Consider the following 60887-nt stretch of genomic DNA (forward strand, 5'->3'; position numbering starts at 1 on the left):
AGTATACAAAAAGTCCCAAAATTTCAAAAATCGGGTTTTTTACGCTTTCTTGGACAAAAAAGGTCCAAATTTGGGGAAGAAAGTCGACTTTTCACAAAATCGACCCCTCGAATTTTCACAAAATCGCCCCCCCCCCCCTAAAAAATGTCCACTTTTTCAAAATCACCCCCCCAATGAAATCCTGCGTACGGGCCTGGATATCAGGTTTTCAAAAAAAAAATTAGATATATCAAAACCACAAATACCTAGAATATGAATCCAATCAGTTGAAATATTTTTTTACAAGAAAATTATATTTCTTCCTATCCTGAGGAGATATGTCAAATCCAGAAACCAGATCATCAAAACTCTTGAGGTTAATCTGAGATCAGGTCATCTGAGATGCTGTCATGAAACTTGGTGGATGTGATCGCAAAATATGTTCAACGTCATTTCAAGGTCAACTGTATAGATTTTTGGATTGTGCAACTATGTAGATGTGACTTCCATTGAGCAATTTGTTACAATTCTGAATTAAATGTATTTAGAACATATTTGAAAAAGTAAATTCGGCTTTCAAAATGAACGTTCTTGAGCATCCCAGGCACTCATAATTGCAAAATTTGACACCTGATATATCTCCATTTGCGGCGTTGTCTTTTTAAAGACAGTTCTTGTTTTTTATTTTCTTGGTATATCAATTTCAATAATATATATTCGTAGCCCCTATGAAACTTATATACTTTTTAATCATCTAAATTACTTGTATTGTTTAGAGAAAATACTGTCTTTTTCCCAGATTCATAATAAGTATTGACCTTTTCGCTAAATCCCATAAGCCTTTGCGAGTACACCTGAGATGTCGTCATTTGACGTCACGCCGATCTGCACCGATGCGCACATCGTTTATCGAACATTGTTACTATTTTGTGAAAATGTTATTGTAAAAATTAGTTTAATGTTAGAATATTTTGCAGTAATTTTCAAAAATTGTTTTTGAATGTTATAAAACTTTTTATATCCTTTATATAACCCAGGTTTAAAGGTTTTCTGGCAACCTTTCGTAACATGTCTGACCTTTTGTGAATAATGTCCAAAATATTTTGTGTTTGCTGGGTTACATGTGGACAAAATTAGTATTATGAATTTGGATAAATCACTGTATTTTACGAATAATTCAATGATTTAAAAAGGATTCTAAAGTACATACTCAAAAGTACGTGACTTGATTTCAAAATATTATAATTTAATATGATGTTTAAATTTTAGCACGTGCCCTTACAGCGACTCAAATGTCAAGGTCTTTTTTTTTGGGGGAGGGATATAATTTAATATACAAATTAGAAGTCGAAGACATATAAACTTAATTTTATTACGTTTAGAGAAATAAAAATACCAAATATACCATTCAAATGACGCAAATGAATATATTCTATATGGACGCATGATTTCAAAAGTTGTTTTTTTTTCTAAATAAATCTGTTTATCCTAGAGCAATAAAATTTGACATTTTGATCCTAAATTCAATTAAGTTTCCAAAACAATGACAAAAGAGTTCAGAGTTAAAATTACATTAAGGTTGGATTCACGGTTATTCATTAAAACAGATTGGCAATTTATAACTGAAATTAATATTGTATTAAAAGTTTAAAATGTTTATGGTAGCGATATAGCTAGAGAGGTACCTCAGAATTAGATACTTTTATTACCATGATTACTTTCCGAGTCACCCGTTTCCATGCATATTGAATTTGGGTGTTCTTAAGGGATGGGGTATGAACGTTTGGACAGTATTTATTGTGGGACATGAGAGCACATCAGACATATCGAATTGCATTCTGAATACGAAGAATGTCCTTCTGATATCAAATAATTTTGATATTTTGAAATTCGCAATGTAATACACATTTTATGGCAAATGATTAAAAATTGATATTTTTGATATTTAAAAGTACTCGAAGTAAACTTTATAAATGTGATGATTTATACTTAAAGTGTATGTAGTGGGATGAAAAGCCGACGATCAATTGAAAATTTTGACCTGTCGTATTGAAGATATGGATTTTTTTTCCCAAAACACCAAAAAGGTCTTTTGGGGAAAAAATCCATATCTTCAATATGAAAGGTCAAAATTTTCAATTGATCGTCGAGTTCTTCAGCTACATACACTTTATAAAGTGTATGTAGCTGGGAGGAACAGTAAATCTAATGATATATTCTTAAAAGAATATATCATTAGATTTATCAAATTTGCTTCGAGGACTTATATATATCAAAAATGTGAAAAATATCAAATTTTAACAATTTGTCATAAAATTTGTATTATATCGTGAATTTCAAAAAATGAAAATTATTTGATATCAGAAAGATATTCTTCGTATTCAGAATGCAATTCGATATGTCTGATGTGCTCTGATGTCCCACAAAAAATACTATCGAAACGCTCAAAACGCTCATTCCAGATCCCTTAAGGCAAGTTGGAGCCTTCAGGCCTAATTTTTCCTATTTTGGTTATTTTTGTTTAATAAACAGTTTGAGCAAAATCTATTTTTGACCGATCATGCTGAGGGTAAATATTTATGTGCACTAGCAATTAATTTGGATATTTTACCATGTTAAAGCAATCTTGACTATTGGGCTATTCCATTTAAAATCCACACTACCCCTGTTGAAGATTTAGCTAAAGTCTTCCACAGAGGGAGTATGAATTTTGAACACAATAGACAATTGGGTAACTTCCATTTGAAATACGCACTCCAGTTGTGGAAGATATAGGTAAAGACTTAATACAGGGGGAGTATGGGAATCAAAATGATTAACTCTGACGTATTACATTTTAAAAACAAACTCCCCCTGTGGAAGATATTTCCAGAATCTTCCACAGGGGTAGTGTGGGTTTCAACTGGAATAGCTCATTAGCGTTAATCTTTTAGAAACACACCGTATAGCTCAGAATAAATTCACTAAAATTCGTGTAGGATTTCAATTTATTTTCATAGGCCATTGAGCTCTAGGAAAACACGACGAAATCCTATGCAAAACCAATACGATTATATGAATGACTTTATAATTAAAAATATTCTAAGGTGGGTTTGAGGTGAGCATATAGCATTTCAAATACTCAAATATTGATACAAATAAATCAGACACACAAAAGGAACTGTATGTGCGTTATAAAGGATCCCAGCAAACACAAAAACGTTTTAAAAACGTTTTAAATAAGTTATATTTTGGCTTTTGGTTTAGGTAAAAACGTTTTAATAACATTAAAATGTCGGGTTATATAAAGGTCATGATAACGTTTTAAAACGTTTTGTATGAAAACACACTACAACAATATTTTTAAATGTTTTCAAAAAATGTTATTGTAAACTATTTTTGCAAACATTTTTGCAAAATATTGTGTCAATACTTAAATAACATTATGTTAAAATATTTGAACCCAGCAAACACATAAATGTTCTTAAAATGCTTTTTTCAAAACCTTTTAATAACATTTAAATGTCGGGTTATAGAAAGGTCATGAAAACGTTTTTAAAACGTTATTGAAAATATTGTGGGCAAACATTTTTCGCAAAATATTTTTTCAACCCCAAAATAACATTCTGTTTAGAATGTTTTGTATCAAGTTTTCAAGAATGTTTTTGGAATGTTATTAAAACGTTTTTATACCCGTTATATAACCCGACATTTAAACGTTTTCTGTAAAACATTTTTGTTTGCTGAGCAGTAGATTATCAAAAATGTTTTTAAGGTTATGAAAACGTTTTATACTCTTAATATACCCTTTATATAACCCGACATTTAAACGTTTTCTGACAACCTTTTATAACCTTTTGCGAATGATGTCGAAAACGTTTTGTGTTTGCTGGGATAATACAAAGGTTTGATATAAGGGGTGTCATATTTCCCCATGTGCGTGGTTTTTCTCGGGGGAACGCCCATAACTTTCGTTTTTATATTATTGACCTTAACTCAAGAACCGCAAGACATAATTGATTTTTTAAGCAGAAAACACAATTTTGGTCTATATTTTGTGTATGAATTTTCTAGGATTTTCCAGTTTCCACCTTATTACGTTAAGGGATCTAAAATGAGCGTTTATTGCGTTTCGACAGTATTTTTTGTGGGACATGAGAGCACCTCAGACCTATCGAATTGCATTGTGAATACGAAGCATGTCTTTCTGATATCAAATAATTTTCATTTTTTGAAAATCACAATATAATACAAATTTTATGACAAATTAGGCCAAGTAAAAAAAGAAACAAGTTTCTCGTCCGGACTTTTTTCAAAAAAGGAGGAGGCAGGGCTTTACTATTTACTATTTTTCAGTTTTTTGCTATTTTTTTTCAAGATGGCCGCCATGCTAAATATGGCTGTACAATGTATATGGTCATTTTCACGGTAAAGGGTGTAACTTTGGATTTTTAACATTTTGATCCGTAGTTTTCTAATAAAGCCACAGAATTCCATGATTTTTGGCCACATAAGTCATCTAGTTAGCAGCTACCTTGGGTAGCATAATCATCTTCGGGAGTTACTGCGTTCAGTTTTAGCAGGCTTAAATGTACCTAATATTGCCATTTTGAAAAACTGTAAAAACAGTAACATTTTTGTAAAACCCTGTGTTTTCTTCAGTTAGTTCATGGATAATTTTTCTTATCCTGAAAGTACGGTCATATGTTCAGTAAACACTGCCACATTAGATTTAATTGTGAACAGCCCTGTATTTTTGAGAACCGGACTTCGATATTTGTCGTTTCGAGGCTTCATTTTCCGTTAACAATTGTTAACAAACTTTGTGGGTATAGCTTTGGTTCATAATTCTTGGTTATTTCTTCACTTCTTCTTGATTCATAACAGTTGATATCTTAACTTGAAATGGGTAACAAAAATTAGTTGATTTGCAAGCTTTTAAAAATTTTATAAAATCTTGACTTCAAAGAGCCGATTTTCCGTTAACTTTTTTGAAGCCTCCGAAACAAACTGTTCAGCAAGCTTGGGCAAATATAAATAAAAGAGCTCATCCAATCTATTTATCAAAATGTAGCAAAGTAGATCCTCAAGTCACTTGCTTTTAAATCATGGAGATATATATCACCGTTTGAAAATGGGACCCAATACAAACTTTCCGTTAACAATTGAAGCCTCCGAAACAAATGAAGCCTCCGAAACAACAGTAAACTTAATTATCATCTATGCATATCTAAATTGGTATGTTCCATATTGATATCTGCATTGTAATTGTTGCATGATATGTGCAGAATGTCATAAATTTAAAAAAAAATTGATATTATGGTTAATGCTTGAAAAATATACTGATATCCAAGAAAGCCCGTTTCGGAGGCTTCACATGCAAATAACACCATACTTAACAAATGGGTGAAAAAATTATCATGTTATAAATCTGCAATATCTGCCGCATAGAATCATTGATTCAATACACACAAGAAAATAACAGCTTAGATGATCCCAACAGTGTTGTTATCAAAAAAACTACTTCTGCCATGTTTAACCATTGTAAACATGAAGCCTCCGAAACAAAAAAAAATGACTTGCTGTGATAATTTAATTTTTGTCACAACTGAAATTCAATACTTAGAAGCAAAGCATGAAAATTGGTAATTGTGATATTTTTACCTATTTTTTCATGTCAACTTGTAGTAGTTAGCCAAATATTTTACTTTTATGATCACCTGTGTTGTTAACTGAAGCCTCCGAAACACAAATCGCTTGAATTGCCAATTCTAAAAATAACTCCAATTTCTGTGAAACTTGGCTGGGAGGTTCCTTTCATCAAGTAGTATTTGTACATGAAGTTAGACATTTAAATTATTTTAGGAACCCAATTAAAACTTAAAAAATATGTTTAAGGTTGGGAAATTTCCATTGCAAATGACCCTTGATGTTAAAAAATTTCAAAATTGCAATTACAAACATAGCAAAACATGGTATAAAATTTAACTTATATCTGTTGACTTACTTTTGAATGGGATTTCACATGTATTCCAGCTTTCATGTCATAATTTTCTGAGCTTATGTAAAATACATTTTTTCTTAGATTTTAACCAGAATGTTATGGAAATGTCAAATTTTTTATCAGAAATCAAAAGGTTTAAGCCTTGAAACACTATTTTACTGGAATTTAAGTTGCTTCTATGCATGATTACAGTCAACAGAAACATATTTAAGTGGTTTGAAATTTTGACCCTAAAAATCAAAAGTTACACCCTTTACCGTGAAAATGACCATATTTAATCACCGATATTGTGCTATTTGAGTATACTGATGCAAGTATGACAAAATAAATGATTTGTATCATTTTTAGCCAACTTGCTAAGCATATTTCAAAATTCAGAAACAGTGAAAATGTTCATTTGTTCACCTTCACAATATTCGATATACTAAATTTCCTGGTTTACATCGGTTTGAAATCAATACCGAAACCAATACCGAACATTTTTTTTTTAAATTTTTAAATGTTTTTCCTACCCTTACACAAGCTCTAACCCACCCCCAAACCTTACTACATATACACCCACCCAAGCCCAACTAACCTTTAACCTAATCCAAAACCCTTGCCGTTACCCCCAAAAGGGAATTAGGGGAGAAGTTGATTTCACCCGAAAATCGGACCTATATTTAATGTTTTAAAATGCATAAATGTGGTAACGTTTTAATTACTTTATTTTGCCTCATTTCATCGAAATTGTTATTTTTATCGCTAACAAAATAAAAGAGAAACCTTTCAAATAATTTTGAAAATTTTAAATTTTTCCTAATTCCAGTGCAAAAGCTTTTTTCTTCTGGGTAAGAATTTTTTTCTTACATGGAACAGCTTTTGTCTTTTAGGTTAGAAATTTGATAAATAGGTCATCATAATAAAAAATGCATGCATGGGCCTATTTATCAAATTTCTAACCTGCAAGAAAAAAGCTGTTGAATGTAAGAAAAAAATTCTTACCCAGAAGAAAAAAGCTTTTGCACTTGAATGTATTTTTGGTGTTTTTTAGAATTTTAGAATTTTTTTTAAATTTCCAAAATGTGAACGGTTTCTCCTTCCTATATAATTAGCCATAAAAAGTGCCATTTTGATGAGATGAGGCTAAAAATAAAGTAATTGAAACTTTATTAAAATATTCATGCATTTACTAAGTTTAAAAGCTAAATATAGGTAGTAAGGGTAGGAAAAACAGTTTAAAAACTTTTGAAAAAAAAAAAAAAAATAAAAATAAAAAAAAAAAAAAAAAAAAAAAAAAAAAATTCTTTTTTTTTTTATTATTATTTTTTTTTAATTTTTTTTTTTGAATAGTAAATAGTAAATAAAAGGAGGCGGCGGCCAAAAGGAGGCGGGCGGGACGAGAAACATGTATTTTATTTTACTTGGCCTTATAAACATTTGATATTTTTCAAATTTTTGATATATAACAGTCCTCGAAGTAAATTATATAAATCTAATGACATATTCTTAAAGTGTATGTAGCAGGGAGGAAAAGCCGACGGTCAATTGAAAATTTTGACCTTTCAAATTGAAGATATGGATTTTTCCTAAAAGACCTAATTTTTTTTGGTGTTTTGGGAAAAAAATCCATATCTTCAATACGAAAGGTCAAAATTTTCAATTGATCGTCGGCTTTTCATCCCACCTACATACACTTTAAGTATAAATCATCAGATTTATAAAGTTTACTTCAAGTACTGTTAAATATCAAAAATATCAATTTTAATGATTTGCCATAAAATGTGTATTACATTGCGAATTTCAAAAATCAAAATTATTTGATATCAGAAGGCCATTCTTCGTATTCAGAATGCAATTCGATATGTATGATGTGCTCTAATGTCCCACAATAAATACTGTCCAAACGTTCATACCCCAGCCCTTAATGCGATATCATACATGGGAATGTTTGTACTTATTTTGGTGTCACTGGATAGAGGAGTCATATAGCTATACATTGGTGTAAAATATAGCTAGCAGTCTAGTATAGGACAAAGAAATTCCCGGGGTTCCAGCTGTACTAGTCCTATACATCATATGAAAAGGTTTGACTACAAAAACGATTCTCTTATACGCAGTTTCGACCTCGATATACCACCGAGCACACAGATATTTCCAGCACACGGTTGAGTGCATAGCATCATAAGAGCTGTGTGAGATCTAGTGGAAAATAGGGTTCTGTGATTGGTTTTTGTCAAAACCTCAAGTGTTCCCTTCATCCAATCAGATTTTTATATATTTTTTAAGGAAAGCTAACACTTCCCCCTAAAACATTTTTCCCCATTAGGTCAACAGATAACGTAATTCAATGTTATAGCAAGGCAAATGTGGTAAATATGTTGAAAATACCTATCCAAGCACATTTTTTGACCAAAATGTAGATTTTAAAAGTCAAAACCTCAAGTGTTCCTTACAATATTTTTTTCAAATTTTATGCCGTTAAATGAAAGAACACACTTATATTGTCCATTATACTAGCCTCATTTGAATGAGCAATGACCAATTCTCTTTAAATTGCAAATAGTGCAGTGTGCAAAGATTTACTATTTTCGCCTGTTTTATCATACGGTTGTAAATTCAATGATCTATACTTTTGCTAAAGAGCGCTTACAAATTGATAATGTAGATTTACTCATTTTTTACAGAAGTATAATTAATTCATCCCTTTGCTAAATGCAAAAAATCGCCGTTTGGTGCGGTTCGTCCAAATCCATATTTCCATATCTACGTCGGGGAATAATATTTTCAAGTATTTTTTGGCGGAAATGAAAGATTACTAAAACAGCCCGTAGATCCTTCGAAAAACAAAACATACTTGATACTAACGTGCATTTTCCCGACTATGGATCTTCTCGCATTTTTAAACACTAAGAAAAATCGGACTCCTGCATTGATGATTTATACATTGTATAAAATAATTTCTTAATCAATCAACTGGTGCGAAGATAATAAGATTATAAAATACGCCTACACACACACAAATGGTTTAAAGTACGATCTTTTAAAATGAATTTGGTCAATTATTTTCAAACATGATTTTTTTGTGGGCATATTTGTTATGCTAAGGGCTCAGATTGCTACGTTTGCAAAGTATTTTTGTGGGACCTGTGAGCAATCAGACACGCCAAATTGCATTCTGAATACGGAGAATAATCCTTCTATCAAATATTAATTTTTATTGATTTTTTTAAAGTTCACGATATAATACCAATTGTATGACAATTTTTTTTTTTTAAATGACATTTTGACATATAACAGTCCTCAAAGGAAGTAGGCCTAAACTTTATAAATCTGATATCTACTTTTAAGTGTATGTGGCTGCATGTGATAAAAAAAAAGCCCGCAATTGCTTTGCGATGCAGTGCATCCGCACTGCATCCTACTGCAAACTACTGCATCGCGGTTTCGTAATCAAGTTAAACATTTTAACTTGGAAATGCGACGAGTTGCGGTAAGTTGCGGCAAAATGTAATCGATATATCAGCAACGCACCGCATCGCAAAGCAACTGCGGCCGCAATTGCAATTGTGTTGCCGATATATCGATTACTTTTGCCGCAACTCACCGCAACTCGGCGTATTTCCAAGTTAAAATGTATTTAACTTTATTGCGATATCGCAATGCAGTAGTTCGCAGTACGATGCAGTGTGGCAACGCACCGCACCGCAAAGCAATTGCGGCGTACTATGAACCGACCTTTTTTCAGTACGATGCATTGCGGCATCGCACCGCATCGCAACGCGTAGTGTGAACAGACCTTCAGGGTGATTGCGTCATCACATCCTGTTGGATTCATGCATGCGCCGTGGTTATCATCGTGGTATTTTGTGTTATCTATGGTTGTTAGGGTTAATAAATATTAACCTTCACTCTCAGAACATTGGTTAAAAATTTTAACCAACTTGGTTAAAATTTTAACCAACCATGTATTTACAGGTGAACAGCCCAACAGTTGGTTATATTGTTAACCAACCTGGGTTGAGTAACAATATAACCACAGGTTGGTTAAAAACATTGACCAACTACTGGTTAACATTACGGTAACCAACCAGTTGGGCAAAGCATGTTGGGCAAAATATAACCAATAGTTGGTTAAACACTATGAATGGGAAGTTCATTTCATTGTTCATATTTTAACCAATTGGAGACATTTGAAGGCAGGAAATTATATTATAAACATTTTATCGGGTATAACACTTAGTTTAAGTGTGTGCGAGGCCAGAGTGTGAGCAAGACTTACGATGCTTTATCGACTACAGCTACCACCACAACCGGTCAGCTTAAGCTTAAGCTTTACCGGTTGTGGTGGTAGTTGTCGTCGATAAAGCATCGTAAGTCTTGCTCACAGTCTCGGCCTCGCACACACTTAAACTAAGTGTTATTCCCGATGAAATGATATACATTATAATATAATTTCATACCTTCAAATGTCTCCAACAGATCTTGAAGACCCCGATCCACCGCTTTGCAGCAAGCCACTCATATCGGCCATCTTGTTTTCTGAAATGCATTTTTGCCCAACACAATGACCAATCACAGTTCGCAAAGGAACACCATGTGACCATGGTTGGGCAAAACCATACTTTGCCCAACTTTATTGGCGGGAAAAGGATGTTTTTTACCAAGGTTGGTTAACTTTTAACCAACATTGTGTAAATACCATATTGACAGGTTTGACCAACCATGTATTAAACTGTATTTTGCCCAACTTCAAGAATCTTAACCATTGTTGGGCATTTTTAACCAACTGTTTTCTGCCCATTAATTTTTTATCCAATGTTCTGAGAGTGTTCCACAGAAATGAACAGTTTAACCCCCTCCCGCCCCCCCCCCCCCAGTTATAGGTAATGTGTAGGCCTATCACTTGTTATAATTGAAATTGTACGCAATAATGCATGCGAATTGAGATGTTGATGCGTCTAATGCACGCGTCCCGAAAGGGGGAGTGCATTGATTAGACGCATATCATCAACATCTCAGTACAAGTGCGATATTGTGTACAATTTCTCGAGCAAGAAGTGATACCATGATACGCATTTATTAACGTATTTCATACACTAAAAAAATATCAATGATTGCAATTTGTATAGCAAAATACCACATGACTTTGAAAAACATGCTTTCCAGTATAGTTTACCTTTTTTAATGGTATTATTATCACGTTTTTGCATAATACGCCGGGGGCAGGTCCGCACTCCAGTTTGAGGTAAGTCCGCCCGGGGAAAACATGGGGCGAATATGCCCCATCCTCAAAGGGGCGCATGTGCCCCTTGTGCACATCTTGTATTTTCCCCAGGGTATGCAAAATACAAATCGAATGCCGAGCTTATCACTGCATAATATCTTTGACAAATCTCGTACGTTCCCAATACAGATTTCCATTAAAACAATGCAACTGTATATTGATGATAATACAACATTATCAATGCAAGAATAAAATGACGTTTTGGTCTATTTTTTAAAATTATTTTGGTGCAGTTCTATGAACATATTCATATAAACATGATAAGTCTCGTAGCTAATATGAGAAGTTTATGATGACATTTTGTTTTGGCTGCAGTTCGATATGAACAATAATCCGATAAGTCGCGTAGCTAATATGAGAAGTTTATGATGACCTATGTTACGTCACCTAATTTTGCCATCACCAAATGAGGTGGGCGTACCTGCCCCCAAGGCGAACACTCACCGCTTTCCCCTATCTCAAGATTTGATTTTGATGTTGAAACATATGGCTAGCGCATATGGCCAGCGCTCATCATGCGCAAAGCATTTACAAAGTACAACAACAATTCCCTTACCTTTAAAAGCGTCCAACTAGACCCTTTTCTGCTCCATCAAAAGATCTGTCCGTATCTAGCCTCCCTTGATAGATGACAGGAATGGAAGACATTCACCCCAACCATAGCTTTTATACATACCACCTGAATTGAATATTCAATCAAGATAACATATCTGTTTTTCACTGTCAATGTGAATAGCGATTTGAATTTGAACACGTGCCACATGTCCACGTTATAATTATAATATTTTAAAAACACAAAAACATCCTGTTTGATGGTGATACCAAGCGCGTTCAACGTCTGTCCACCTATATGGGTCTAACCATGCCTGCCTGTGATTTATCTTAAGATAAAAAAAAAAAGATATGATAAAAAAGAGGAAATATTCATTAAGTTCAAAGAAAATGCTTCTGGATATGCATTGTGTGTTAATTTGACTCTGGATCGTATAACTCGTATTTGAGATATGGCTCAGTCAAGAAGGTTTACCAAAAATCGCTTTTAAGTACTAGTAGGCTATACATGAATACCGGGTGTCCCTAAAAGAACTATACCGTCAGAAATTTTAATATCCAAACCTATATTACTAAATGTTATTGACACAGGATCCACAACATGTTCATCTATCAAGGCACAGTTCTTTAACCCCTAATACATTTTTACATTCATTGAATGATGTTTTCACTCTAACTCTCTTTGTATAGTCTGTCCACTTAGAAGTACAAACCAAATCTGTGGCATCGGGGGTCGATGCTTTGCGTCACACGCGAGCGCCACGCGACGCGTAAAGAGCGTGGTGCACAAATCGCGCAGCAGTTGGCGCGCCAAAGAAGCATTGCACTGAAATAATTATCATACCTCCAGATTCCGAGGTCTATTTACTTTGTACTTCTATGTGGACAGACTTATAGACTGATTTCACTATCTAATCAAGTGTTACTCCTAATATACTGCCAAATGACATGTCTGGCATATGTTTGGAATGAGATTTCAAACAGATTTAGAGTGAACATTTTCAATCTTTTTTTTTCAACTGGAAAATTTCAGGCTATTATAATTATATTTTTTGCTTCAGGACTAATGCTGCTAAAGTCCCCCCCCCCCTCTACGTGCCCAAAATCTATTTAACCCCACCCCCTGTCAGTTGACCATACACCCAAAACCTTTTTACCCAACCCCCCTACCCCTATTCAGAACTCCTAAAATTTTACGACCCCCCTACATATTTTCCAGCCCCTTTATGAACACTCCTTGAATATGAACGCTCCCAAATTTGGATGGTGCTCCTGCAGAAAGGAGGGATCTACTACCGTACTATTATACTAATGGCGACATACAGTAAGCGTTTCGCAGCGAATACGTTTTTCATAATTTGCTGACAACTTTTAAGTTTTAAGCCGTAAAAAGGATACGCTGAACCATGGGACGAAGTGATAAAAAGAAGAAGAGAAAAAGATCTCGGTCAAGGTCCCGAGAACGAAGTAGGGATAGCGAAAAACGCCGTCCCAAAAAACAAAGGTAAGCTTACTAAAAAAATAATAAATTCATCAGAAATTCAGAATCAGATCAGTGCCGTGACCGTAATCAATCATGAACGGCTCATGGGTTTTCTTTTGATAAAGATTTATTATATTCATTATATTTACTGATATATTTACTGATTTAGGGAAATGGTAATTACTAATAACAGAGAAGATGGACGTGTCCGACTCTAGTCCTGCCAGCAAGACTTCAGTCTTTATCATAAACATAATGACATCTACAGATCTAGGTACGACGAGTTACAGTTACTGGAACTAGTCCGACTCATGACATGGGATGGCTCTAGTCCGAATAATCAGACCCAGAACAAAATATTAATTTCTGACATTAGGGAGTCCAGTAGTTTCCCGATTTCCGAATTTGTATCTGGAAGCACGTAAAACACGCAAGAATTGTTGTATGTTTTAAACATGATTTTTATGTTCAAATGGAAAAATAAATTATGATTTCTTTAATCTTTCTAACTGTATGATGTTTTTTCCAAAAAAGTCTGTGTAAGGCCCTTCACAATTAATTCTTAGTTTCCTGTTTCAAGTTTGAAAATAAAGGACGAGGCGACTTTTAATTATTAATTATTAATTATCTATTAATTATTAATTATCTATTATTTTCTTTATTTTGAAAATGTGGTCGTGACTATTATCAACAGTCCATTTGGTCATTTTGACTAAGACTACGGATTTAATTATTTTACCTTTATAATTGATTTTTTTACATTAATATTAGCAGGGACCCTACAATGTTCTTGTTTTATATTCATAATCAAAGTTGAGATGATCAAAAACAGATATTAGCAAATAAAAGTAATTACAAAGTCAATTAAAAGATGAAAATACCTAAATAAAAATAAAATAATTAAATATTTTTCCATTCTTGATTTTGGACGCGCGAGGGAAACAGGAAACTAAGGATCAATTGTAATTGGCCTAATCCTAGATCAATGCGATAAATACGGTGTACCTTCAGAGCAACAGATTAGCAGTAGATGCATTCGTCGCCATCTTGTCACATGAGCTTCCGGATGTGAAGGAGTTTTTGGATCACATCTCATTAACCCCTGACCTAGTCCAAAATCTGAGATTATTATGGGATAGACAAAAGAATTCCCCATCCGGCAATAATAAACAAATGCCTGTTGATAAGCAATTTCTGAGGCACCAAAATCAAGGTAATTTTTCCCGATTTTTCTTGTCAAAAGCCTTATATTTCGGTTATAAAGAGTCCATGAAACCTATATGAAACTGGTATTCGATTAAATTATAGACTTTCAAGAAGAAGTTGGCCAAGTTGCAGAGCAATCGGAGGTTCTTGATAAAATCTGAACCATGATTTTGTACAGGAGGTACTGTGGTAACATCACGGCAATCATGGGAGTGTAGCGGTGTGTTAGCGGTGCATGCCATGTGCCTTGTCGGGTTGACGCCGGGTGGTAGATGTAGCGCATTATCGGGTCTTGAGGGCAAGGATAAAAATGAAGAAGGCACACTTAATACTTAAGTGATATTATTTTTGTTACTACTTTTAATCATTTCTATGATACTTAAAGAATCTGTGTAATATTTTAAATTTTTTTTTTCACTTCCTTTGTATTTTTTTTTTCAATTCTGAAGTTGAGTAGTGCAGTGTCGGATGAGTTTCATAAACTAAAGACAAGAACATTTTGCATGAGGGCTTCAGAGAAATATGAGAAAAAAAACACTTCAATGAATTGATATTATTTATGTTACTACTTTTAATCAACTCCAGTATTTTAAGAATCTCTGTTCCAAACTTGTTATAAAAATGTTTGCTTTTTTTCCGCGTAAGCCCTAAGTTTGGGGTGACTTGAGAAAAAAATAAAACACACAAGTTGCACTTCATACTATGAAATCATATGTTGTTACTTTTTTATTCAATAATTGTCAATATGATATTAGAATACTAGTTGTCTTTTTTAACTCCCTTTCCAAATTTTATTAGATTTCAAATAAATTTTGAGACAGTAATCGACATAATAGGGACTTCGTTGCACACATTCCAGTTGGTCGCGGCGACAGCACAAAACCTGTACGCACACAACTTTAATTGAGCATAACTTCACTATACTTCAAGCTACTGAGCTGATTTAAAGACTGTTGGTTTTCTCTTTAAATTCTCTTTCCAGTGATACCAAACTTGATAAGGTAAACATAAAAAAGACAAAAAGTGCCGGACTCCCTACTGACATGATCCTGTACCGGTACTGGGTCTGAACTGTTTCCATATGAAATCTTGATGGCAAATTGGACAATAGAAGCACTTGGTTCTACGTGACAGCTTTTTAATCCCTATTCATGTTACGTGAATCACGCTATTGTGGACCATCCTTCTGATACTTGAGTGTTTGGACAAGCGGAACGGTCTTTTGTCTACCTCTCTGTTTGTAAACAAACCAGGAGGTCGAAATCGTCCTCCTCGCCGAATACGAAAGTCAGCGTAATAGTACGGCACTGGGATGGCTCATGCGTCATGTACACCGTTTGTACACAGAGACTGGCTTATGCCATTTTGTGTGTCAATGGGATTTACACACTTAATGTTTTGCGCAGCTCAAACATGTCAATTTATATGAAATTGATTTGGTACTCACATCAGATCTCCAAATCATAGATGTCATAGTTACCGTATCTTATTTGATGTATCCAAGTAAATTAAACTTGGAATTTCTGATACTTAAAAGATAATAATTAATATCCAATTGACCGCGCTGGGTATATGCTAAAGATATACAGGTACATTGAAGGATATAAATTAAATGGTAAATAAGCCAAATATTGCAAGAAATCTACTCGCCAGAATCGTGGCGAGCTCGCAAAAAAATTACCGTCCATGCGAATATAACATTGAAAACGTATAATAGCTACATGTAGGCGGATTCTGCAAAGATATTGGGCCAAAGAGTTATCACCATGTACAACTGACTCGAATGACCAAAAAGAGGATTTATTAAACATGTTAAAGCGAAGCGTTTGACACCATGGGCGGAAGTGTTTGACTATAATAAGCCTACAATTATTTTAAGCATGGGCTACTTAGCATGCTTAGTGCTGTTTACCGAGAGGAAAACTTTTTTGGTCACAAAAACTACGGAATTGTCTCGAGGTGGATTCATATCATCATTTGTTGCAGTTGCCTATAGCTGTAGAAAAACGTTTAGCCAATTATGATATCATTTTTGTAAATGTATGACACATTTTTTTGAAACTGAATAGTTTTAATGGTGTTGTCTATATCGCATGCAGTATGAATTCAGTGCACGAAGTAGGCCTAGGACTTTACCCAATAACACAAAATGCTTTAGAACATTTAAATGTTGGATTATAAACTTTTAAAATATTTTTAAAATAACAATCAAAAACAATAAACACTTGCTGCAAAACATATTCTAAGTTGGAACAATGTTGCCAAAATAATAAATGTCTACAATAACATTTTCACAACATGTTTTTAATTTTGTTGTAGTGCGTTTCATTATGAAATGTTCTGCAAACGTTTAACCTTTAATAGGCCTATAGTGGTTACCCAACAATTAGGCCAAATATTATTAAAATGAATTAACCAATTTAACCAACACTCGTTTAGGCCTAATTTAAAAAAAAATAACCCTGATTCTGTGTTTGTTGGGTAGGCCTATAACTTCATACCATCTATTGAACCCTATTGTCGTAGGCCTTCTTTGGGGGAGGAGGTCCGTTATCAGTGGAAGCCCGCTGGCAAGATTGGGCTTGTACATGTTGTATTTAATAATATTAGAAGCGGTCACCTTTTTTGCGCTCAGCAAACATTGGTTTTTTTTATTTTGTGGCCCTAGTTATCGCCGGTGCGCAAAAATAGCATTGACACGCACAACATGCATCGTTCTCTCTGATGTCTGCAACGCATACGCAGACCACGACAAAATGCATACGCATAGGCGCAATAGTCAAGTCGAATCGGGTGATGACGGAAAAACCTTAAAGTTGCCTCTGTGTTTCTGACCAAGACCAAGAACTGTTCGCTGAAAGTCTTACACAACCATTGAGTCTGTGTCTGCATACTAGATAGAGTTAATTATAAAGTTTCTCATTGACCAAATGGTCTATGGCAAGCTGTAGATACCACAGAATAGTACTTTGGGAAAGATCGACCTTCTGCTGACTCAAACAAAATTTGAGCTGAAAGGGCAAACAACGTTACGTTCCTCACAAATTTGCAACTTTCATGCGACAGGAAAGTACATACATGCATGATTTATAAAAATGTAGGGAACAAATTGCATTTTTTTTGGTTGCAAATATTACTAACATAAAAGATCTTTTTTAAGTAAACTATATAGTTGCTGTATTTAATTCTCGGACACAACACAAACAGTTTGAAAGCAACGAGTACATCGACAAACATTCCACATGCAAATGACGTTATAAACTAGCATAACTCGAAAAAATTATACCAATCACTCTACGCAATGTTGGAACCTGAGACTAGTAAACCAACTAGTAAACTATAGTTGGTTTACTAGTCTCAGGTTGGAACTAAGCAGCCAGGGTCTTCTGCGAGGTATGCACATGCATTAAGCTTGTGTCCAAGAAATAAAAATAGCAACAATATATAAAAATGGATTATTATTGATGAGATTCATCAGGATCGTTCAAAGTCAAGTTAAATTATTAAGATTCTGGTAACAGATCCAAGAAAATGAAGTACTCACTCGATATATTTCAGTTCCTATCAGGAACCTTGTTCACTCTGCAATGACTGTAAAAAGTGTTTCTAGATGTCAGCAGACCCAAGTGGCTGTGATGACGTCGCCACTTTTGTTGGTTGCTGTTGTGAGATGATCTGGTCATAGATTCTGTCCAATTTGTATGCCCCCTCGTCCTTGTTCATAGTGTTTTTGCCTGCTCCTGATCCAAATAGCTTCTTTAAGCCAACGTGTGGTTTTGTCTGCCTCTTGATCGATGATTTTAGCCTCTTCCCAGCTGATTACATGGTTGCTAGCTGCGACGTGCTCAGTTATTGCCGATTTATGGATTTGGGATGTGGAGGATTTTCTTTGAGACCTGGTGAAATTTTTGGCACTTATTTTTTCCGCTTCAGTTTTGTGTTCATGCAGCCTTGTTTTGAACAAACGGCCCGTTTCTCCGATGTACGTCTTAGGGCAGCTATTGCATGGTATTTCATATATGGATTCTGCTGTTTGGAGGGGGTCCCATTTGTCTTTGGATGTACCAGTAAATTGCGCAAGGTGCAGTGCGGCTTCATGGCGGTTGAAAAACCATGTTTCTTGAACACTCTAGACACTCTCTCTGAAAGGCCCTCGACGTAGGGTACAACGACTGACCCCTTAGCTTTGTCTTTGTCGTCTTTCTTCTCCCTTTTCTTGGTTTTTGGATGTTGTTTATCTTCCTTAACCTTGTCGATGGCCCAACCGGGGTATCCACATTGAGAGAGAGCGTCCTTGATCTTGCTTTCTTCTTCAACTTTGTCAGCCTCCTCCTAAAAATGGATTCTTGTACCTTTCCTTCCTTTTTTTCCTTCCTTAATTAGATCTTCAAGTTCTGACAGTGAGAGTGACAGGGATAGAAGACGGCGAGACAGATCACGATCCAAGGACAGGCAGAAGCAAAAACATAGGCATAGATCAAGATCACCAAGGGCGAAACGCAAAGAGGTGCCTATGGACCCGCAACAGCTCAAAGAACAGAAAAGGTCAGTTGATTAACACCTAAATTTCCCTCCAAACCACCAAATTTCCCTGGAAGGAGCTTCCCACTTTCCGCATTTTTTCCAGGCCTGCTTAATCAAATGTATGAATTTTTGTCCAGTGCAACAAGAAATGATTAAAATAAAAAGAAAAGAATCCAAGAAGGCTTACAGGGCTGGGAGAACATTTAATTTATTTTTATATTTCTTGAACCTCTATTAAAGAGACCAAAAAGAGGTATTGACATTAAACATTACTACTGAAATCACAGTTTATTTAGCAAGGTAGCAATTTTTTTGCAAGCTGTTAATATAAGATATTTCGTTTTGGGGAGCAAATTTAATGCATTTTTTTTTAATTTGAGAAATACAGTTCCTCCTCCCAAGTAGTACTAGTTAATAGAGCAATAGCATATTACTGTAGAATCCCATCAACTGCCCTTCCATGTAAAATGATGCTTTCCAACTTTGAGTAATAAGTAGATTCTCTGATCCGATGACCGATCCGCTAATCTGTTCAGCCTTAGTCGTAACACATTGCAAATGTTCACATTTAAATTTGAACTCCCAATAGGTTATATATAGTACCAGCAATCAATAACATTTATAAATTTGAACTCCCACCAGTTTTTTTGCCCCTTGTAACCAAGTAATAAAAGATAAAAACTTCTATCATTCCCAGGAAGGAGAAAGAATTACTGAAGGCTACAGAATCTTTAGAAGAGAAGAGAGCTAGACGACTAGCCAAGAAGACTGCCAAGGACAGGAAACGCAAGGAGCAGATGGGATGGGATCAAGAAATGATGGTGAGGAGATGATACCCTTCATGCACTGTTGATGGACAAAAATCCCCCACTTTAAAACACAAAGAGTTATACTTTTTGCACTAAAAAGTTCATACACCTAGATGTAGATCAGCTTGATAAAGGACATTTATTTGAGGTCAACTTGAGAAACAGGCTACACATGTAATGTTTGGTTTCATAGAAATTCAAAGTCAAAATTGCCATAGGCCTCTATATTAATTTCCATTCCTCTGTACATATGAGTCAATAATACATGTACATGAATTGTTCCAGGAAAATCTGTTTAGATTCTTGAACACCCTGGGTAAAAAAAAATTGGTTCAACAATTATAATTGGCAAACAATATTTTCAATGTTTTGTGCTTGTCTGGAAGAATTTCGGTATAAATCAACATCCGGTAGAGAAACCCCAAAGGTGCGTATTTGCCAATATATAAACAGATTCTTGTAGTTAACATTAACAATTTATATAAACAGAGCACAAGAAATAAGTCCCCCTCTCAACATTTTGTCATAACATCGTAAGGTTTCATTTTGTACAAATAAAACTAACTTTGAAATAATTATATGACCGTTTTACTAAGTGCTGTGTGGATATGAAAGATGTCCATAACTTCGGGACTGAATGAGCCCAAATTGAAGACAAAAACTGCCCTTTTCAAAAGTCACAAAGTAGGCCTATGCTTGTCACAAAAGTTGATTCATGGCTTGTTACTAATGGAAAACCCATGTGGTTGAGTGCAGTTTAAAATCCTCACCAAGTGTACATTTACTCTAGTGTGTATCGATTATTGATCATTCAGCCATGCAAATCCATTTCTTGGTGCAGAGTTCAGCACAGTGAGTTGTTAGATGGCCAGTCACATTCCTTGTCACAATACACCTTGCAGTTAACAAGCATAGGCCTACTTAGTGACTTTTGGAAAATTGCAGTTTTTGTCTTAAATTTTGCCTCATTCAGCAATGAAGTCATGCACATCTTTTATTTTCACACAACACTTAGTAAACAGTCATATGATTATTTCTAAATTAGTTTTATAGGTACAAAGTTTTATTTTACGATGTTATGACAAAAATTTTGAGAGGGGGACTTGTTTCTTATGATGTGTTTATATAGTGCCTTTACCAAAAGTTACAAAGTGATAAATAAGAAACACTTAAATTTGTTTGATCTTTTTTACAGGGCTACACCAATGAGGATAATCCATTTGGAGATTCACAGTTGTTGGAGACATTTGTCTGGCACAAGGTAAAGTATTTCATCAGAACTATTTTTGACACTTTTTTTGTGCTGATCAGAAGTAATTCCCTGTCGAGCAAGCCAAAAATCTGAAATACCCTAACTGATCCTGACTGACTTGGACCTACAGTAGATTGGAGAATAGAGAAATTGCGATTTCCAAACTTACGTGGAATGAGCGTACGTGAAATCTATTCAAAATCACTCTCCTGTGACAGGATTTTGAATAGATTCAATGTACATTCGATGCTACGTTTTGGATATCGCAATCTCTCTAGGGGCGTTGGGTTTGGGTGAATTATCACCAAGTTACAACAGGTCAGTGTTCTTTCTTTTGGTTTGGGTCAGGATCAGCAAAAAAATATATACTAAATATTAAAAATTCAAAGAACAGACCTTCCAGAATAGGTAGTCGTTACTCTGAGTTTCATGCCTAAAAGGCAATCGTCAGACGACACGATGAAATGCTTTGGGTGGACTACCATCACTTCACATATACTAAATATTAGCTTAGGAAGATTTTCAACATGGGGGGCTGACCAAACAAATATTTTGGCGACACATCCTAGGGGTTGGCACGTCGACATGTGCAGAATTTTTGTGGTACGGGGTATTAGGCACTGTAGGCCTAAAATAAATGACTATTGTCATGGTTTAGAAATGTGATAATGTAGCTCTGTAAATGGTAACTTGTGAAAGTGAAAACCATAATATGTCATTGCATAATTATCATTTTAACGTTTTATCTACAGAAAAATGACCAGGCTGGACTGTCAGATCTTGGTCAAGAGAACTTGAAGAAACTGGTGAAAGACAAGCAAATAGAAAATAGGGTGAGTATTTTTTATAGAGTTAATTTGTCTGTGAAGTGGCAAAACCCTTTTCACCATGTGTGTGCTTTTGTAGATCATTATATTAATGTAAAATATGGTATAGATTTCAAGATGTAGCCAAACAAAGGAAATGATTTCCTTTGTTTTCTATTGTTTAAAGGAATACTAAAAATGCTCATGTTGCAGGAACCAAATGTTCAATTTTGGTGGATTGTTTTCTGCAGACTGTGGCATTGTAAATTCAAAATACTTTGGTTAAAAAATACAAAAGTTGATATGCCTGACATCAAACTGATTTTGTTTGATTGTACCACAAATAATAAACATAGTTTTGTACTTGTGTCTTTATCCCATAGCTTGAACTGCAGAAAGTCAAACAGCGTAGACATGAACGGGAGAAGGAGAGAGAACAGAGGGAGAAAGAAATGGTGAGTATTCTCATGTATAGGTATCTTGGTGTAGATTATTCATCCAGTAGTTCAAAACATTATTTTGTAAATTAAATCTAATACTGGAACTAAAATTTGCAACTCACTTTGCTATGTTGCAAACATCGGACTTCATCAGGCATCTGATTGATGATGGTGTGACCTCAGATTTTGTGACGTCATAACATCTGACGTCACATCACATCATCAACATGCGGGTATCGACTACAGACTACAAGTTTCAATTTTTTTTAATTCAAAAATTCAGAATTTTACATTTCCATGACCATATTTGGAATCAGCATTAAAAATGCATTAGAATTAGTACAAGCAAGCCCAGTATTGGTTCAGTGGTTCTTGAGATAACTTCTGACATTTTGGAAAACTATCTTAAAATTTGGACTTTTTAATATTGAAACCTATGGTCAGCATGCAGGACATTATTAATTGATGTGTACATTTTGTACTTGCAGGAAGAGTTGCAGAGAATGAGAGAAGCAGAGTACTTCAAAGAATGGGAACACCAGGAAGATAGTGTAAGTGCATTCATGTTACCCTACAGTCTGTCCACTTAGAAGTACAAAGTACAAGCGCACCATGCTCTTTAAGCGTCTCGTCACGTTCGTGTGTGATGCAAAGCATCGACCCCCGATGCCACAAATTTGGTTTGTACTTCTATGTAGACAGACTGTATTCAACCAGGGACATCAATCAGACTTATTTGCCTGTAATCTTGGACACACAGTCAAACAGGGATATATGTGATGCGATCAAGCAAAATGAGTCTGTCGATCAAAATCAAAATTCAGTTTTCTATTTCATTAGATGAGCCATTCTCAGAGCTTTATTTTGCTGAAAACCCTATCCTAATTAGACTATACTATTCATCAAATTACTTCAGCGGTGTCCGTCTGCTCTGTCTGATTATAGCGTAAAAAGAACTAGCTCACATGTTGCTACGCAGTTTTACCAGCGAATGAGGTGATGATGATGTGATTCAATTGGCCAATCAGAACCCCACTTCTGTATACGCCATAAACTGCGACAAATTGGCATACCGCTGAAGTGCTGTGCTGAAAACTATAATGATTCCAGAGATATGGCCATGCTAGTGTTGCTCAGAACAATAAAATACAAAGGATGTTGAATACTATTATTAGCTATTTCACAAAATCAATATTCCGGACATCCGACTCGTTTTGCTTGATCACATCACGTTTGTGGATTCATTTAGTACTTTTACAACTGGGTCTGAGTGCGTATGTGTTTGCCTACAAACAAGGATGCACGATGACATTTCACATTTAAACCGTGGACCTCTTTGCAATAGGGATGTCTGTCTCCCTCATATACAGAGGGAGTATGGGGTTTGGAAATAATTGACTTGAGCCAATTCCATTTGAAAATCATGCTCCCTTTGTGGAAGACTTTTCTTAAATCTTCCACAGGAGTAGTGTAGATTTCATATGGAATACCTTAATGGAACATAGGATTCTATAGATTCATTTTGGCTTTACCACCCTCCCACAAGGGATGATATCATTAGGAGATTTTTTGTCATACGGTTGAATCCTAAAATACTATAAACCATCTCCCCTGAATTATACCAAGCAGTGATCGAGATGAAGTAGGTAATGGTGAATCCAACGGACAAAGACACAAAACACATCGAGGATCAATAAATGATACAAGAGGATACCATGAATATGCAAACAACTGAGAAGAAAGAGAAAGGTATACCAAGCAGGGCTAGCAGTGACCTGCTGAGTCCAGGGGTCCAAATTGGCAAATAAAGGGGTCCAGGCATCTAATTCTACACAGACGTACAAAATTAAGGGGTCCAAATCACGGGGACCAAGGAGTCCTGGACCCCAAGACCTCTTAAAACGCTACCCTGATACCAATTAAACACTTGGTTTTGCTGTGGTGTATAGGAATAAACAATGTTGAATAACTGAAGTGAACACTTAAGATTTATGCACTGTATAACCCTATTTTATACTGTTTTTTTCTTCATTTCAGTTTCATCTTCAACAAGCCAAAATGCGTTCTAATATCAGGATACAAGATGGCAGAGGTGAGAAAATAATTTCTGTTAAGGATTAAAACAGTGAAGGTCCCAAGCATACATTTTATACAATATAAAGAACTGATAACACACATGCTGTTAACGATCTAAAATCTGTGGCCCTGACAATGATAGCGTAATTATTTACTGGACCCAGTCAAGAATGTTGTTTTGTTGTTGAATTTGTTTATGTACATAATAAATGTCATATGTTTTAGATGCAATTTGAATAATCAAAACATAATAAAGTGTGCTATTGTTTCCAATTTATATTTTGTATATAAAACAACCAAGTGAACATTTATCCATACTGTCCATTGCTTTCATTTTTCAGCTAAGCCAATTGATCTCCTTGCTCACTATGTGGGATCAGAAGATAACGAAGATCTCTCTGTAGAAATGCAAGAACCATATAATGTTCTCAAGGTATGTTGCTTTATTTTCCATGAAAATGTGTGTGAAAAACCCCTATCAGATGAAACATGTCATCGTTGGGAAGGAAAAACCTCCCATGTGTCATTGGCCACTGAACATGTTTAAAGCAAAATCTTGCATGCAACCTCTTGGCAGTTTTATTGTAACCATGTTCAAGGGCTCTTAATACATAGGAGGTTTTGAACTTGTGGCCCTTTAACATGTTTAAAACAAAACTGCCAAGATGTTACATAGGAGGTTTTGCTTTAAACATGTTCAGGGGCCAACGACACACAGGTTTTTCCTGCCCAACAACAATATTACTTGTATATGCCTCTTTTATCCATCTGTGATTGGACGAAACATTGACTAGATAAGTGGAAAATTCGGATTTGTCAATATGTCCATAGTGCTAAATTTGGGACAACAAAAGATAAATGATAAATGATACATGTCCTGGGCATTTGTATCCAATCTTTGTTGTTTTGCCTGCTGGTATGTATTTTGCTTGCTGTGTTTAAATAAAGATTGATTGAACCTGAAAGATGGTATTTGAGTGCTGCATAGAGGTTGGACTTTTAGTTGATTCAGCATGGAGCCGTACCATTTTTCATTGGGTGCAGCTTTAAAGTGCTGGCGTACACACACATGATTAAAGACACCGCATAGATGCACACATGACACAGCTGCTTCAACACGTTGACGTCACTACCATATCAGGACGAAAAGTATTATAGTGGTTGAAGCGAAAATCTGTTGCATTTAAAGAATGCTGGGCTATTCCAGTTTAAATCCATACACCCCCTGTGGAAGACATGACCTTAATCTCATACACAGGAAGTGTGAATTTCAAATAGATTTACCTGAATGAGTGACTCCATTTGAAAGCTACATCCTCCTATGTGGGAGATAAAGATCATGTCTTCCAAGTGGGTGTATGGATTTCAACTGGAATAGCCCATTTGGCTTATATAACCGAGGTTATCTTAAAATCAAAATGTGCTTGTTTCATTCAGGGATTGACAATTCAGGATTGTGAAGATCTGCTGGAAGATATCAAAGTGTATGTGGAATTAGAGCAGGGTAAAAATGCAGAGTTCTGGAAAGACATGACCATAATAACGGAGGATGAGATGACAAAACTCAAGAAGATTGCCCCAGAATTACAAGGTATGATATCACTATTCATGCAGGTGTCAACTGTGACAAGTTTCAAATTTTCTTTAAAAATTCAAAAATTTCAGAAATGTAAATTTTCATGACCATATTTGGCATCAGCATGAAAAATGCATTAAAATGAGTACAAACAAGCCAAGTATTGGTTCAGTGGTTCTCAAGATAGCTCTTGATATTTTGAGAAAATATCTCAAAACTTCGGTGTAGCACACTATAAATCACACATTTTTTTACTATAAAGAACCTACCAAGCAGTTGGACAACTTTATCTTTTTGTATTTGAAATTCAGATGGTGCGGATAGACGTGAGGGCATCAATGCATCAGTCAGCAATGAAGTAGCCAATGTGTTCCAAGGCAAGAGTCATAGTCAACTATTAGCGCTTAAAGGTACAATCATGCAGCGTATTAAGAGTGGAAAGGCTGGTGTAGATATAGGTGAGTGAAGAGTGAGTATAACTCTCCCCATGTGGGTGTCAACTGCAGACGACAAATTTCAGTTTGTTTTTTGAATTGAATAATTGATCGTATTTGGAATTGGCATGAAAAATGCATTGAAATGAGTACTACCTAGTATTGGTTCAGTGGGTCTTAAAGCCATAATATATAATTACAGTGATTCTTCTTGAATTTCTACTTTTTGCATGATTGTAATGTCCAATGGTGTACTAAAATACCATGTGAAAGACTAAGCCTGAAATGCTTTAATTACTGTAAAATTTAAGTGTTTATATTATATCAGGAGATCTCCGGTTTTATTCTGAGTTCACCGATTGAGTGATGGCTAACACGTCTCGTGCATGTGAGCTCGTGTGTATTATTGAATCAGTGATATATAAACTGTGTGCATATCGCTATTCGGCTTTCGTCTTATTTACACGTCCCTGCTGTGTGACGCTCCGCTCAATAATAATACAATTGGCGAGCTAATACACACATTGTTGGCACTGGAATGAAATAGCAATTTTCATTTTTTTTACCTTATTTGTTTAGCTGAAAATTAAAAGGGGACAATCTGATCAGTGGAAACTAACTGAGTAACATTTAAATTGAAATCTCTAATTATTAATAATAATATTTAACAGCTTTTTTTGTGTGTGATACAGGTACAAGAATATATTGCACTCGATAGAAAAATATTGCACTTGCCTTTGGCTCGTTCAATATTTTTCTATCTCGTGCAATATATTCTTGTGTCACCCACAGCCATTCAATTATTATATAATTATTATAATACTTATTATTGTATTTTGACAGGTTATTGGGAGTCGTTACTGCAGCAACTGAATGCTCACATGGCTAGGGCTAGACTAAGAGAACGGCATCAAGAGAAACTGAGGCATAAACTGGCATCTCTCAGACAACAGGTACGTTACAGATGTAGTTGTCTCACATAGAGTTCGACAACCTTCCCTTGTCATCCATCTTATTTCCTTTCCTCTCTTGTCTGTTTCCCTCTCACCCCTTCCCTCTCTCTGTCTCCCTCTCTCCCATTCCCTCTCTCTGTCTCCCTCTCTCCCTCTCTCTGTCTCCCCTCTCCCGCTTCCCTCCCTCTCTCTGTCTCCCTCTCTCCCATTCCCTCTCTCTGTCTCCCTCTCCCCCTTCCCTCTCTCTGTCTCCCCTCTCCCGTCTCCCTCTCTCCCATTCCCTCTCTCTGTCTCCCTCTCCCCCCTTCCCTCTCTCTGTCTCCCCTCCCCCCCTTCCCTCCCTCTCTCTGTCTCCCTCTCTCCCATTCCCTCTCTCTGTCTCCCTCTCCCCCCTTCCCTCTCTCTGTCTCACTCTCCTTCCTCTCTCTCCCATCTCCCCCTGTGTACAAAATTTTCCTTCTGCTTTGTCTCTCTCTACCTGTTTGTCTTTCTCCTCTCTCGCTCTCTCTCCATCTCCCTTCTTCCCTCTCCATATTCCCATTTTCGCTTTCTCTCAATATAGTCATACTGTATACACCAATATTTTTTCGCGTACATATATTTTCGCAGTTTCAAGTATCACTGACAATTTTGCGAGGTGTTAAGTTTGCAGTTGTTAGCAACTTATATAATAAAATACATAAGAAATTTCTTCATTTCAACATATTCGCGGGTTATTATCTACGAGGGCACATATTAATCCATGAAATTCACAACAATAAAACCACTGCAAAAATTTCAGTGTATACAGTACATAAATGCAGTCTAAAAGGACCTCATTCTTTTGAATTAATTGCATTGATTTGCATTTATAAGTGATATAACTCGGAATTATTCTGGTATACCATGGGCACAAGTATAACCCTAACCCTAACCCAACCCTAACCCTAATCCTAACCCTTAAAAATAGGGTACGCAGGGTAAACCAGAATTAAATTGAAAACACAGGGTGCGCAGGGATTCAGGAATTGTACCTATATAACTCTATCATGTTTTGAACAAAATAGTTCAATATTCCATTGTGTTTATTTTCCTCCCAGCAACAAGTGGACACAAAGCCATTGTTTCCTGCTGGTACATCAGAGGATTCCAAGCCCCAAGATAGTGGTGAGATTCCCCTGCCTTCATCAGACTCAGAAGAAGATGAGGTCCCAGTTAAGCAAGAACCAAGCACTAGCGCAGTCAAGCAAGAACCAAGCACTAGCGCAGTTAAGGAAGAACCAAGTACTAGCGGTGCTGAAGCTAAGGCGGCAGAAGAGTAAGTTGGATTATCTTTGTCATATAAGGGTAGACGGACAGCAAAATGCTTCATTATGGGACTGAAAACAAGACTGCATATCAAAGTTTTGTTTGATCAAAGAGGTTAGGGAAAGTGTTTTAGTTTTTAACATCAAGATCTATAATCAAAATATTTGATTCTCGATCCTAAAAGCATGTACATACTGAGTCCACTGCGCCAATCGCACTTTTCATGGAATAACACAATCGTGATGTAACTTTGACCTAGCCTAGCAATGACCATATTCAAAGACCGTGATTAAGGGTAGACGAGGTATTGTTGGTCGAAGCAACCTAAAAATCGATTTTCATTATCTAGATCAAAAAAAAAAAAAAAAATAACACCTTGATGTTTTGCAGAAGTTCATTCTACAAATCGTATACTTTGCAAACTTGCTTAATTTATTGTTGTTAATGAGTTACGTCGTTTTACAAAAGTGTTGTTGTTTCAGCCCTCTTTACAACGTAACTCAAGAACCGCAGCACCTATAAAAGTATATCTGTGAAATTTTAATTCTTCTACACACTCGCTATGAATTGAGCAATGCAGTTTTTGCCAAAGCTCACTACCATTCGTAAGATGCTGTGAACTACCAAATCACAACAGTTTAAAATAATTAATAACCTTAAGGGATCTGGAATGAACGTTTTGAGCGTTTCGACAGTATTTTTTGTGGGACATTAGAGCACATCAGACATATCGAATTGCATTCTGAATACGAAGAATGTCTTTCTGATATCAAATAATTTTCATTTTTTGAAATTCACGATATAATACAAATTTTATGACAAATTATTAAAATTTGATATTTTTCACATTTGTGATATATAACAGTCCTCAAGTAAATTTTATAAATCTAATGATATATTCTTAAAGTGTATGTAGCTGGGAGGAAAAGCCGACGATCAATTGAAAATTTTGACCTTTCATATTGAAGATATAGATTTTTTTCCCAAAAAGACCTAATTTTTTTTTTGTTTTGGGAAAAAAAATCCATATCTTCAATACGAAAGGTCAAAATTTTCAATTGATCGTCGGCTTTTCTTCCCACCTGCATACACTTTAAAGCCATATTATAACATTTTCAAACAAAATAGATTAGCATTTCTTTGCCATAAAATGTTAGCTTTTACTGACAGATATATCCCCTTTTATTTTTGAGCCGAACAACTACGGCAAAGCAAAGAAAATTGGTATGTACTACCAGCGCACATGTCGCCAATATGCACCACTCCTTCGGTCATGTTATAGTACGACCTTTTGTTGTGTATATCACCGTCCCGCATACGCCGTGTAATGCGTACTGTGTGTATGAACATCGTGTATGCGTTAGACTAATAATTCCATCGTAATAATAAAGCGCCCGAATCCGGCGTTTTATTCAAAATCTCGGATTTTGACAAAACTACAGCACCTAGAGTCTTGATTTTTGCAGGCTATATTGGTTTAATAAAGTACAATTTAATCGTGTAAAAAATAAAATTCAGTGAGGGCGTCCTCCTCAGCAAATGTTATAATATGGCTTTAAGTATAAATCATCAGATTTATAAAGTTTACTTCGAGTACTGTTAAATATCAAAAATATCAATTTTTAATAATTTGCCATAAAATGTGTATTACATTGCGAATTTCAAAAAATCAAAATTATTTGATATCAGAAAGGCATTCTTCGTATTCAGAATGCAATTTGATATGTCTGATGTGCTCTAATGTCCCAAAATAAATACTGTCCAAACGTTCATACCACACCCCTTAATCAGGTGTTAAAAGCTCTCAAATACTCACACTTACTCCATAGCATATAGTCATTACGTTGTATGCTTGACGGAAATATTTGTGAGTACCTAGTGCAGGGCTCGAATTAACCGAAGGCCACCGAGGCCATGGTCTCCGGTGCCCTTAGACTTGGCATTGATGCCTCAGATGATGCTGCCTTCAGCACTAAATGGCATTGGTGCCTTTGAAAAGGATTTGTTGATGGCCTTGAAATGGGTGCCCTTCAAAATTCCTAATTCGAGCCCTGACCTAGTGGGCTCGGATGATCAAAGATTAGATATTTTGATTATAGTATATTTCAAAAGAATTCTCCAAACATTCACATTACATACCTCAATGACAGTTTAGTGATATAACACATCGTAATCTCAAAATGTATTTAATTTTAGTGTTAAGTGTTAGTACTGAAAGTGTTACGCCTTTTAACAGGCATAATTTTGTATGTTTTGACCCTTGTTTCTCATTTCTTTAACTCTCAAAATATTTTCCAGGCCAGAATCAGTGTTCACTGAGGAGGATCTAATGGAGGAGAGCAAAGATGAATATCTTCAGGGAGGATACAGTCCTAAACTCCTGAGTGCTAGAGATCTACCTCCGGACACATTTGTCTTTGATCCAGATGAGGATGCCATGAAGCTAACAAGAACGAGGGATCAGCTTATTACTACTGGATCTGCAGAGGTAAAGAGATATTTTTCTTTCTTTTCATGGGTTATAACCTACAGACTAAAGACATATAGAGGTTATCCACTTCACTCATGTGTGACTTCTAACAAAAGGCGCTGGTTCCCGTAGTATTCCTCATTCAAACCAATTCAATGCATGACCTCGGAGTTGCCTGCATGACTTTGGCGGGTTATTTTGAAACAGTGATGGTTCCACATGCAGGGACTTCTTTTGAAAGTCCTAAACAAGGTATAGCAGTCGTGATAGGATATGCAGCTTATAGAACACGGATAACCTCTATAGGTATACAAGTCAGCAGTGATTTATAATTTATATTAAAACAATGTCATATTTCTTGTCCAATATATCAGAAAATTTGGTTATTTGGTTAGCAAGGACTGATTTGTCGTAGTAAAATCAACAGAGAGAATAAGAGGTTAAGGTGATGTTGTACTTGTCGACAGACATTATGTTTAATAGAGTTTTCCAAAGTTGAGATACAAGGAGAGTAAATCTTAGTGAATTTTAAATTCAACAACAAAATGTGATTTAATTTTCATAGCAAAACTTTTTACAGCATTCCTGTTACTCATTTGTAATATATTCAAATGATTTGTGCTTAATTTAGATCTACTAGATGAATGCCTTTTCCTTGATGATAAGAATGCACAAGCCATAACTTGAATGTTCAGGGTGTCCCCAAAAAGGTTACACCAAGAAAATTATCCATATTTTGCGATGTTTCAACAAAACAATTTAATTTTTTCTTTTATTATTTGTGACGTGTCATGTCAAAAGGAGACACTTTTGGGCAGGTTATCAATTTTGAGGTTTTTACATAGCTTAAATATAGAGATATTTTGCTCCACAACGCCATTTTCCCCAATGAAATCGGACATTCCTAAGCGAAGATATTGAGTTCGTAAGTTACGGTATTATAAAATTGGAAATTGAGATATCGACCTTTAAAAATATTATTGACAATGTTGAGAGTAGGAATTACCTTGAAAAATGTCTCTAAAAATACAAGATGCCAGTTATATTCCGGTCTGAAACTATCAGACAATATTGTAAATATTAATAACATCACAAATTTGCAACAAACCAAAATTGTGAAAAAAAAATCACCCGGGCAGATTTTTGGCTATTTCTCCATTACCATCCTGCCCAAAAGTGTCTCCTTTTGACATGACACGTCACATTTAGTCTTGCAATTGTCTGCTAAGTTTCAACTCCATAACTGAAAATCAACTTTAAATTATGAGTGCAAGATGACAGGGGTGTCAAGAATGACATCAAAATATCTCACAACTGAAGTTAAACACACACTCACTTTTGTTTTCACATTTTTCTTTAATACTTTTAAATTATTTCAGTGGCATGTACAAAGGAGGGCACAAATAATTTTTTACTACTTTTTACTACTTTACAAACAAGCAACAGGAACATGTAATATACATGTATCAATGTAAAGCTTATTTTGAGGAAAAGTTGCCTGTCCAATATCTCAAAAAGTGAAAATGTTAACATTGCAGCATATTTGTGGGGAATGGGCACATAATGAATATCCTCCAGTTGGAGAAATTTGAGGTTTATGGGGTCATTATCTATTCAGTTTGGCTTTGTTGGTGATTTCAGTCTGAAGAATCAAGACTCTCTTTCCCTTAGTCTTGTGAAATCCTCCACAAGATACAGTACGTGCCCTTGAACATGTATCTGACGAGTTTGCTTATTTTCATCATATTCTGTGCATTCTTTGTTTCCAGGCTACAGTAGAGAGTGAATTTATCAAGCAAGCCAAGGCAGGTATGGATAATGACGAAGCAACCTTTGCAGTGGAGGTGAATGTGGAAAACAAACCTTACTTATGGCAAGACAAATACAGGCCAAGGAAACCGAGGTTCTTCAACAGAGTCCATACGGTAAGTTGAGGGATGGAGACATTGAATTCTTGATGATTATTGCCAAAGATAATTGCATATGAAGGAGATGAGGAGTTGATATTGTTATGAATTCGGCAGACAGCTGAATTCGTATTTGTCTTTTCGTAAAATTCATATTACGCATGAATCAATTTGTTAACAGTGTTCAGCATTAGTATGGTCGACTCAAGGATCATCACCATTAAAAAATTGATAAGCTGCCCTCTTGAGATAAATTGTTGATCCCATGTTCGTTAATTCAAAAATAATTCATGCGTAACATGAATTTACCAAAAGACGAATATGGATTGAGCTGTCTGCCGAAATCATAACAAATTAACAATATAATTCCTTCGTTTAGACTGGGATAAGAAATCTTTGAAATTCTTAGGAAGTCGGGTAACTAACTCATGACTATTATGTCAAAATGGGGTCACATGTACCTCATTAATCCTGCGTGGGTAGTCTTGTGACTCCAAATGTGGTCATGACTCCAAATGAGGTCATGACCCCAGTAGCGTAGCCAGTATTTTAGTGTGAGGGGCAAAGCCACATTTTTTTGTCAATTTTTTTCCCATTTTTAGTCATTTTAAGGACACTTTACTCCTTGCCATCCCCATTTTTATACCTGACAATTTCTGAGGGGGACAATTTTCCCCTCGGCTTCCCCCTGGCTATGCCCCTGCATAACAGCATAACCCACTGATTAGTAACCTCAGGCTTTTATTTTCTGTATGAGATGAAAACTTGTATACAAGGGTAACAAAATGTAAGGAACAAGATGTTTGTGTAAAATGTTTCTGTTAAGTCATCATTTACAGAATGTCATCGTAACCATTCTTGTTTGGTTTGGTCTTTATTACAGGGTTTTGAATGGAACAAATATAACCAAACACATTATGACATGGATAACCCACCGCCAAAAATCGTACAAGGATACAAATTCAATGTAAGTGTAATACAAGATACAAAAGACTTTATTATATAAGATGAATTCTGGCTTTGGTAAGATTGTCATTGGGGTTAGGTTTTGTAGCTAAATGCATGAGACATACCAGTTTTAGAAACTTCTCTTTGTCTGATTGTTTTATTTGGTTTGGTTTTATTCTCTGTACCATTTCGAATTTTATGAAATAATTGTAATGCAACTTCAAGGGTAACTTTGCAGCCAAACATATAGAGTCAAGTTAGCGCAGTTGATAGGGCGTGCACTTCAGTGTGTCTTGGGGCCTATTGGTTAGTGAAAATGTGTCAAGTGTGCAGTAGACTAACCATGCACTATTAAATTTATTGAAATTTATTTTTTTCATAACCAGCTTACACAGTTGCATTCATAATTGAAGTTGAAGTTGTGGTACATTACCATCTTGAGAAGGCAATGTACCAATTTCAGTATAATTATAAGAAAGATTTTATACCCCACTTTGAAATCTATATTGTTACAGTTGAATTTTCGGGTTTGAAATACGCTGCAATCGTAGCACTTTGTCTAGATATTGGGAACAAGCATAAGTCTAATTAGTGAAAAATGCATATATTTGTGCTGAGGGTTGAGAGCTAGAAAGCCTTAACTCACAAAGATTAATTTCCTTTCTGGCTTTCTGGTTCTCAACACTCGATATGTAATTCTGCATTGAATGTCCAAAATGTTGAAATTGGAACACAGTGCTGTGCACAACAAAAAAATGTCTTCCGATGCTGTAGAGCATGGAAATAAGGGGCCATGGCATTAAAAAAAACTGATCGTAAAAGTAAAAGATGAAAGCAGTACAGAAAATAATGTGCAATACATTTATATAAATCATATTTTTGCCCGTTATCTTTTCAGATATTTTACCCTGATTTAATAGACAAGAGGAACACTCCTGAGTACACATTGACACCGTCATCGGACAATGAGGAATTTGCTGTGCTTAGATTCCAGGCTGGACCACCATATGAGGTAAGGCATAATAACATAGTTTGAATGATTAAAGTGTTGTATGTGTTCTTGTAAATTTGTCTCACTAGAACTTGTTCAGAAAATTGCTCTGATTGGGTAGATACTTGCTGGATGTAAACCACAGGTCATCCGAGTATATTACCAAGGTTGGTCAAAATACTTGGATTTGCAAAATATTAATAAAGTCACTTGACTCAAAGAGAAAGTGCGATTTGAAATAGTTACATAATTTTTGCAAAATTTCATGAAAAATCATTTTATCAGGGTACAAAATGAAAGAAATTTAAATTTAAGATACAGATGATATTGCTATGAGTTTGGCAGACAGCCGAATCCATATTCGTCTTTTGGTAAATTCATGTTATGCATGATTAATTAGCGAACAAGGGTTTAGATAATAGAGGGCAGTAGATCAATTTTTTAACAGTTATCAGCATGATAAGCAAAAGAGGGCAGCATTCAGGGTTAGCTAATGGTGCAGCACAGTACGGTCAACTATGATCACCATTAAAAATTGATACGCTTTTTATAAAACCTTTATCTCCCAAGGTCAGGTGAGTTTTAAAAAAAAAAGCCTTGTATATTAATGCTTAAAAAGCAAAGTTATTTTGACAAAGTATCCACCAAGATCTTTAACACAGTTTTATGTATTTTTTCTGTGGCATTTTCAGGACATAGCTTTCAAGATAGTGAACAGGGAATGGGAATACTCACACAGACATGGCTTCCGATGTCAATTCAACAACAGCATCTTCCAGTTATGGTTTAGATTCAAACGCTACAGATACAGAAGATAGGTGGAACAATCAGCACTTGTAATGTGGCACCATTTCACCAATGCATTGTGGGTACACATTTTCTGCTGATATCCTCAACAAAGAATAGCAAGGATCTATGCATGATGTAGCACAAGTTTACCCATGATGCATTGGTGAACTTGTTACGTAGCACATGAAAGAACTTTAATAACTCTCTCCACACGGGTGTCGACTGCAGACCACAAGTTTCAATTTTTGTTTAACAAATTTCACAATTGTACGTTTTTGTTACCATATTTGGAATCAGCATGACAAATGCATTAAATTGAGTACCAACAAGCCTAGTATTGGTTCAGTGGTTCTTGAGATAGCTCTTGATATTTTGAGAAACTATCTTGAAACTTGGACTTTTTATGTTGTAGCCTATGGCGAGCACAGAGCATTAATAAAACATAGCCTTACAACACTTGAGAAAGTTCCTGGAATCTTATTGGTCAACGTGTATGCGCTATTTGCACCAATCAGAGGTGCATATATAGCACCTTATTCAGTGGCTTAGTCAGTGGGTGTGGTTTAGCTTGTAAGTGCTGAATTTCATTGGTTTCAGCATGCCGCCTTTCACATGGTCGATGGTGTCTTCAGAGTTGTCGCAGAACATGCGAGTATGTAGTGCATTCTAGAGTGTAATACGCGAACAAGATCGCAGTACATGCAAATAAAACAGTAAACAAGTTTCTTTTTCAGAAAAGGTGGAGTTTTTATGACGGTAACTTAGTTTTTGCTAAATAAAATAGTGTTTAGTTATCCAAATATTGTTTAACTGACTATTGAGAGAATGAGCATAAACGATATGAATTGTTTGTGATAGGCAACAGGCAGGTCCAATATTTTATCGCAGTTCAAAATATTGGACCTGCCTGTCATGTATCACACAGTAGAGGATTGTAAAAACAAATATTCACATTGTTTATTCTCTATGCCTGGGCTACAGATATGTCAAGCAATGACCTCACTGACTTGAGAAAGTAAGTGCACCATAGAACTTGCCAATTCAGTACTAGGATATTTAAAAAAAAAAATGTGTTTATTATGGGTCATATTTGAACAATGAAGGAAACACAAAACAAAGATAGTTCATAGCATGGAGAATTTTTTAAAGGATTTTAATTTAAGTATATCACATCTTGTACTATTATGAAATTAAAATGTTTTAAAATTACAATTGATATACCATATACATTTTTATGTAAACAATATTATTTCTAAATGCTTGTAACCATAACTTATTATGATATCGTTATGAGTTTGACAGACAGACGTATCCGGATTTGTCTTTTGTTAAATTCATGTTATGCATGAATTGTATTTGTGTAACATAAGTAGAATTTATTGCAAAGTAGCACATTGGTATGTATCAAAGTCATTGACATTGTAACACCTGTACCTATATCTGGAATGTCAAGTTGTAAACATGTATGTATCACTACTGAGGTCAATGACATCAGTACAGCAGATCATGTTGCAAAGTCACACATTGGAATGTATCAAGGGCAGTGACATTGTAACACCCACCTGATCATAACTTTGGAATGTCAAGTTGTAAACAAGTATGTATCACCTACTGAGGTCAATGACAGTGCAGCAGACCATGTTGCAAAGTCACACTGGAATGTATCAAGGTGAGTGACATTGTAACACCTGTTCATAACTTCTGAATGTTAGGTTGTAAACCAAGTATGCATCACAGTCACTATTGAGGTCAATGACATCAGTACAATAGACTATGTTGCAAAGTCATACATTGGAATGTATCAAGGCCAGTGACATAGTAACACCTGTACATAACTTCGGAATGTCAAGTTGTAAACAAGTATGTATCACTACTGAGGTCAGTGACATCAGTGCAGTAGACCATGTTGCAAAGTCACACATTGGAATGTATCAAGTTGTAAACAAGTATGTATCACTTACTGAGATCAATGACATCAGTGCATAAGACCATGTTGCAAAGTTACACATTGGAATGTATCACCTGATCATAACTTCAACAAGTATGTATCACTACTGAGGTCAATGACATCAGTTGAGTTGAGTATGTTGCAAAGTCACACATTGGAATGTATCACGGTCAGTGACATTGTAACACCTGTTCATAACTATGGAATGTCAAGTTGTAAGCAAGTATGTATCACTACTGAGGTCAATGACATCAGTACAGTAGACCATGTTGCAAAATCTCACATTGGAGTGTATCACCTGTTCATACTATGTAACAGTGCGCATGATTGGTCGAGAGCCGGGCATAAATAGCATTTATGCCCGGTGTCCCGGATGCGAGATCGTTGGGTATATAAAATGAAGGAAAATCATGTTTTTAAATAATGTTACTTGTAATTTTTGTTATTATTTTGATGAAATAAGAATCACAAAATGTTCTGGTATGTAAGCGGTCCGAGGTCATAAGCAACCGTTTAGTCATGAAAATATATGAACACGTCTCGTCCAATAATTTAAAACTCATAGCTCGACCAATAAATATGGGCTCAATCGATCCAATTTTATATCAAACCTTGTTTTATCAGATTTAATTTTGTTCTATCTGTGTCTGGGCAGTGACATTTAGGTTTTAATAAGGTTTTATTGTTATGAGCTTGACAGAGTGCCAAGTACACAAAGTGGCTGTTCTGAGTAAATGGCATTTGAAAAATTTTTGTATCGGTCCTTCTAAAAATTGAGAACATTTATGATCAATCATTTGAAATGTATATTATAAATGAATAGAAGTGAATGTGCAGTATTCTAACTCCTACGTAAAGAGTTGGCCGAATACACATTCAGCTACATATAAAGCATAGCCCTCATCTTTGATTCGGGGCATTTGTGCAGAAATTTCTGGTGTTCCTAAGGATTCAATATCAACCTGTTTTAGCAATGTTTAAATAAAAACAGAATTGCTCAGAATGTGTTTGGAAGGAAAGTAAATATAGTAGCAGTTCTCAACTAATGGCACACGCCACTTCTAGCTTATTGCCACATTCCTAATGGCGCATGGCAGCTATTATAGCATAAAAGAGTAAATTCTAAACGGAAAAATTGGTTCATTATCATCATCAGTCAGCTTTCTTCAACTATTGTGATCGTGGGCAAGCGAAACAATTTTGTTTGGCTGCAGCATCCCTTCAGTAAAATTGGTTAAGGGGGTACTACACCCCTCGATAAATTTGTCTATTTTTGCATTTTTCTCAAAAACTGATAACACACTGGTAACAAAAGTTAAGTATATTATAGGGGCAAGGAATCCAGTTACTACAATGGAATTTCAGTGATCCAAGACAAGCGGTTCGTTATTTATGATAAGAAATGAGGTACCGCTAGGATGTACCTCATTTCCTATCATATATACGGAACCGCTTGTCTTGAGTCACTGAAATTTCAGTGTAGTAATTGGATTCCTTGCCCCAATAATATACATAACTTTTGTTATCAGTGTTTTATTATTTTTGAGAAAAATGCAAAATAGTCAAATTACCACAGGGTAATGTAGTACCCCTTAAGTTTTTTTTTTTTAATCTTGAACCAAATGTGTTTGTACATGTAGGTCAACAGAGCAAAGTTTGACATAAAGTCATAATTCATGAATTATAACTTTATGTCCTCCTATAATAGAACTGCATGTTAAACAGCCAAAATAACCAGTAGGGTTTCTTGTTATTTTAGCTCAAAATGGACAGAAATCCTTCCCGACAATTATTATTAGTATTATTTCAGCATTTTGAGTATAGAATATCAAATTTAAAATTTGAAGGAAATCGTACATTATGGCTCTTACTTATATCTTCCACAACTAGAGTGAGTATTTCAAATAGAGGTTACCCAATTGTCTATTCTACATGAAACCCATACTCCCCCTAGAGCAGACTTCAGCTAAATCTTCCATATGGGGAGTGTGGTATTCAAATGGAATTGCCAATGGAGATCTGTATTACTACTGCAGTCATCAAATTTAATATCAACACATTGGGCCATACTGCCAGGGGCAGAACATGTAATCAATGGCCTATTCCAGTTGAAATCCATACACCCCCTGTGGAAGACATGACCTTAATCTCGCACACAGGGAGTGTGTATTTCAAATGGGGCTACCTGAATGAGTGACTCCATTTGAAATCTATACTCCCTGTGTGGGAGATTAAGGTCATGTCTTCCATAGGGGTGCATGGATTTCAACTAGAATAGGCCATTGATCGCATGTCTAAGTCCTGCCCCTGACAGTATGCATGATGTGACACAGTGACTGAAAAAACTTAACACTTTTATTGTAATATTATGTAAAACTCACTTCTGGTATTTGTATATTTTATAGAATAAATAACCTTTTTTACAAAAAACTGATAATGCATCCTTTTATTCATTGTTCATATCTGTCTTCTAACTGTTCAAGAAGCCGTAGCAATGGTTTCACATTGTACGGAAACAAACCTCTGTCGGAAATCTTTTCAACAGAATATCGCAGCCTAATAAGAACAGTCATCGTTTCATCAAGAATGGTGTTTACTTTAACAGGACGAGAAGTAATGGAGTCTATTGAGCTTTCACTGTTGCTTTTAATGGGACTAGAAGTAGTTAAGTCTATTGAACTTTCACTGTTGCACTGTTGAGGAGATTCTAATACTATATTTGGTAATTTTGTTGGGCTGCCATCACTATCTGAAGACATTTTTCTCTTTTTACATGCTGGTGTGCTCTCAATGTCATCATCAGTAGTTTGCACAGTAGACACAGTCTGCATTTTATTTTCACATTTCTCAAGACTGCCTTGCATACCTAATACTTGGACATTTGTGCAATTATTTAGACCCTTTTTATCATCATCAGCTAACTTTCTAGTCCCTCCCTCCATACTACTTGCCATCTTATCACTTGATGTGTTTGTCCTAGCCATGACACTATTTGTAGGGTTTGTTTGCTTCCCATCTATTGTTTTTCCTTTGTGCATTACTTCATCAGTACTGTCCACCTCTTTGCTGCAACTGTTTTGCGACGCCACCCTACCGGTGATACTAGAAGAGAAATAGCGCCAATCGGAAAGAATGCATCGTATATATTGCACCAAATACAAAAGAAAGCAGGTTTCATTAGATATCAGCAAATCTAAGAGCAAGTTGGGGTCAAAGGTCACGGTGTCCAGAAACTCGCTGAAAATTATATGTGGATTTAATAGATCCATATCGTCATTAGATAACCCAGTTCTTGAGTCTTGTACGGCTGGCTTCACAGGATTACTTCGCAATAGTTTGTAGAGCTGAAGGGCCATCATCATGATCAGTATGAGGCTGTCATCTTGATCGGCAAACAGTTCAAACAACCATGTACTTATCTCACTATCTTCTTTCAAGTCTAACTTGTTTATAATGTATTTAGACATAGTATGCAGGTAGATGAAAACATTCTCTACTGCTTCTGTGTAGAGTGAAAATAAGAAATTCAAAGGCAAAGTAAGTCAATAAAGAGCTCAATTCATAATTTTAATGAATGTTGCATCAACAATTTGAATAAAATACCAGTGTTGTCAAAACTTTTCAGTGTCAAGGCACGGCGCATTGACTCGCCAGGCCGCGGTAAAGGATTCTCAAGTAGCCCAATTTTTTAAGCTTCCAAAAAAGTGCCCAATACCTGATATTTGGGCGGATTTACCCGAAATCAGAACGTAAAACACCCAATTGGGCGGAAAAGCACTTGACTTTAAAACTTCCAACCTTACTGGGAAGTTACTGACCGATCAATTAATGGTCACAAAACCAATTGTAATTGCACTTTGGAGCTTCAGAGACTCAAAACCTTTATAAATCAGCTATTAAAATTGAAAGGAAAATACATGAAATTGCTGCCGCGGCCTAAGACTGGCAAAAGTAGCCCAATTTTAAGCAAGTAGCGGCATGCTTTTTTGAGTAGCGGCAAGTGATCGCCAAGTAGCCCAATTGTGCGCCTAAGGCATCACTGTAAAAGACATATCGCAAAAAGTAATTACCCTTCCCCTTGAGACAATAACACAAAATCTATCATGCATTAACCAATTTTCATTCCACCTACCTTTGTTGCTTTCATTCTGTAGTACCATAATAGCTGCTGACATCACCAGTTTCACAAGCCCTCTCATCAGTGGGTAATCGCCATTGCAATATCCACCTATCCTTTCATCTCCACTCCTCGTAATATCAATCCCACCAAATCCTAGATGCACATCCCTAGATGTAAGCTTCTCAAGCCATCCGCACCTAACTTGTGTCACAATTTTGTCCACGATATTATATAAATCAACATCCTGCAGAGTGTGTAAATCGTTTGTAGCCTGATTTTGATTATCAAGTACATGATCGAAACAAGAGTTTATAATGATGAAAATCTTTTTTGTTATTACTGGGGACAGATTGTCTAACCATAAAAAATCTGATATTTTCTGAAGTATTAAAGTTTGGCTGTCATCTGCCACCTGTGACATATTCAAGTCATATTTCAACATTCCTTGGAGTAGCTCCAGGAAGGCCATCAAGATCTTTGTCAATTCATCGGAAGAAGTGATCTCCAACTCTCCTGTGCCTTGCAAAGAATTTTTCCCAAAACAAGACTTTGACATCTGAAAGAAAGCCTCCATGAGAGATGGCAGTGCCTCTATTATCACAGTACTGCAGTATTGGGATAACAGGTGCGAGTTGTCTGCAATACAATCAATAGAAATTTAAAAAAATGTAAAGGTGTGTCCGAGGTTAGCATAACCTAGCAGTATTTACACTGAAGTATTGAGACAAATAAAGCTGACAGACATAAGGAATGGTACATGATATGGATTAAGGAAATCCCAAGGTTGATAAAAGGAGTGTCATTTCCTCCCCATGTGCATCTTTTTTTTGGGGGGGGGAATGCCAATAACTACGGTTTTGATATATTCTTAAAACAACAAAAACTCTGGAAATATGTGCAATTTTTGTCTTCCTAGACTCACTTCCTAGTAAAAGGAGACCAAAAGAAACCCTAGCTGTTCTACCTTTCAAGTAGGGTTAGGTATTTTGTTCTTTTTTTTACCAGATGACTCTAAATATCATTATACTAGTAGTATGTAAATAAATTACAATTTTTCCACTGGCTCCTCTTTTTACCAGTCAAAATACATCTACTTTTAATATCCCAAAAATAGCTGATTTTATATGCATAGAGCAATGCTTTAGCACACTATCCAGAGAGGTTCCAGAGAATAACTTCTGACATCGTAAATTGGACTAGGTGTGTAAAACAAAACAGGCTAAAAAATCTTTTTTAGTCAAGAAAAAAGGTATACACTTTTCAAATCCTCTTCAAGTGGGTTAATCCAGTTGAAATCCATACACCCCCTATGGAAGACATGACTTTAATCTCACACACAGGGAGTGTGAATTTCAAATGGGATTACCTGAATGGTGACTCCCTCCATTTGAAATCTACACCCCCTGTGTGGGATATTAAGGTCATGTCTTGTCACAGGGTGTATGAATTTCAGCTGGAATAGCCAAATGGACTTACCACCATGATGAAATCCTTCCATACAGCTGCACACATCATCACTCTTTTCATCAGTGCTTTCCTTCTGGCCAACATTCTTGAGTGTATCCAATGTGTAAACTATTTGGTTGACTTCACTTCTAGAGAACCCTTTTCTATGATTGAATATCATAGATGTGATGCTGCTAATGATATCCTTGAGGAAACTGGGTTGCACATGCTGTTAAAATAAGATCATTCAATTGAGTGAATTTTGTGACTTAATTCTATTGCAGGATTGAAATTCAATTTTATATTATGACTGCTAAGATATCTGAACCATCACCTGCAATATTATTATAAAATATTGTGATGACCTTTTCAAATTTCATCTGTTTTTTTTCTTTTTCTGGCATTTGATCATTATTTGTTAGACCTACAGAATACCAATATAATTATATTTTCAATTATACATGCCATTGGTTCACATGGTTGTACACAGCCCTCAAATTAACCCACGGCACCCATGGCATTTTGCCGTTGGTGCCCATCCCAACTGCCGTAATGCCCTCAAAATATGTCCTTTACCCAAGGCAGTCACTTGCCGTGCCCTCTAATGAAGTTGCCGTTGGTGCCCCAGCCCTGCCCCTCATTATAAAATCATCTACATTGTATCTATGTTTGTGTGTGTTTTCTTCACCTTTGAGAAATTGCTTTGGTGCCCTTCTCAAATTTTCAACAGTTGCCATGATGCCCTCTTGAAATATTACAAACTGCCGTGCTGCCTTGCCTTTTCAGTGAAAATCCAAGGCAATTTTCAACTTGCCCTAAAAAAGTTGCCGTGCCCCTTCAGATCCTGAATTCGAGGGCTGATTCGGGATCATTACCATCATTTTAAAAATGCACATTTGTTGGTAAAACCAATTATAGTGTACTTTACTTTTTTGGAGGAATTCCTTTTGGATATACATGTCTATACAATGTAGTACGGTAATTCCTAAATATAAACTTGTCTTTTATGACCTGAGTCTGACTCTGTGATCACAGTGAGTCTAGTTAAGCATGTTTACAATCGAAGCACAGTACATTTGCATACAAGTTGTGTGGACAGAAACTGTCTGGAAACTCCTTACTACATTATAAACACTAGCTGTATCCAGAATGTACCGTACATAATCTCGTTCCCAGGCAACCTTTGCTCCTTCATCATTATATGTTTAGTGACGAAGAAGCACAAACTAGGTGGGAACGAGACTATAAAAACTGTTAACAATGTGCTCAAAACTCGGCCTATATGGTATATAGATGGACGAAAGAGATAACAGACCGCGTACCACCAGTCAAAGTCTCCGCCTCATCCGATAATGAGGGCCGATTGTTCCATGAAATGCGACAGGCGAGACTGCTACGCAATTACCGCGTATTTTCATGGTCTATCGCGTAATCGCGAAAACACGCAACGCTCTATCGAAGGCACGCAGCACTGGCGTGATTGTTTGACACGGCACGATCGAACAATCGGCCCTCATGAATATGCGAGAACTGTAGCATACAATACACGGGGACTTTGACTGGTGGTACTTTCTCTGTTATATCTTACTCCTCTGTGGGTATATACTATAAACATGCTTGAAAGATGAAAGATGCTTCTAAGAATTCCGAAGTAAGAATTAATTTCTTGTGTTTGGATCAAAAGTTTAAATTTGATTCATACACTTATTTTTACCTGAACATGGTTAGCGATTGCAGCTGTGAGACACTTTCCAGCACAAAATGCTATCAAGGAGTTCTCTGCTTGCAGAAGACCTCTCTGGAAATGGAAACAGAAGATGTTGGATCCCTAGTTCAAGTCATTAAAACTTCACTTGTCAAGTTACTCATCTCAGATCAAGAAATCTAGCTTTAAATTTGCTTACCGATAGCTTCACATTCAAGGCTAGAGTCCAAAGCTATAAGTTTAACAACATGCGATCGCAACAAAAATATATTGCTGAAATCAAATTGCATTTCCAACTCAATTTTAGATTGTTCAAATTTCCAGCAAATTGATGCATGTCACTCCGTCGATCATCCTATTGATGTAAATATGGTCTCACACACCATGTATATGTGCAGTGTTATCAACATTGGTTGAATTTTAAAGCAAAGGGACACATCAGGTTTTTTTAATACGGTACCGGATTTTGTCACAATACAACTCCCAAAGTCACACATTGTGATTTGTTGAAACATGTCATATGATATGAAACACCTTAAATTACAATAAAATGGACAGAACAAAAATAATGAACTTTATGTTTTTCTCGCACAGCAAAGCGTGATACAGTAAGCGCTGTAACTTGTAACACAATCTACGCAAAGCATTCTAAATCGACATGAAGAAACTAAATTCTAAAAAGGGCAACTTATTTTTATATACATTAACATACCAAGCAATCTAGAAATGCTGCATCTTCCAAAACCATTTTGGAGGTGCCAAAAGCCCATCTGCAATGGTTAGCTTCAAACAGATCTGTCAGCAGAGAGAGTTTTTGCAGAATGACATCACTGTGTTGAAATTTGCCACTCAAGTCACACAAAATCTTCATGGGGTTGTCCTTGTAAGCGCATAAACACAGCTTCTGTGTGAGCTTTTTATGAACATATTCATATGTGTATGTATTTAGGCCATCTTTGACTTCTTCCATCATCATCTGAATTTGTATAATAGCTATCAAAATGTCAAATACATGACATAAAAGTGTGTGTATGTGTGCAACAGTGACAGATTCCTGAATCAAAACATTGACCCACGTGAGTGACCTTGAAAAGTTCCCACGATGTTACTAGTATGAAATTATCATATTTCCCTATAATAAAAAAATAAATATTTATAAAAGCTTAAATTGTCATTTGTGCTCATTAATACAAATATTGTATATAATTTAACATAGTTATGAACTTGAATAGATGATAACACTTCATTATGTGTGAGAAAAAACAGCTTACATGTTTTATTTAGACTTTTACAATAACTAAAAACACACTAAGAAATAGAACTTAACTTCCGGGTTATGTACCCGGAAATAGGAACAGTGTCAACGCACGATTGGTAAACTGAACTTGTTTCAGAGCTTCTGAATTACACTGTAACTTATTTTTCTACTTCATTGACTATTCACCAACATCAAAATAATGTCTACACCTACGCCAGTAAGACCAGCTCCGCCTCGGCCGGCGAAACCAGGTACGAATAGATCATTAAATAATTAAGCTTTTAAAAAAATGCTTTTTTAATTCTAAGTAATATTATGACTAGAGCTCCAAATCTATGATCAATCCTTCTTCATTTGTAGAACAACTAGACGCAGTATGCATGGTAGGCAACGTAAAAATATACGCTGCTTTGTGCATAAAAATTGCCACTACAATACGAGACCTTGCCTTGGCTTTTTCTAGTCATGCCGCATGCATGCCGAGCTCATGAGCTGGGGGGGGGGGCGCTGACATTCCAGCTTCAGTATGGTGAAGACTTTTACTTTGCTCCTTTTCAACAAAGTTTTTTTTGAAAACACATTACCAGATTTTCTCGAAGACAAAGTACCCCTTTTATCTGATTTAAATACTCCTATGCTGACAATTTGGCGAGGACCACGCTACCGGTCAGTATATAGGCCTATAGGTCACTTTTCTGTAATTACATTGTACTTGTATTTGGTAACACCAGAGAAGATGTAATAAAGAGGAGGGTCAACGGAATTATATCCTTGAGATAATCCCGTAGGTAATCCTGTCGCATCTATTCATAGTCCTTTATTCTCAAGTAGTTAGACATCCACTTGAAATATCCTATGATGTTATGTGTGTGACCGCCCATGGTTGACCAATTTTCACTTCAGAATTGAAAATATTTCCCATGTTTCTATAAAGAATTTGTTAAAAAGTATGAAACGTGTGTTAAGGACCTGCTGCTTGGATGGGATACCACATGTGGGTAATACAAGAAAGAAATCGAGTGCTGTAAAATTTCCCCCAAATCCACCGTTTTTGTAAATATATAAATTTCTAAAGAAGAAATTTTAGGATTTTTAGAGAGGTGATGATTGTTGATCATTTCTATTTTATTATTTTATATATTTTCCTGTCATTTCCTGCCAACCTAATAAAGATATTCTGATAATTGATAACATTCTTTATCTTAAATAATAGAGTCTGAAAGTGGCAACAAGTAGCAAAAATTATAATTTGCCATAGAACTTCAGTCATATTTTATCTGAAATCTGACAAGATGACAGGGTCTGCATGCATGCTGTGTATAGCATGATGACATGCACACACTGACCTATCCCTAAAAGCAGTTAGCTGCAACTTGTGTATCACACCCATCCCGGTTCAAACCCTATTGTGGTATTCTATTGTTAAGCAGCTAAATAGGGTGATTCATCATTTACTTTGAGTGTAACGGTCTCACACATATTTTGTTTGAGGATAGCTTGATCAACCTCCTCTTTATTACATCTTCTCTGGTAACACATGCATGGTGACCAACTTTTGCTGTGAATGGGGGGGGGGGCAAGATTGTTTGGACAACAAGCAAGAAATAGTCTTCAGGTTTCTTGGTTTTCTTTTGTTTTTATTAATTTTCAAAACTAGAAAATGTTCTTGCTTTTGTTTTTAATTTTGAGCAACTTTGAGAAATATTCACAAAAAATGGTCTAAAAATGCTAAATTTTGTAAAAAAATCATACAAAGCATGAGTTTCACCCAAATCTCAAAGTTAATGTTTGAAGCATTTTCTGGACATTTCTAGTTTTTGAAAATTAATAATAAAAAAATTACCCTAAGTCAATTATGAATGATCCTACATGTAGCATTTAGCTCTAGGTCCAGAGACACTCCAAAATCGAAAAAACAAATAAAGTGTGTGCCTTGTTAATGAGTGACATAAGTATAAAGCTTTGTATGAATTCCCTTTATGAGCGCTGCCTGCGCTGACACATAATCGGCCAATCATATTATCAATTAGTTGATTATGATTGGTCAGATGATTGAATCAATCAATCAGAACCCCACATCTGTGTTTACGCTCTCTAAATGTAAACAAGTGCCATTCTCTCCCATCAAGTATATACCTTTAAATCGCACAAATTTCTAGACATATGAAAATCTCATTTTGTTGTTGTTGGTTGTTTTTTTTGTCAATTTCAGGTCAAGTGAAGGTGTTCCGTGCATTGTATGCATATAATGCACAGCATGTAAGTAACTAATTAATCTATATTTTTGTTGGTTTTATAACTTTCACCCTCATTAACGTACACCTTCAAAAATGGTGTATAAATGGCTACAGTTTAATAGCTATAAATATCTTGACATATTGATAACACAAAGAGACAGGATCTGGCTCCCTTACGCCTTTCCCAATATGGCTTTTAGATGTCACATCCAGGGAGTTAGTCCTAGAGAAGGACCAACAAAGAGGTGGACAGACTGCCTGCTAAAGTCTTATTCAGATTTCATTTGACAGCTTAACCATCGCGTATACGCGCGCGACGTCAAGCGTGTGCATTGGACCTTGTGCAAATAATACGCGCTGGACGGCTAGCAGTACGTTTAATTTGTATTTAAAGGGAATCTGAATAAGACTTTACTGCTAGCTGAAGGCAAAAGAACCAACTCCATAGTAAACGCCAGCCATACAGTGGAAGACCGAACAGTTTGGCGGATGTGTCAGATGTGGATGCCACCACTCAACCCCTGCTGGAGTGTGCATGTACATGGCATTGGTCAAGGTCAATTATTTATAGCATGCATGTCTACAAAATAAATACAAAATAAAGTAAAAAAAAAAGATGAATTCAGTTGTTTTTAAATTGACTTGCAGTTGCATGTATGTATACTATAATTATATACGGTGCAATATATTTTCCTACAGGATGATGAATTGAGTTTTGATGAAGGTGATATGCTGTATGTTTTAGATGTGGTAAGTACCTGTTTGTTTCATCCATCAATTAAAAAGCATATAAACATCAAACTGCAACAAACAAAAGATGGAGGAGATGAAAGCAGAAAATCCAGATGAATGTTGTGCCAACGTAAAGAGGTTTGAACAAATGACACACATTTACATGCTCACTCACACCAGTTCAGTCACTCATTGACATGAAATACATAGTAGGCATATAATATCAAAAATAGTGATAAAAACATGAATTTTGGAACTGAATAAAACATATGAGCCTTCATATCAGTAGCGTAGCCAGCAGGGGGGCAGAGTGCCCCCCTTACAAAAATGAAAGAAAAAAGTGCCCCTCTGACAAAAAATAAAAGAGAAAATCAGGAGGGCAAAGGAAAAGAAAAGGGCAAGGAGCTCTTTTCACCGAAATTCAGTCCGAAAATAAAAAATTTTTGCACGCTACGCGCGAACATCGTCCCAATAAAGCCGAGTGTATTGTATGATGCAACTGTAATTTTTTCGTCTGTGCCCCCGAAATTTTATTTTGCCCCCCCTGACCAAAAAAGCTGGCTACGCCCTGCTTCATATAATAGCCAAAACAAAACTTGTTTGACCGAATAAAATGTATGTTTGTACAGCTGAAAACATGTTTTAATCTTGTTGAGAAAATTTAATCTGATAAATTAGGAATTTTAAAACCTTAAATACATTTTTGTAAGTCAGGGGTCCATTTCACTAAACTTTACAAAGCTTTTTCAGTTTCTAAATTGTTTGTAACTATAATCAATGTTTTATTTTTATTTTATTTCAGTCAAATAAAGATTGGTATAAAGCAAAGGTTGGCAACAAAAAGGGACTAATCCCAAGTAATTATGGTAAGTTGAATGATCAAGGCTTAGGTTTCCATTTTATTTGCCAGGAAACCTTTAAAATACATATATTGCACTCAAAAGTACTGTTTGGCAGAGATCCAACCGCCCAGGATAGTGGTAGCAGAATTGCAGCAAAGCAGGGCTAAAAAATTAAACCCTGGCAGAGTCAAAGTGGCTGACCGTATGGCTCTCGAACAATACTCAAACAGTAAAAAAAACACTGGCTTTTTTTACCTTTAATGTTGAGTTCTATGGGGATTTAAGGGGGTACTATACCCCCTGTCCAATTTTGTGCCTATTTTTACATTTTTTTCTCAAACATTATAGCGCATTGGTGACAAGTAAGATATGCATGTTGTAGGGGCAAGGACTACAACTACTGCTCTGAAAATTCAGCAACTCAAGGCAAGTAGTTATTGATTTATTGATCAAATACTGGTTTTCCCTCATTTTTGACTGTAACTCCACAACTGCTGTCTGTGCCAAAATAAAATTTCCAGTGCAGTAGTTGTAGTCCTTGCCCCTATAATATACATATCTTACTTGTCACCAATGCGCTATATGAGAAAAGTGCAAAAATAGGCACAAAATTGGGCAGGGGTGTAGTACCCTTAAGGTTTTTCCAAAAACGTTTGCCTAAACTTGAAGCAGAGCATTAATGCATATTTTTTTTCATTTGTCAATCCAGAAAGTTGATGATGAAGGGCATCAGTCTAGGAGGGCTAATTCTTTGTATCCCTAATTAATTTCTTTTTTCATTTTATATTTACCAGTTGAAGAAAGCATGGAATCAGTTGATAACCCATTACATGAAGCAGCTAAACGAGGCAACGTTGACTTCCTCAAAGAATGTCTTGCCAATAATGTAAGTATTGCAGTCACTAGTCCCTGCCCTTCTTGTCCCCTTGTGAACCTTTTTTCAAAATTTAGACCTTTTTGGACTGGGGTGGGGCGGATTTGGACATTTGTGGACCAAAAAGGCATTTAAAAAACCTCTATTTTTTCGCTCTCTACCCTTGCCTGCAAATTGGGACTTTTTGGGCCTTTGGCATTTTGAGGGGTGCGTTGCAGCCCCTGGCTACTGGCCTGAATACTAACCCTAAACAGTAGTCATTTGAACCCTAAATCCTAACCCATAACCTTAATCCCTATAGAGGCCCTGCATGCTTTTATCGATTGGCTACAAAATGAAGGATTTGAACCAGTGCCCTTCACCGTAATCATAGCGCAGTGCAGTCCATTCAATCAAATGTTGTCATCAACCTATTTGATCATAGTGCATTTGTTATATGTGTGAGACGAACTGTTGCGGTAGATTGCAATCATGCTTTTGTTGAATGCATTTGAATAGTCCGGCATATTTACGGTACGTTACGTCATATGCACAACCTCTATCCCTTAAACACAAGAGTGCATAGGAGATTCTTTAAGTTATACCAGTGTTTCCATGATGTCCCTAAAGATCCTCTATTGTTCCATTTCTTCACAGGTATCCGTTAACAGCCTAGATAAGTCTGGCTCAACGGCAATACATTGGGCATCTCACGGTGGTCACGTAGAATGTTTGAAAATACTATTAGGAAGACCTCGCATTGAGCTCAATAATCAGGTCAGTCTGCAGCAGCATTTTTGTATCATTTTAGAGAACAGTTCTGGTGTTACTTCTGTTGGACAAAGTAATCATGAAAACAGACGGTCCCAAGTAGGCAAGACTATGTGTTCAAGACCTTTTTAAATGAATTGAGGATTTGAATGAATTAGAGGACAATGACTGCGCATCAGTTGTCTTGAGGGTATTGGGAAAAAACTTTGCCTTTGAAACCGAGAATATTCAAAGGTCCTAGCAAAATGTTTACAATACCAGCAAAATAACTAATGCAAAGTTATTAACTTCATGCATAACTTTCAAATTGTTTGATTTAGTCTACTTTAATTTAAATCAATCAATTTGGCCGGTGTTGCCAACCCAAGTAAACCTTTCTGTCTGCGGGGTTGCCAAACCCATGATTTAATAGCCCAACTAGGCAACTATCATTGCATGACTTGGAAATGACCACCATTGCCTTTGAGCGACTTCAAAGTTTTGAAGGCTTTGAAGACAATTTTGTGATAAGATGTTTGACCAATTTAGTCTCAAAATAACCTCTCATTGATTTCTGACAAGTTTTGGCCAGATTTTTGTCAATTTGTGTTATACCTACAAAATGTGCTGAACATATATCACAAGCCTGCTGTTCTGCAGTATTATCAACTGGATAATAACATTTTGAAGCAGTTTGTAATAATTTACTGTTTTTTATACATTGTTTCAGAATAAACTTGGTGACACAGCGTTACATGCAGGCGCCTGGAAGGGACATGCGGAAGTAGTCAGAATGCTTCTCAGTAAGGGTAAGTGTGCAAGTATCAACAATCCTTGTTGTCAGAAAAAAATGTTGGAAAATATGGGTACCCGGAGTGTGCTCAGGTGCAATTATACCTTATCAATACACTCTGTATATGTTTCTAACTGCTTTCCCCCTGCTTTTTTGATGAACTACTATAATATTATTCACTCTGATGGGGAAGTGAGGTTAATGTGTTAAAGCAGCTGTTTCACTCACACATTTATGCAGCATCTTTAAGCATGTTTGTGTGTACACCAGCGCTTAGAGCGGCCGCAAGCTACATGAAGCTGCGCCTAATGAAATGCACACTGACGTCACTGCCACATCAGGGTGAAAAATGGTATACAATATATATAGGAGATATATGTATGAAATTCTAATCGTCTTCGTCGTCAAGTCCTATGGGTCATGACTGACCATTTGGGGTCATGACTGACCCTTTGTGACCCTGTTGATGATGGTATTCCAGCAGCTTCTGTCTTGAGTCAGACGGTGGGCTGCGACGAGAGAAAGGCCTGTTAATTGTTTAATTCCATCAGTCCATCTAAGCTTCTGTCCACCTCTTCTACGACTACCTTCTATGTGACCTTGCATAATTATCTTCTCAATGTTGTCACCCTCTCTTCTAGAAATGTGGCCAAAATACGCCAGTTTGGAACATTTTATTTTTTTGCACATGGTAGCATGCTTTCCAATTTGGTTTCTTACAAATTTGTTGGTCTTATGTTCTTTCCACTATATTCTCAGCAACTTCCACCAGAAATTGTAATAATGAATCCCTAATCATGTTTTGCAGGTGCTAGAGGCGATATCAGGAATAAAGAAGGGAAGTTAGCATTTGACCTTGCAGCTAAAGATCCAGCTACTGCAGCACTTTTAGAACCACACATTCCAAGTGAGTACCAGTATGGGAACCACCCCTAACTCTTTAATGTGTGCAAGAATTTGTGCGAGAGTTGATTTGCAGATTTATGCCAAAATTATAATGTGGCCATATACAATATCAAAGACCCTAAGATACAAAATCTACCAGTGTGCACTATTAATGATCGTGTGTATAATGCACAATGGTAGATTTTGTACCTAGGGTCTTTGATATTGCACAATACAATTGAACGTGTATGGGCGGTATTATAATTCTGGCATAAATCTGCAAATCGACAGGCTGCATATATATACAGGCTGTATCAAAATGATTGGTACCCATTGGTTTTGATGTTTATTGAAAAAAGCCTACTTCTTCGAAATGCAACATAGGATCCTCTTGAAGGGTCAGAATTTAAAGTTTATTACCTTTTCTCCTGTTAATCTAACAAAAATTTGTGAATCTTAAGTTGAATTTTGATGGAACAGTCTTGTCCATAATCACTGAAAACTGATGGGTACCAATCATTTTGATACAGCCTGTATGGGCCACATAACTTGGGCATTACTGAAAATGTTTTCTCATTGTTTGTCTGTTTGCTTGCTTTTTTTCACCAGGACTGGATGATGAAGACTACCTTGATGATGAGGATTCTGATTAAATACACCAACACCTTTTAAGGAAACGCCAGCACCTAATAAGGAAACGCCAGCACCTAATAAGGAAACACCAGCACCTGATAAAGAAACACCAGCACCTTATAAGGAAACAACAGCACCTTATAAGGAAGCCGACTTTGAACAAACTAGAGAAACATAGCAGGGCATATTGTGAGAATCAAAATCAGATCAAATAAATTTTTTACATCACTTTAGCTTTGGATAAAATTGTATTAAAAAAAAGTGTGTAGCAGGGCATATTGTGAGAATCAAAATCAGATCAAAGTATTTTACATCGCTTTAGCTTTGGATAAAATTGTAAAAAAAGTCACTACAGTAAGAATGAGCTGGTCCAGTTGAAATCTGTACACCCCTGATCCCCCTATGGAAGATATGACCTTTAATCTTCCACACAGGGGGTGTAGATTTCAAATGGAGCCACTCATTTAGATAACCACATTTGAAATTCACATAAGATTATTGTCATGTCTTCCATTTTGGGTGTATGGGTTCGGTTGCAACTGGAATAACCCATTTTGGAGCAGACGACACTGAATGGGTGGCCCCATTTGAAATCTACACTCCATGTGTGGAAGATTAAGGTCATGCCTTCCATAGAGTGTGTATGAATTTCAACTGGAATAACCCATTGTGGAGCAGACAGGGGTGTAGATTTCAAATGGAGCCACCCATTCAGGTAACCCCATTTGAAATTCACACTCACTGTGAGGAAGATTACTGTCATGTCTTCCATTTTGTGTGTATGGGTTGCAACTGGCATAACCCATTTTGGAGCAAACGACACTGAATGGGTGGCTCCATTTGAAATTCACACTCCCTGTGTGAAAGATTATGGTCATGTCTTCCAAAAGGGGGTGTATGACTTTCAACTGGAATAACCCATTTTGGAGCAGACAACATGGAATGAGCGGCTCCATTTGAAATTCACACTCCCTGTGTGGAAGATTAATGTCATGTCTTCCATAGTTTTCTCCAAGTGAAATATCTCCAAAAAAAGGTAAACATTGGCATGAATGTATGAATCCATTATTTATGTGTATAGATATTTATCTAAAGAACAGTAAAACCTAATTAATTGCAATATCTGGGTTCCTTTAATCCTCCCATAAACAGTTTCTGGGATCCTCGTATTAGAGTTTATAATTCTTCATGCAAACCAGTTTGTACATGTAATATGTTTTTTTTGTAAAAGTGATGGGCAAATCTCTTCAATCTCTTAATTCATTTGCTGTCAAGTAATTTAAATATCTAACTGAGCAATATTGACCACTATAGTGTGTCTCGTCTCAAGTTGAGAGTAATGCCACTGTTGGATTTTGAAGTGGCAGATTCTAATCGAGTGTGTTTACGCGGTTTCAATGCCAGCATACAGAAGCGCGCGAAAATTTTTGACTTTTCACCCCCCCCAACAGTCCATGGTGAAATCAGTCATGTAATCATACGCAACAAGCCCATTTTTGACCTTTTTTCTTTAATTTAATTTGTCCACAGCAGAAAAACAGTGGTTAAAAACACACACACAAAAAAACTAGCATTTCACACAGCTTTTTTTACTATAAAAAAAAAAAGAGCATAGCACATGGTTTTTTTACCAAATGTTTGAGATAAACTTTTATTTTTGGGTGGCCTAAAGCGGCTAAACTACACTAATCAGCCAATTACTAACATAATATACAAATGTACATCAAGTTAGGTTTGCCTACCTCATATTTTATTTCAAAATTGTCAGGCAAAATTGTTTTATTTTAGAAAATGTTAATTTAATAGACATTTTGCAAAAAAAATTTCATAGTATTTAGTCAAAGCTGTAATGGAATTTGATATTTGAATGATTTTGCTCATGGTATTTCAAACCACATGTGATGATGAACAACTCAAGTATAATTTGTAATACAACATGAAACATGGGAGTTTTTTTACCCTTGATACTTTAAGCCCTCACTCGGGTGTCTATTGCAGACGTATGGAGGAATATGAAATAATAATTGCTTGCATGCTGACTTCTGTTAATCACCATCCAAAAACCCAAATGTAGTTGCCAACTTATCCATTGCAGTGGTATGTTACTCAATTGGTAGTCAGTATAGACATAAATGCACACAAAAATGGGCAACTTTGGGACTATTCTACTTGAAATCCATGCACACCCTATGGAAGAAATGACCTTAATCTCCCACACAGTGGGGTGCATATTTCACATTGAGTCACCCATTCCAGTAGCCCCATTTGAAACTCACACTCCATGTGTGGAAGATTAAGCTCACTTCTTCCATAGGGGTGAATGGATTTCAACTGGAATAGCCCAATGTAGTTCAGCAGGGATGGAGCTCTACACGTACCTTTAAGGTTAGCAACTATTTTAAACTGTTGCGATGTGGTAGTTCACAGCATCTTGCGAATGGTAGTGAGCTTTGGCAAAAATTGCATTGACCATTTCATAGCGAGTGTGTAGAAGAATTCAAATATCACAGATATACTTTGTAGGTCCTGTGGTTCTTAAGTTATGTTGTGAAGAGGGCTGAAACAACAACACTTTTGTAAAACGTATGTAACTCATTAACAACAAATTGTTGTTAATGAGTTAAATCAAGCAAGTTTTCAAAGTATATGATTTGTAGAATGAACTTTTGCAAAACATCAAAGTGTTATTTTTCAATAATATATTGATTTAGATAATGAAAATCAATTTTTTGGCTGCTTCGACCAACATTACCGTGTTTACCCTTAAATGTTAACCCTAAGTAAGCTTCCAAAGTATCCTTTTTTCATTCAAGTGTTGAAATTAGACATACAAGCCTATGTGGTAGGCTATAGCAGTGAGTTGTATATATAAGTTGTGTATTATATATAAAAAGGAAAAGAACCAGTTACAAATTTTATTTTTGTGGCAGGATTTTGTCACTTTCTGGACGTGTATACCGTATTCGACCTAATTAGCGCCCTTTAATAATCATCTCAACAGAATTTTTTGAATGACAACTATGCAAGCACCCCCTTTTCAATGCACTTGTACATCTAAATTCTGTTAAATATCTGAATAAAATTACATTCTAAGCCTGTCAGTTTATGATTTTGAACATCAGATACACTGTATTTTGAATGTTTTTGCTTGTAAATTCCAATTTGTAACTTTCATTGCAAATTTTAATAAGTGCCCCTTAAAAATGTCTGGCTAAGTGCCCAGGCAATAATTAGGTCAAATACAGTACATCAACTTTTGGATTTTGATGTAAATTTTCTATGTGGAAATATTTTGTTTTGCATTTTGCAGATTTTTTGTGATAAATTTTTTGTTTTTGAAATGAGTGTAGAGTATAATTATCAAGCTCTTTGAGCTCGTAGGTACAAATCATTATTTTTTATCTGAATGAATTATGTTGTAAATTTATAAAATATATTAAATTTAGCAGAAACATAGATATTATGATTTATTCAACTTAAACAGAAACATGAATACGGAGAAGGCAATTAGAGAATAAATGATAGGATTTTGTCTTTTGCCTATCCAATATCGTGTCATAATGGATGGGCTGGCCAATATTTTGAGTAGTGGATGCCGGCGCGGCCGGTATCCACTACGATAAAATATCGGCCAGCCCATCCATTATGACACGATATTGGATAGGCAAAAGACAAAATCCTATCATTTATTCTCATTCTTATTCAGTTTTAATGTAATTTTTGCACGAAAAACTGCCTTTTTTCAGAAAAAAATAAAGTTACTTTTGTGAGGACATCCCCGTTGATTTAAATGAACGAAACCATCACGAACATCTAAGCCGCCGAATCGCGTTCTTAGTTCTCGCACGTGTATTACGCGAACGCATTATTGCGAGATCATTGAGGAGCAACAAGCGTGCAGCCGTTGCGTGGCGTAAGCGCGCCTGACAAATATCACTATCAACTATTGTGAGATATTATACACCAGAAAACCAATCAAATTACGTGAATTCTATACAAGACGCACTCATTGAATAAGAATTATATTTAAATTGTAGGATAAAATGTACTAGATTTCTTAAACATCAACTCTTAACTCATGTGTATTAATTTGTTACGGATTCAATTAGGTGTTTAATTAGTATAATTGAGGGCATGATCAATTGTTTATGCCCAAGGCACAGCGGAGAGCATAAACAACTGATCATGATGAGCACTGTTTTAATATACATTCCATAACATCCCGTGATTGTACCGTAAACGTTCGCCTAATGGTGCTATAGGCTCCCTTGACATAAGTGGAATTTTAGGCACAACCTAAAAGTGTCCTCTCGTAAAATTCCTACCAGCAAATAAAGGCACAGAACTTTGATTCTTGTTGGGATTTTAGATGACGGAGCTCTCTATTTGCACATGAAATTTACTCCAAGACAAAGTAGCCCAGGTGCGCCATTAGGCGAACGATTACAGTATTTCATCAAATAATAACAAAAAAATAAGGTTAACATTCTTAAAAATGTGTTTTTCCAGCATTTTTTTTATATGGAAATCGTCACGCTATTAAAGCACCTTGGCATTAATGTTGTTAATGCCCTGCTAGTTGGGACAGGTCTTAATCGTTACTCTCAGATAGTGTGTATTCCAGATCGATCATGTAGGAGAAAAATGTTTGACTGACCAACGGCCATAATGGCCAATATTGTAAATGGACCAAATAATCATTGGATGGCCACATCTAAAGACTTGCATCTCAACTTCCTAATACTCGGGTCAACTATAATACTGGGCTTTAATATGCAATTTTTGAAATGTTGAATTACTTACTGAGGTATCCGAAGGGCTTCCCATTTCTATTTTTCATCAAGTCAAGCATTTTGGGGGCTTTTTAGTTTTTTATGTCATTTCTCAATTGCAATTGGTCTTGAAAACATAACATAGGAATTTAATTTAGCTTTTCTGTACACTTGTTGTCACAATTTTTGCATGATGTCAAATAACATAACTATAAATCGGCCCTCTATAACATGTGAGGTGCTGTACATGATTCGCCTCTGTAGATATAACAATTCGCTGTCGAAGTGACATAATAATCGGATTAACTACCATAGCAATGGATGAATACAATTTTTGACTGTATCGACTTGCACTACAACGTTCACGCAGTACCTATGCATTGAACCATGTCATTTTGATCACTCACATCTGTAAGATAAGTATACAGGTGATGAGTGCAACCTGCTTGTAGTGCAGGGTGATATAGTTAAAATTGTATTCATCCATTGCTATGGTAGTTAACAGCAAATTCGCCATAGAAGAAGTGATGTAACAGGATTAATTACCAAATCGATGTGTCTACACTCTTTTTTAATGTATTGCCCTGCATTAGATGTTACACCATTCCTCTGCATTGCACCAAATTTTCAAAGGACAGGGACAAAGATCTGGATCGCAATTCTATAGAAATTTCACATCATGCATGCTGATCACTTGCACCTGTAAGATTAGTGTCTTTGAAAAAGGCGGATTTGTATTCAATCTATGATTGCCACAAAGCATACGTAGGCTACACAGTTGACATAAGTGCAGTCTGCTTACTAGTGCAGGGCAATACATTCAAAAAATAGTGTAGACCCATCGTTATGGTAATCAATCCTGTTACATAACTACTTCTACGTAAGGGAAAATACAACTTTCATCTCATTTAGAGATCTTGCATAGGCTCTTGTCTGGGCTATTTAATATAATATATAATATATTTTTATTAGATGAATAATTGTGCATGTGTAATGTAGTTGATTACAATTATTAGCAATTAAAAGAAATTTCGTTTTGTAACATTTTACACATTCCGTGTCGTGTGTGGTTCAAATGAGTTGGGTTTTTTTACCCCCATGCATTTTCAATTAGTCCATTGTCTTTTCCGATCACATGTGCATGAAATGTACCCTTAAGTTATTCTTCACAGTCATGTTATAGATTATGAGAGTTGACAAAAAAAGTAGGGTAGACTTTGGTCTCCTGGCTATAATTCCTCTAGAGGTCATTGAACTTTTTATAGGAGTCAACTCCAAACTTGCTTAAATTATGTTCAAAATGATACCTTTTGTCTTAAGGATTCAGAAAATGTATTTTTGCTGACGTTGGTCAAAATTTAAAACAAGATACAAACTAGCTTCGAAATAAACAGGCATTGATGACTTCGTGACAATGCTATATCTACTGCTGATCGAGGCATTGATGACTTCGTGACAATGCTATCTACTGCTGATGGAGGCATTGATGACTTCGTGACAATGCTATCTACTGCTGATGGAGGCATTGATGACTTCATGACAATGCTATCTACTGCTGATGGAGACATTGATGACTTCTTGGCAATCTACTGCTGATGGAGGCATTGATGACTTCGTGACAATGCTATCTACTGCTGATGGAGGCATTGATGACTTCATGACAATGCTATCTACTGCTGATGGAGGCATTGATGACTTCGTGACAATGCTATCTACTGCTGATGGAGGCATTGATGACTTCGTGACAATGCTATCTACTGCTGATGGAGGCATTGATGACTTCGTGACAATGCTATCTACTGCTGATGGAGGCATTGATGACTTCGTGACAATGCTATCTACTGCTGATGGAGGCATTGATGACTTAGTGACAAAGCTATCTACTAGTACTGATGGAGGCATTGGCGATTTCATGACAATGCTATCTACTGCTAACGGAGGCATTGATAACTTCATGACAATGCTATCTACTGCTGATGGAGGCATTGATGACTTAGTGACAATGCTATCTACTGCTGATGGAGGCATTGATGACTTTGTAGCAATGCTATATACTTCTGATGGAGGCATATATGACTTCCTGACAATGCTATCTACTGCTGATGGCGGCATTGATGACTTCGTGACAATGCTATCTACTGCTGATGGAGGCGTTGGTGACTTTGTGACAATGCTATCTACT

At 36.0% G+C, this 60887-nt stretch overlaps 3 protein-coding genes across 3 annotated transcripts; 2 read left to right on the forward strand and 1 right to left on the reverse strand.

Moving 5' to 3' along the window:
* Positions 1–13094: 13094 nt before the first annotated feature.
* LOC140158376 (splicing factor Cactin-like) lies at positions 13095–38289 on the forward strand. Its single transcript, XM_072181468.1, has 18 exons — positions 13095–13284; positions 18853–19014; positions 19691–19814; positions 20998–21063; positions 21807–21887; positions 22244–22315; positions 22789–22851; positions 24338–24392; positions 24718–24809; positions 25814–25967; positions 26264–26410; positions 27230–27339; positions 28419–28636; positions 30925–31114; positions 32866–33021; positions 33887–33970; positions 34850–34963; positions 35635–38289. The coding sequence occupies exons 1-18, from the start codon at positions 13187–13189 to the stop codon at positions 35758–35760; spliced, it is 2112 nt and encodes a 703-aa protein (XP_072037569.1). The 5' UTR covers positions 13095–13186; the 3' UTR covers positions 35761–38289.
* A 995-nt stretch (positions 38290–39284) lies between these two features.
* On the reverse strand, positions 39285–45865 carry LOC140159129 (protein Lines homolog 1-like). The gene is made up of 5 exons (XM_072182484.1): positions 45663–45865; positions 44960–45043; positions 43276–43474; positions 41812–42435; positions 39285–41181 (listed from the first exon to the last, which is right to left on the reverse strand). The coding sequence occupies exons 1-5, from the start codon at positions 45819–45821 to the stop codon at positions 40130–40132; spliced, it is 2118 nt and encodes a 705-aa protein (XP_072038585.1). The 5' UTR covers positions 45822–45865; the 3' UTR covers positions 39285–40129.
* Positions 45866–46293: 428 nt separating this feature from the next.
* On the forward strand, positions 46294–57437 carry LOC140159130 (osteoclast-stimulating factor 1-like). Its single transcript, XM_072182485.1, has 9 exons — positions 46294–46459; positions 48421–48467; positions 49145–49195; positions 49980–50043; positions 50814–50905; positions 51530–51649; positions 52353–52431; positions 53224–53322; positions 53910–57437. The coding sequence occupies exons 1-9, from the start codon at positions 46408–46410 to the stop codon at positions 53951–53953; spliced, it is 648 nt and encodes a 215-aa protein (XP_072038586.1). The 5' UTR covers positions 46294–46407; the 3' UTR covers positions 53954–57437.
* The last annotated feature ends 3450 nt before the right edge of the window (positions 57438–60887 follow it).

Source organism: Amphiura filiformis, chromosome 8 (assembly GCF_039555335.1).
Source record: "Amphiura filiformis chromosome 8, Afil_fr2py, whole genome shotgun sequence".
NCBI lineage: Eukaryota > Metazoa > Echinodermata > Ophiuroidea > Amphilepidida > Amphiuridae > Amphiura > Amphiura filiformis.

Bases quoted from the DNA above. Each gene is read 5' to 3' on its own strand.
- LOC140158376 (XM_072181468.1), top strand. From the start codon at position 13,187: ATGGGACGAAGTGATAAAAAGAAGAAGAGAAAAAGATCTCGGTCAAGG. The intron at 21,888-22,243 runs GTGAGTATTTTT...TTTATCCCATAG, and splicing joins ACAAGCAAATAGAAAATAGG to CTTGAACTGCAGAAAGTCAA. The intron at 26,411-27,229 runs GTGAGTGAAGAG...GTATTTTGACAG, and splicing joins AAAGGCTGGTGTAGATATAG to GTTATTGGGAGTCGTTACTG.
- LOC140159129 (XM_072182484.1), bottom strand. From the start codon at position 45,821: ATGAAGATTTTGTGTGACTTGAGTGGCAAATTTCAACACAGTGATGTC. The intron at 43,475-44,959 runs GTAAAAATAAGT...TTATTTTAACAG, and splicing joins CAATCGCTAACCATGTTCAG to CATGTGCAACCCAGTTTCCT. The intron at 42,436-43,275 runs GTAAGTCCATTT...ATTGTATTGCAG, and splicing joins GGAAGGATTTCATCATGGTG to ACAACTCGCACCTGTTATCC.
- LOC140159130 (XM_072182485.1), top strand. From the start codon at position 46,408: ATGTCTACACCTACGCCAGTAAGACCAGCTCCGCCTCGGCCGGCGAAA. The intron at 46,460-48,420 runs GTACGAATAGAT...TGTCAATTTCAG, and splicing joins GCCTCGGCCGGCGAAACCAG to GTCAAGTGAAGGTGTTCCGT. The intron at 51,650-52,352 runs GTCAGTCTGCAG...ACATTGTTTCAG, and splicing joins GCATTGAGCTCAATAATCAG to AATAAACTTGGTGACACAGC.